This window comes from Labrus bergylta, chromosome 5 (assembly GCF_963930695.1).
Source record: "Labrus bergylta chromosome 5, fLabBer1.1, whole genome shotgun sequence".
Classification (NCBI taxonomy): Eukaryota; Metazoa; Chordata; class Actinopteri; order Labriformes; family Labridae; genus Labrus; species Labrus bergylta.
This window is the reverse complement of record NC_089199.1, coordinates 23,383,663-23,453,426: the sequence shown is the minus strand read 5'-3', so window position 1 is coordinate 23,453,426 and position 69,764 is coordinate 23,383,663. Positions and strand designations below refer to the sequence as shown.

The 69,764-nt window shown below is 40.4% G+C and overlaps 5 protein-coding genes and 9 non-coding genes across 15 annotated transcripts in view; 4 read left to right on the top strand and 10 right to left on the bottom strand.

Moving 5' to 3' along the window:
- The window catches only part of ahcy (adenosylhomocysteinase), a 12,575-nt gene extending 4,274 nt beyond the window's left edge, over positions 1-8,301 (bottom strand). Inside the window, exons 1-6 of the mRNA XM_020653185.3 lie at positions 8,147-8,301; positions 4,932-5,122; positions 3,051-3,126; positions 2,467-2,619; positions 1,361-1,473; positions 745-952 (exon numbers count right to left, since the gene is read on the bottom strand). Coding sequence (XP_020508841.2) covers positions 745-952; positions 1,361-1,473; positions 2,467-2,619; positions 3,051-3,126; positions 4,932-5,122; positions 8,147-8,174 — 769 coding nt within the window. The 5' untranslated portion in view covers positions 8,175-8,301. The remainder of the gene's footprint in view (positions 1-744; positions 953-1,360; positions 1,474-2,466; positions 2,620-3,050; positions 3,127-4,931; positions 5,123-8,146) is intronic.
- On the bottom strand, positions 1,918-2,049 carry LOC114921269 (small nucleolar RNA SNORA17). The gene has a single exon (XR_003809557.2). It is a non-coding gene; the product is annotated as a small nucleolar RNA SNORA17 (small nucleolar RNA).
- LOC114921268 (small nucleolar RNA SNORA17) lies at positions 2,704-2,838 on the bottom strand. The gene has a single exon (XR_003809556.1). It is a non-coding gene; the product is annotated as a small nucleolar RNA SNORA17 (small nucleolar RNA).
- A 3,692-nt stretch (positions 8,302-11,993) lies between the features above and the next one.
- Positions 11,994-26,105, bottom strand: chmp4ba (charged multivesicular body protein 4Ba). Its single transcript, XM_020653183.3, has 5 exons — positions 25,746-26,105; positions 16,677-16,854; positions 16,455-16,569; positions 15,828-15,954; positions 11,994-14,902 (listed from the first exon to the last, which is right to left on the bottom strand). The coding sequence occupies exons 1-5, from the start codon at positions 25,936-25,938 to the stop codon at positions 14,838-14,840; spliced, it is 678 nt and encodes a 225-aa protein (XP_020508839.1). The 5' UTR covers positions 25,939-26,105; the 3' UTR covers positions 11,994-14,837.
- Positions 26,106-27,852: 1,747 nt separating this feature from the next.
- On the bottom strand, positions 27,853-30,394 carry LOC109998375 (ciliary microtubule inner protein 1). The gene is made up of 4 exons (XM_029281054.2): positions 30,289-30,394; positions 28,989-29,070; positions 28,650-28,745; positions 27,853-28,293 (listed from the first exon to the last, which is right to left on the bottom strand). The coding sequence occupies exons 1-4, from the start codon at positions 30,345-30,347 to the stop codon at positions 28,138-28,140; spliced, it is 393 nt and encodes a 130-aa protein (XP_029136887.1). The 5' UTR covers positions 30,348-30,394; the 3' UTR covers positions 27,853-28,137.
- Positions 30,395-32,833: 2,439 nt separating this feature from the next.
- trnav-aac (transfer RNA valine (anticodon AAC)) lies at positions 32,834-32,906 on the top strand. The gene has a single exon. It is a non-coding gene; the product is annotated as a tRNA-Val (tRNA).
- Positions 32,907-33,615: 709 nt separating this feature from the next.
- trnad-guc (transfer RNA aspartic acid (anticodon GUC)) lies at positions 33,616-33,687 on the top strand. Its single transcript has one exon. It is a non-coding gene; the product is annotated as a tRNA-Asp (tRNA).
- Positions 33,688-34,140: 453 nt separating this feature from the next.
- trnav-cac (transfer RNA valine (anticodon CAC)) lies at positions 34,141-34,213 on the top strand. Its single transcript has one exon. It is a non-coding gene; the product is annotated as a tRNA-Val (tRNA).
- A 3,041-nt stretch (positions 34,214-37,254) lies between these two features.
- Positions 37,255-37,327, bottom strand: trnav-cac (transfer RNA valine (anticodon CAC)). Its single transcript has one exon. It is a non-coding gene; the product is annotated as a tRNA-Val (tRNA).
- Positions 37,328-41,322: 3,995 nt separating this feature from the next.
- trnav-aac (transfer RNA valine (anticodon AAC)) lies at positions 41,323-41,395 on the bottom strand. Its single transcript has one exon. It is a non-coding gene; the product is annotated as a tRNA-Val (tRNA).
- Positions 41,396-46,400: 5,005 nt separating this feature from the next.
- Positions 46,401-46,473, bottom strand: trnav-cac (transfer RNA valine (anticodon CAC)). Its single transcript has one exon. It is a non-coding gene; the product is annotated as a tRNA-Val (tRNA).
- A 477-nt stretch (positions 46,474-46,950) lies between these two features.
- Positions 46,951-47,022, bottom strand: trnad-guc (transfer RNA aspartic acid (anticodon GUC)). Its single transcript has one exon. It is a non-coding gene; the product is annotated as a tRNA-Asp (tRNA).
- A 2,550-nt stretch (positions 47,023-49,572) lies between these two features.
- ergic3 (ERGIC and golgi 3) lies at positions 49,573-67,827 on the top strand. 2 transcript variants are annotated; one of them, XM_020652152.3, is made up of 14 exons: positions 49,573-49,745; positions 52,061-52,131; positions 53,617-53,704; positions 53,853-53,972; positions 54,668-54,764; positions 54,858-55,023; positions 55,140-55,197; positions 57,572-57,586; positions 59,980-60,011; positions 60,192-60,288; positions 65,587-65,651; positions 65,975-66,111; positions 67,010-67,065; positions 67,166-67,827. In XM_020652152.3, the coding sequence occupies exons 1-14, from the start codon at positions 49,658-49,660 to the stop codon at positions 67,243-67,245; spliced, it is 1,170 nt and encodes a 389-aa protein (XP_020507808.1). In that variant the 5' UTR covers positions 49,573-49,657; the 3' UTR covers positions 67,246-67,827. The 2 variants fall into 2 exon arrangements, with proteins under 2 accessions (XP_020507808.1, XP_020507809.1); XM_020652153.3 differs by lacking the exon at positions 57,572-57,586.
- Positions 61,040-64,403, bottom strand: romo1 (reactive oxygen species modulator 1). Its single transcript, XM_020652154.3, has 3 exons — positions 64,243-64,403; positions 62,915-63,045; positions 61,040-61,297 (listed from the first exon to the last, which is right to left on the bottom strand). The coding sequence occupies exons 2-3, from the start codon at positions 63,043-63,045 to the stop codon at positions 61,189-61,191; spliced, it is 240 nt and encodes a 79-aa protein (XP_020507810.1). The 5' UTR covers positions 64,243-64,403; the 3' UTR covers positions 61,040-61,188.
- Positions 67,828-69,764: the final 1,937 nt, after the last annotated feature.

Below are 69,764 nucleotides of genomic sequence, written 5' to 3'. Positions count from 1 at the left end.
TTCTAAATGTTATATGTTAAAGAAAACTGTACCGAACCGAAGCTTCAAAACTAAGAACCGCACCGAACTTTTTGTGTACCGTTACACCCCTCCTTTGCAGTGAAAGAGGAGCTCAGCTTAAACTAATTCAACAGTTACAAGACATCAAATCTAGAAAGTTGAAGGTTTTTGTCGAACGCTGAATCTTCTGTCTGCAAAACAAATTGAGCATTTTGGGTAGTGAAGAAACTTGGAACCTATATGTTTAACTCAAGGGATTAGCATTTTCCAGTTGTGTTGATTCTGTTATTTCTTCGTCATTTTCAGCAGTTGGTGACAATGCTTTTTCCTAAAATCTAAGTCTAAGATTTGTTGTGTTTTTATTCATCTGTTTCTGTCCACTTCAGATTTGCGCATTCACGTGGTGATAAGAGAGAAAAATATCCAAGGAGCATCGCCTAGTCTCTATTTGAAAATGCAGCTGCAGGAAAGTTGAACTGTTTCCTTCATTTACTGTTTCCTCTTCCCTTCGAACTTGTGCAGGTAAGCAGAGTTGAAAGAAACAAAAGATTGTCTTGCATGGTCTCTCGTCAAACTCCAAATTAAAAGCTCAGTCGATAAAAATTGTGACACTTTTGTTCTCTTTTCAGATTATAAAACAATGTACCCGAGTCCTACGCTCTGCCACCCGTGGTCTTTCTCAACGATGTTAAAAGCTCTTGATCATGATCTTAATAATCCCTCGTTTGGGTCAGGGATACCTACCCTCCATGGCGGCCTGCAGGGCGTTGATGGGGTCGATCTCTGTGACGATGACGCGAGCTCCGAACCCACGCAGAGCCTGAACGCAGCCTTTGCCCACATCACCGTATCCAGCAACCACGGCGACTTTACCGGCGATCATCACGTCGGTGGCTCGCTTGATGCCGTCAATCAGACTCTCCCTGCATCCGTACAGGTTGTCGAACTTGCTCTGCACCAAGCAGAGAGAAGAAGACAGATTAATACAAATTCTACGTTTCTGCACAGAGTGAGACACAAGATTTCAGAACGATAGCCGAGTGTCAAGATTCTTAAGATTTACCGGTACATGAATTTCCAAAAGTTAGTAGCTCACAGCTGTTCAATGTCAAAGAAGAATTATTGTACTTTGAGCACTCAATGACAACGACGGAGATGATGTCATAAAAGGTCAACAGGAAGTCCGCTTACAGTTAGTTAACTAGAACATACATTTCATATCATTAAAAACTGGAACAGTCTCTGTTCATAAAAAAAAAAAAGGAGTATTCTGTCCACCTTCATCTACAGTTCCCCCCCCCCCTCTCAAAGGTGACTTTCAGAAAGGTAAAGGTGTTTTACTTTTAGGAAGGTGTTTTACCTTTGTGACGGAGTCGTTGACGTTGATGGCAGGCATTTTCAGCTCGCCTTTCTTAAACATCTTGTACAGGTTGTGGACGCCTGTGGTGGTCTCCTCTGACACTCCACGGATACCTGGAAGATACAAGAATTAAAATTTGAGGAGCACATTCTCACATAGAGAATAATGTCTGTCATGACGTAGAGTTTAATATTTGTCCATGTGAAGGACGAGATGGTAGGAATTTTTGTACTTCACCAACCATACAAGTTACCGTAGTTTTAACGTATAAATTTGACCCTTTGGAGACTTTTCCTCAGACCATTATGAATCTATTATAAGTAGAATAGAAGTTTAACTATCCCGTTCTAAGTTAATATTTCCCCAAAACACTTTTTTAACAAGACAATAAAGTTAATCCACCTTTTCAACAGTAACATATGTCCAGAGTAACATATGTCCAGATCCAATCCACTTCAAAGACTCAGCATATTCATATTCAAAATACTCAAAGGAAAACGTTCAGGTGATACTCTGGCTGTATGAATATTTATTAAAACATCAGTGTTTTTTTTAGGAGTACGTGGAAAGTATGACTCAGAGTTCTCCATGTGTGTTAGAGTCTAAGTGCAGACCTCCACCGCTCTCTCTGCCACCTTATGACACAGCTGCAACACTGATGCTGGGGTTGCAAGGCCTCAAGGGGAAAAAAATCCATCAAAATATTCCTAGAAATGTTTTTAAAGTAATGCAATATTTGAATCCATTTCCTTTCATAAATGTCTGCAATACTAGAAGTTGACAACAGACTAGCAGGTGCAGTATAGCTCAGTCTGTCAGACCTCCGCTGCCATCTAGTGGCCAAAAATGTGACCTGAATGTTGAAAATGTGTGGCTCGGCTTGTTTCCTGAAGCTGCCTCATCAAATTGTTGATGATTTAGAAACCAAGCTGAGCTGACTTTAAGGTTAAATTTACCAAACACTTTGTGTAAATTTATTAGCAGCTTCTTTTCAACAACAAACTGCTCCAGGCAAAGCATTGAAAAACCTCCAGCATCATGTCAGTGATTAAACAGTGAGCTCCACCGACTGTCGACCATCAGCACCTGGTGAAATTAAAACCCACCTGCCAGCAGTTTGGGGTACTTCTGGTGGACCAGGTTGGTGAGGTCTCCTCCGTCGTCCAGGATCATGTTGAGGGGCTGTTTGTCTTTGAAGTACAGAGTCTGCTCGATGCACCACACGTACTCCTCATCAGTCTCACCTTTCCATGCATACACTACAGAGCGATAGGAAATAAAAAGTAATAAATTTCTCTTTGAGGGTCTCATGAAAATACTTCAATTAAAATAAGTGAATCCAGTTTGTCAGTGGAAAGTATGACTCCGAGTCCTCCATGTGTGTTAGAGTCTCAGTGCAGACCTCCACCATTCTCTCTCTGCCACCTTTTGACACAGCTGCAACACTGACGGCTGCGCTGCAACGCCTCAGGGGCAAAATAACATCTCATTTATATTTCTAAAAAAAGGCAGAGCATGCACACGCTGCTACATGACAATGTATGCTTGAGGCAGTTTAACATGTGCCATTACCATCAGTACCATCTCAGACTGCAGACCTAATGCCATTGAAGTCCCTGAGGGTTCAGCGCTTAGGCTTTAGGGTGGAGGCTGAGATTGGGCCAGTGTATACAGAGTTATCGTGCGTTACCTGGAACACCAGACTTGGCGATGGCGGCAGCAGCGTGGTCCTGAGTGGAGAAGATGTTGCAGCTTGACCACTGAACCTGAGGAGAGCGAGAGAGAACATCGAGACATGTTGAGCATCTAAATTTGCTTTCATCATTTCACTTTAACAAAAATATTTTTTTATCAACATAGACAAACATAAATGGGTCTTAATGATGCCAAACTGGCGCCTTCAGAGAATCAGGTTGAAAGTCAACTTCTGTTGGTTTTTGTCTCGTCGCCTCGAACTTCAGCAGTGACCCTGTTGTCTCCAAACGTCCCGCGAAAGACTAACCGTAAGCTAAGTTGTGTCATCGTTCATGTCTCTTTTTGCTCTTTGGATGAGTGCTGATAGTTGTGTGATTAACTCTAGGTGGAACTTATGACTCTGAGTCCTCCATGTGTGCTCCTCTCTCCCCTCTTCTCTGCCACCTCATGACACTGCTGCAACACTGACAGCTTGGCTGCGACACCTCAAGGGGCATGAAGTCGATTATGAAGTAAGGCTGAACAATGTTGGAGGAAAAAAGCATTGCAATATCTTTTCTGATATAATAAAAATACATGGAGTTACCCAAATAGATGAGTTGAATGTACTTTAATCATCATTTTCACTTCATTCTAACAGGACCCAGCATCTGGTGCCAGACTTATGGATCCTCTACAAGACACAAGTGAAGGAGCATTCATGCATTCAATCTCCTACTGGAGTACTGAAAGTATCACAGTAAAACATTTCCCAGGCAGAGAAACCAGGTTATTTATTCTCCGGGTTCAGGTCTCTGCAGGAGTAAGCCGGTCTTGGTCAGACAGATAAAAACCTGCATGATAACACAACACACGGCCTTGAGGCAGACAGAGGGAGAGGGAAAATCCTGGGCACAGTTTGTTCTAATAAACAGAAACATAACCTTGTCTGTCTCGGAAAGAACTGCTGTAGGACGGTTAAGTAAAGCAGAAGATGAAGAAAACAGAAGTAAGACTGTGAAACACATGACAAGACAAAGGTCTCTGTCTAGACACAATCAAGAATAACTACTTATCAGTTCAGAGGTAATGAATGCTTAATACCTTTCTTTCCCTACAGACACTGATTCTGAATCGGATTCCAGTGTGTGCACATACTGGGACAGTATTTTCCAATAAAAAGGCCTCATCGAGCTGTAACCGAAGCTCTACTTAACTGTTCATGATAACATACTGAGTGTATAGACTACAGTAGCAGGAACCTGATCACTTATTTTAGGCCCTAAAGGAAGCATTTGTAGTACAGATACCATCACCAGAGCAGCATGTCAAGAGTACTGTAGCATTTTTAGTAACGACGCGTTTACTTTACTTACTGCACAAACGCAGATGCTACATATGAAACCAAAGAAGATACAGACTAATTCAGACAAATAAGTCAGCTGTTGTTTTGTCTCTTAGAAAAGATTAACCAGACTTGAAAATGTATAACCCAAAGATGCTATTGGACTTGAGTCAACTCTCACGGCTGTGTGAGACGGAGTATGATGAGCAGTCCGTTTGAAAAAATGAAGTTCAGTTTTTGTTTTGTGCATTTGTAGAGTGTATTTTACGAAATGTGGTAAGTGCTTCTGGTGGCCCTTTGATATTTTATGAGTGTAAATCATGTCATTAAACCAGCTTCTAGTACATCTCATAAAGTATGTGAGGCTCTGCATCATTTTATCAGATTCAGCAAAAAAACTGCATGTTAAAATCTTTAACCAACACTCCTCCGGTGGTTGCAGTTGGAAAATTAAATGACATTCTGGTGTTTTCTTTTTATTCTAAAAGCCATAAATGATCAGCAATAGCTCTCCTGTAAACTAAATATTAACAAGCTGATGGTAAAGGTCACCTCAGCTCCGAGGGCGGTGAGGGTCTCGATGAGCACGGCGGTCTGCAGGGTCATGTGGAGGCAGCCGGCGATACGGGCGCCCTTCAGGGGCTTAGACTGACCATACATCTCCCTCATCTTCATCAGACCGGGCATCTCGTTCTCAGCGATATCGATGGCCTTGCGTCCCCATTCGGCCAGGCTGATGTCAGCTATGAGAGAAAGAAAGCAGCAGAGATAGCAGGATGTTAAAGAAAATATGAATGACAAACGTCTTCCTGCAGAGCTTCTCGATCCATAACAGTCTCCACTTCTGTGACTTTGTAACAATCTGACGTGTCTTTACATGAACTCCCTGCAGCTAAATTAGTACATAATCCTTAACAATATGATGCAACTCCTGCTGCATACGTATCATCACCGTGAATTAAACCACAAGTATTCCAATGTTATGACGACATCAATTTACAGAAATCTTGATGTGAAAAATGAGGCCTCTGCTTTCGTTGCAAATAGAATTAAGCTATGAATCAATTTAAGAAATGTAGATAAAACAAAAACAGTTCATTATGTTGTTTCTTTAAAAGAGAAAAGTCAATCACAGCTGTCTGCAGAGTAACTGTTTATATCCAGACAGCTTCTGTTAAACATCTGTAGTTGGTTTTTTAGCTGTAGTATATTGTAAAGGACTTTATTCTGAATAGATATAAAAGGGATTAGTTCTGCTTATAGAGCATGCAAGTGTAAAACAGGCTAGACTAGAAATTTCTATTGTTGTTGCTTGTGACTGGTGCAAAAGAAACAATTTGTATATCTCAAAACAAATGAATAAATGAATAATTCTCTGTGAATTTCCAGCAGAGACAGTATATTTGAAGAAAATGTCAAATTTTTCAGTGTTAATATCACTTTTCTTCTCATCTCTTCCTTATAGATATGAAACTACAGACAGCACCATTTTACAAGAGGAGAGGCGCTCTGTGTTCTGGGTTGAATGCTCCCCAATGCAGCAGGTTAACCTCCATCATCCCCAAACATTAACACTGCAGAACCTGCAGCCTGTGCAAACACGCGTCAGTCTGGATAAACTGCTCTGAACCAGCCCTGAGCTGAATGAACCTGCCACAGAGAGGATTAGGACATTCAAACAGAGGTCAGTAATAGTGACTATATCAGTGAGTAAATCTCAACAAATTGAATTTACTTTTTAGATAAGGCCAGAAGTCCAGGGTTTTTTGATTTTAAAATCTGCCAGAGCAATCTGTGTATGCATGTGTGTACGCAATATATTTCCATTTTGGTCACTAATATCTGTAGTTTGTGATCTGAATCCAGAATGCCCAAAATAAAATGGTTTATTTCCTGGCTTAGCATCAAAGATTTACAAAAGGTTCATGAAAATCAAGCAAGACGTTACATAATCAGGCTGATGAACAAACCGAGACAGATTAAGATCAAACAAATCTATATAGTTCATTTTGTTTATTTATCGTATTAAAGGTTGGTTTTTTTTAAACTTATAAATAGTGCTATGGATCATCGAGTATTTCCCTTATCAACGAGGCCTAATATGAATGCATCCGAAGTGTTTTGGTCTCCTCTTGTAGAGTAGTGTTGATAAGTCATGTTTAGTATTTTATTAACCTCTAACCAGATATCTTCATACGAGAGCAGATAACAGTATGGTCATGAACTTAGTCTCAACTCTAACTTAATTCCCGCTTCATAAATTGCTAAGCATTGACAAGCAGCAGAGGGAAAGTTTTACATAGCTCAGATTTCCCTCATTAGTTCTATAGAAAGCACCAATTTGTGCCACCAGAGACCCTAAAATATTGACTGACTGACCCCCGAGTTTGAACTGTCATCTGAAAATAGCCAGTTGGCTCTAAGGTTGTGGCAGAGTTAAGAAAAGATACCTCAAGTCAATGTTAGGAGGACTGCTGCTAACAATCATTACCATTATCAATTAGTCCGCAAAATACATGATTCAGTTAGTCGGGGTACAAATCTGCAAACCTTTCAGAAATTCAATAAAGTTAATGAATGAGATTTTAATTTTCTGTAGATTAATTTATGAGCTATAAAAGGAAAATGTACATTTAAATAGCTTAAGCAGTGTTGACAGACAAGAACTTGATTTAATTGACAGTCTTTAGAAAACGTGTGACATTGCATCAATGGACATGTCAGGAAGGTCTTGACCAAGGCGGTCTCAGACCTGAACTCTAAACAACTGAATGGAGAGTGTGTGGACTTTGACCGAGGGTTATCTGTTATGAGGACAAGTTATGTGCAACTTATTCTGCTTTAAACCAGAAGCTCCGCACCACAGAGCAGCATGTGACAGCATAACAATATTTTGTATTTGCAGTTACACCCATGTTAAGTACCCCAAAAAGTGATATTCTGCAAGCATTTCATGACTTAAAGTGCATTTAAACATTTCCAATGTAAAGTAGCATATGTTTTGTCTTAACATTTTGAAGTTTTAAAGGTGCGCCTGGATTTCTTGATCCCTTTCTGTTATTTATAAACTTAAGACAACATTTAAATCAAATGATTTAGATGTAAAAGCTCTCGCAGGCAGACACCACGTGTAGTCACCGGATTACTACGTTATTCAAGCTGCATACAGTGCAGATCTGTCTGCCTGCTCCTGTCACTCAAGCCTAACTTAGCTGCGAGGTACGTTGCATCATGGGAGTAGTAGTTTACAAACACGGGCCATGTCGCGGAAAACACTGCCTCCTGCGCCGCTAAAAGAACTACAACACCCACAGGCTGTGGATGCCATCTCTGTTCGGGAACAAGTCCATGCTCTGCTCGGCGCTAGTGTGGCTGTGATACATGTCGATTCATTCTCAGATTTGAGCAAACTACGAACAATAAGTGTAGAGAAGTTGACTTTTTTTTTTTTTTAGCCCAACAGCTTACAAACACTGATGAGAATAACAAAAGATGCATTTTACCAAAAACAGCTGCATGAAATTTACCAATATGCTAAGCTAGCAACTTTCCCTGAACAGTAACGTAGTAAAGAAACAGACTTTAAAGCATAAAAGTTATTTTCAAACGTGTGTTTAACACTTATCTAAATGCTGTATGGTTAGCTTTTACCCAACACTGCATGTAACAATAAACTTAGCTACAAGCTATTTAGCTATCAAAGCGCCGACGGTCGCTACGCAACCTCTCTTCAGAGCTCGGTTAATATGAAATGTGTTGACACTGACCGACTTTGAAGTTAAGTTTCTCAGACATGGTTGTTTTCTTGTGTTTTGTTCCGGGGACGTTGAGCTCTGCAGCTGCCTAGCCGACGGACAGAAGGGAAGAGGGAGGGACCGACACATGACGGCTCGGTTTTTATCAGCCTAACTCATTCAAACCGGTTCACACGGCGGGGGGCGGGTCCAACAGGGTTCGACGCCGAATTCTGATTGGCCGTGAGAGTTCACCGCCCCGCAGGAGAGCGATCTGATTGGGCCACGGATGATGGCGAGCAGCTGGCCAATGATAGCTTGAGGTTCAGTGTGGATGGGGCTTGAGTGTTCGGGACAAGTCTGGACTCAGTGTAAATAAGCGTTTCTCTTTCATAACACTGAGTTACATTGAGAGTGTTATTGGTGACATGATCACTTATACATTTTATTTAGAATTTTCACTTTTATTTATTCATTTGTTCATGTCATTTTACTGTGTCCAGTATTAAACATAAATAGATAAACTTTGTCTTGCCCGACAGTGACAAAAATCCCATTTGACAAGGCTCATAAAATGAACACAACTTACAATAAAAACACATCACAAAGTACATGTAATGTTGATGACAGCTGTAAGTGAAGCAACAACGCCATCTATGGGCGTCACATTTATATCGAGCAGTCATGGTTAGTTAGTCACTGTTTGTGAAGGTAACCGGCAGCTCTCTGGATTAAAAGCATATACATTGCTACGTCGTTGTCCGCCTGTTTCATCTCGGGGTTTTACAAATATTACAGTACAGACATTAAAAGGGGGACTGTTAAAAGCAACAGCTGTTCAAGGTGATTATTGCAGAGAGAATGGATTATTTTTTTGTCGTTATTTTTCCACACCAGACCCCAAGCCAATTTGTATTGAAGTGTCTGAAATGTCTGAAATTCCTGAGACATAGGTTAACTCCTTAAGGGTGTGGAGCCCACATCTAAACAAGTGATTGTATCTGGGACATGTTGTCCGTTGAGTTTATGACATACATACACCTAAGACAGAAACCCCCGCAGCTGTATGGAGAGATGTTGTCCTGAAAAAACAGATGTCCATATGTTGTTCTCCTGTGGGGTGTGTCCATAAATACCAGAGTTTCTGTGGGTTCGAGAGAGATCACTTTTGGCTTCGTGTCTCTCCCAGGTCGAACCATGGCGAGCCTGGAGATGCTGTATCTTGTTAATAAATAATATTTTTTGAAAGCAAGTCAGTGTCAACGGCGAATTTCTTCATCATCAAACATATCATCAACAACAAGGGGAATCCACGTCAGTATATATATTAATAAATGTGAAGCTTATTAGATGGTGAAGTATTAATGAAGAAGGGGTGTGATTTAATACATTTTTACTTCCTCCCACTCCTTCTTGGACATGTTGATCAAATGTATCCTGTCATGTCTGACAGTTTCTTCTGCATTACTTTCCACTACAATACAGTAATTATTACTTATTTTCTGTGTGTTTGAGTGATCACCCTTTTGTAATTTGTTGCATGTCAGAAATAAATAGACAAATATTCAAATGTCGGCAGTTGGTGCGTTGAAATGTGAGTCTCTGTCTTTATGTTTTTATTCATAATGATGGCCTATAGCAACAAGCAGGAATATGGATAGAAATCCGACATTAAAAAGAAGCAGTAAACTGTCTAATAAAAATGTGAGTAGGTGTAATATGAAGAGCGGTTACACAATCTCACCTCTGACCCCGGCCTTCACCTTTGCTCCAGCATTTTCTCCTCTCTGGACTTCGTCTGCGGTCTCACTGTGGGTGAAGGTCCTCACACATGTTTGTTCAGCAGATATGAAAGCCAAAGTGTCTTTTGGTTAACTGCTGTCATTTTTAACATTTGGGTCAATAAAATCCAGAATTTCCTCGTTAGCAAATAATAATAATAATAATAATAATGAAAAGAATTCCCCTCACATGCAGGTCGGCTTCTCATTTAAAATTTCTGCACCCTCGTTTTTTTTTTTACAATGAGAAATCAAGGCTTTTAAATGACAATTGTGACTCTATCGACATCTCTGATCTGATGGTCCTGACAGGTGCAGGTGACCTGTCTGTTCACCAGGCACCACATGAGGGACCAATAACACAGACACTATGTTTCATTGCTGTAGCCGGTCACTGTAGCTGAATCCTCTTTTAATCTCAGCTGCACACCACTAGGGCTTTCACACTTTCTGAAATCTCCTGAAAAAATCCTGATATTTACAGGAGGAGCTGCATGTGTGAACGCAAACAGCTGAATGTTTAGCTCGGACTTCACCGGGAGTTTCTCCTGCCAGACCCCTAGTACTTTTTCCGCAGCAAGGCCGAGTGAGCTGATGTGAGAACACAACAGGATATTTTCCGGAGAATTCACCTCGAGTCAATAGGAGGGGGGAGTGACGTTTATATACTCCGATACGTCATTTAGTCAAGTGGGGACTCTGTACAACCCTAGACTTTAAATATTGATGGATGCAGCCTGAGTGACGTCACCTGTCTGTTCCTGCAGGGGGCGCTGGACTCCCATCGATAGCGGTCTCCATGCTGGAAATGCTGTCTCAGTCTAACTTTCAGCTAACCTAACGACAGGCTGAGAGCTGGATCAGGTTTTTAACCTCCTGACAAACCGTTACATCGCACATAACCATGCATAACTCGTATAATTCATAAAGGAATAATTTATCATCAGGATGCGTCTGAAAGTTGAACCATGACTTCATACTATAATATTAAATGACCTTTTCTGTAGTTTTTCTTTGTATGTAGTATGAAGTCATGGTTCAACTTTCAGACGCATCCTGATGATAAATTATTCCTTTATGAAGGCTTTATGAGGCTGCATCATAAAGGAATAATTTATCATCAGGATGCGTCTGAAAGTTTAACCATGACTTCATACTATAATATTAAATGACCTTTTCTGTAGTTTTTCTTTCATTTTGGTCAGGGAGAGGATCACTAATGTTAGTTAACAGCCTGTGGGAGACCATATACTTTTTCTGTGTTGTATGCAAAGTTCTATTAAAATGCTAATGAATGTTATTTTACAAGGACAGCTAACATCAGAACTTTGTGAAAATTGCCATATGGCTGTTGGATATCTCATAGGGGTTGAAACCCAAGGAGGGGAAGTCTTACAGCCTCGAGGAGAAGAAGCTCATCTCAGGCTACTGGTATAGTAATGTTATCCTAGAGCTAAATTAAGAACGGAGAGACACCCCTTAAACTTGAGTCTGGTGTGAATTTAGACTGCACAATTATACACAAATAGACGTGCAAGTCTAAAATCCAGTGAAAGAGTCTGAAAGGAGGTTAACTCAGGTATGTACACAACACTCAACTGTCACTAAATCAATGCAACCCTTTATTTAACAGCTTAGCTTTTGGCTATTTCAGGTCACTGGGGGTGATGTTCTGGGGGGGAGGCAGCAGAGACAGCCTCTTGCTGGCTTTGATTCAGGCGGGATGAGAAGAGCTGTAAACAAGGAGGAGATGGGCAGTGACTGGCCATCACTGCAGACCCGCCAACCGGGGGATATTGTGGTTCAGGGTAGAAAACATCTGGAGGAAGGTGGACACCACCTGACCACATTTTCTCCTGGTCAAGAGCTGCAGTCACAAGTGACTGAAGGTGCAGGCATTTCGATGTACCCAGCGGTGAGTCCAAAGGGGTGGCATGCATGGGCCCCCCTTCAAATCTGATTGGCCACCCCAGGCGCCACAGTCACAGAGCTACATGGCCGACCTCTTAGCAAGGTAAACTCCACTAGAATTCACAAGTCTCATTTCAACATGGTGTCTTTGGTATCAGGGCTGGGATCTCCAAACAGACACAAACACATTCTTTATTCATCTGTTTCCTTTATTTAAAGACTTGGATCATGTTTAAATACTATCTCAACCATCCTTCCGTCCACAGACGTGTCCCCTGACAGACGGGGAGGGTAGTGTGGATCAAACCAAAGGGGGAGGGGTGCAGCGAGCAGAAGATATATTATTATCATCGTAAAATGAAGACTAACATTAGTTATGTAAGTGTCTCCATGTTCAAATCAAATGATTCAAGAGCAGAATGGAGAAAAAAAAAAAGACTAAATATTCACAAGAGGTCACCGTGTCCATAGGCTGAAAAAACATCACACACACTCTCACACACACTCACACATCATCTTTAAACTCAAACCATGAAGGACGTCCTCAGATTACACGTCAGTGTTAAACTACAGACTGACAACAGCAGGAGGTTTCACACGTGTTGAAAGTAAAGGTGGTGTTATACGTCCTCTGGCAGCCATGACGGAGGTCCAACAACGCTGAAGATCTAAGAACGCTACTGCGCGATCATGCTAACAGCTTATTACAGAGCGACTTTAGCTAACACAGTGGTCCCATTGTTTAGAAAACTGAAGGAAAAAGAAGGCCGCTTCTCACACCTCAGTAAAAGTCTTTCTAACGCCTTTTCGGTCTCAGTCGGAGGTTTTTAGTTTTTGTCAATGCAGCAGGTTAATTTTTATCAAACGAGGCGCCGACTGTGATGGAAAACGAGCTAAACCGAAAATCACACTGCAAAAACTCACATCGTATCGGAGCGTTTGCGTGTCTAAAATATCTCCTTACACTTAATATAAGAACGCTTAGCACGTACTTTCTGCTTTGTCGTTTGTTTGGCAGCTGTTCTTACTCACTACGAGCAGTTCAGGCCTTTTTGTACATAAGGTGTGTACCTGGACTGTCAGGTGAAGGGGGCTTATATTAAAGTGTAATCAGATGTTTTCTACTAGCAGTGAGAGAATTATACTCGTTAAGATGTCAGTTTTTTTTAGTAAAAGGCACAGAAATATTACAGCGTCCGGTCGGGACATGGTCACATCTGGCTCAAAAAAAAAGAAAAGAAAAGAGGGGCGATGTGAAGCGGGGCGCCCGGAAGGCCACACTTGAGGCCTCTGAATTGAACTCCATAAACCAACAGACGACACCACTCTGGAACTGTTAAAACAAGCCTATAGCCTCCATATATCAAAGAGGAAACATATTAAGCATCCAAACAGTTTTAGCAGTTGCTCCCAGCTAACCCACCAGGATAGATTCAGGTTACTGGGAGGAACTTTTTGGGTTTTACCGAATTTAGTGTCGACTCCTGTGGACAAACGGGTTGATAGTCTCTTTCCTGTACATGTTCAAGATGTGTTTTCTCACAAATGAAAAATAATCGCTCTTTTAATTAACACGTCTAACGTGCACTTTGCTGTAGGACAAGAAAGCTGCTTTGACGACGTGTTGGTAATCGCCTCGTGTGACGCCTTAACCCTCCGGCAACAGTTTCAGAAAATAAAAATAACAAAATGGGAAAAGGTCAATCTTGTCTTGTTTGCGTTTAAAGATTGTTTTCATAGACATCGATACGAGTCTCAGACAGTTTCATTACCAGCCAAAAAGTCCTCAGAGGAGCTTTAAAGACAATTTGAAGAGACTTTGAAGAATCGAGAATTTATCAAACAAAATTATATTTGTTAATTCAGCAGTTTTTCTTTTTATGTGAATTATCACACGCTTCCAAAATCTGTGAGAATAATCCAAAAGAGGTCAAAGGATTTCACGCTTATGTCTGTCACACAGGAGGCAAAGATGTTTTTTTTTTTTTTAATTAAATGATTACAAACATGAAGTTGTTAACGTCTGGGAGGCTAGAAAAAGCGTGTAAGGTCGTCAGAATGTTTGATCACTGTGTAAATTAGCCAAATCCGGTAGCAACGTTTCGATACTGAAAAATGTATTTGTGCATTCAGACTGTGTGCCGGAGTTGGAGTGTCCAGGACTTGTGTTTTTGTTGCCATGGTATCAAACATGTATGAGTATCGCTTGATTTTTACCAGTACAGGTTGTTAAATGAAGCAGCAGCTGCGTATTAATGATGTTAAAAATCTCGTTCTATTACCAGTATTCTTCCTCCAATAGTTGTTGTCTTTCCTCCGTTGGCTGACAGACATAAAACATATGAACCTCCCGGTACAGAATGTTTTTATAGCTTTCAACGCGTCATCAACCTGTAGTTTAACTGTGACATTTCAATGAGAAAAATCCTCAAGCTTTTCATTCCTCTTCGTTTGCTGCTGCCGAGGTTTGGCAGAGAAGCTGTGGATGGTTGGATGATGTCGCCGTCATCGCAGAAGAGCAGAGAGATGAAGACGCAGGAAGCAGAAAAATGGCTGAGTCATGTTGTCTTTCTGTTTAGTTTTTCCCCCCCAAACATTTGTTGATTCTTCACATTCCTCTTAGAAACAAGCCTTTCCCCTGTTCCTCCGCACACCCTGCCCTCGAAGTATGCACTTGTGCCCTCCTGACTTAAGTGCTCACTCGTGCGCTCTTACAGAGACCTTCAATATAGAGAACCACAGGCTGCTAAGGGCACGACTTTTACTCAGTGCCCTTTAGAAAGAGAGGAGTGTGCAGCCGGAGCAAGAGAGATTCTAACATTAATCAGAGGAGAACAGCCTGGGTGCATTTCATTTGGTGTCAGTGAATTTGTGCACAAGTGCATACTTCAGGATGAGGGTGAGGTTAGATGTTGGGACGTCGGCTTTAAGACAGAGCAGCATGCCAGCAGCCCAGAGTCCCTGTCTCTCTTCCAGATGTCTGAGAGCAGCCTGGTAGCGCAGAGACAGACAGGAGAGGGGCGCTGGTTAGCTTAGTTAGCGGCCCAGGCCTCCAGGTCAGCCATGTCATCCTCGTCTTCTTCCTGCTTCTTCTTGGCTAAAAAAGAAACGAGCAGAAAAGAACAAACACTAAATTCAACTGTCCTATAGTGTATTGTTCAGTGATGTTGATAGTATGCTCTAGGCTTGGGCGGTTTACAGTAAAATGGCAAAGGTATCAGTTTCATTTCCATCAAAAAATAAAATAAAATAGTCGCAGCTTTTCTTGACTTCATGGTAGCGGTTTCAGAGGCATAATATTTTGGGCCAGGGGGGGTCACAGACCAAAACATTTGTCTGAAATTGTCACGTGTGAAGCTACTCAAACAATCAAATCTTTTTGTCAGAGTCAACACGCCTTTTGAGATAAAATAGGAACACAGAAGCGGATGAACTTAGCATCATCCACAGCAAGCAGCTGCAGAACAATATTAAAATGAAGGCACACAAAGCTTCTGTTTTACGACGTACGAGTGGACTTCTCTCTCTCTCTCTCTCTCTCTGTCTCTTAACTATATGGATAGAAAAGGTCGACAAAGGTGCGCCGATAGCCGAACGGGTTATGTTGTGTGACCCATGTATGGGGGCTGAACTCCTCATCGCAGCGGCTCTGGGTTTGAATCCGACTGTTCCCCTTTGTATCATGTCATCCCCCACTCTCTCTCCTCCCAACACTTCCTGTCTCTTTTCAGCTGTCCTTCATAACATAGGCAAAAAATGCCCAAAAAAAAAACTTTAAAAAAAAGTAAAAGGTGGGAAAATAGCTATAAAATAATATACTTGGGCATCCCTAAAAATGTTGACAGCATGACGTCTATAAACATGAATGATTTAGCCGGCTCCTCTGAAGTCTTACAACGTGGTCTTCACTGTAATACCGTTTACCCCGGGACCATGTGGGGGAGGTTTAACGAAACTCTAGTGCGCTGCATACTTTTCCTGCTTTAGTTAAACAGAAGTGTTATTTTAGTGGCATGTAATACCTGGTTTAGCAGGTAGTGATGTAGACGGTACGCTGGGTAGAGGAACGTCCGCTGCTCCTTCGATTTCCAGAAGATTCTGGTCGAGCTCTTCCTGTTCCAGCTCCTCCAGCTCAGCCATAAGCTCATCCTGAAACCAACAGACACAAATGTTTGAATTCAAGCGGTCGAGTTTGAGCAAAGTGTAACCGCTACCTGGTACCACTGGATTGATAAATTGATATTCTATACAGGAAGCATCGAAATAAACAAACCTCACACCTTTACTACCTTCAGAAAAGGTGCCAGGTATTATTTTGATGCAGCCAAGCTACACACACAACCGCATCCAATGCACATTTGCACAAAATGTTTGTAGGGCAAAAAACCTTCACAGTATCATCAAATCCATTAACATTTCTACACGTGTTGGGATTTGTTTATTGATTCTCTGCAGCAGCACCTTTTGTATTTACAAAAGGTAAAATAAATAAAATAAAATAAATAAAGGAAACTATCATATTTTGTGTGTTGTTGTATCAAAAGATGTGGTGTTGATTCAATCTTTAAAATGTACTTGTAATGAAATAACTGGTTTAAAGACAGGTAAGGTTCCTGAGAGGAGGAAAGGGTTCTCGTGTTTGTCCTTACCTCGTCGAACTCTTCCCCGAAACCAACCGGTCTGGAAATGACGTCCGAGATTTCTTGAGCCACTTCTTGTTGTTCTGTGATTTCAGCCATTAGATCGTCTACTTTGTCTATGTCCCTGTGAGAGAGAGAGAGAGACAGAGAGAAGAAATTATTAAATATATTCATTCATGCAAATATGCTTCAAAATGAACTAATAATCTTCCTCCTTAAAGATTCTCTTACATGTTCTCATGAGCGGCCTTCATGGCCTTGGCGGCGTAGCCCATATTCTTGAGCACTTCTGTGTTGGTGTTTGCGTTCTCTAGCGCCTCCCTCTGGAACTCGATGGTAGACAACGTGCCGTCGATCTGAGCCAGCTGCTTCTCGTAGCGCTTTTTTCTCTTCAAGGCCTGCAGAGCCGCTGAAACACAGAAGAAAGGTCAAAGTAAGTTCAGGAGACAAGAGGAGGCTGAGCCGTGGAGTCTTAAGTCTGGTTTAAGCAAAATTACTATTGTTATAGTTTCTAATTCTGCCACATTCTCCGCTTTTTTATACAGGAAACCATTGCGACTGAAACTGAGAGCATCATGTTGGAGTACAAGCTGATAAATATTGAGCAGCAGTTGATTACGCTGGCTTGTAGCATTCTTCCTTCTACAATTCACTTAGCAGACGCTTTTATCCAAAGCGACGTACATCAGAGAGTAAGTACAACACAAGCAAGGATCTAGAAAAAAGGGAACAATGTCAAGAGCAAACGATCAGCTTTGAGTCCGATTGGACAAACAGGTGCTGACAGGCATTGCACAGAGGCAAAGCACAACATTGACGGCAGTTCTTGAGAGCTCTAATTAGTATAGAAACCATCTTATAAGTCGTCGTTATCAAACAAAATCCTTCAGCAACAGATTTATGAAAACGGCGGCAAAATCGTGAATGTTGTAAATCCAGAAATACGATGATACCCAGCGGCCCAATCACAAGTTTTATGGTTGCATGCATCGTTTCAACGCATTGTAAAGGCCCTGACACACCAAGCAGACGGCAAAAGAGCTAGTGGCAACGAAAGCAAAAAAGTTGGCAAAGACTCCAGCCAGCAACCAACCACCACGTACGCTCTGCACATGCATGAGAGGAAATAACTCTCCATGCCAGCAGTCTGTTTTTACACATCGCTGTCGCTCGTATTATAGGTAGTCTACAAATGGAGAATAATGTCTGATAAAAAGTTGAAAAAGGCGCTGGCGTCGTCAGCCCTTGGTCTTTTAGTGGAAAAAGAAAAGAAACGGTGGAGGAGACAAATAAGGAGAAACCTCACTAATGGGTGAAAACATGGATACTACAGCAGCATGCTCAAGGGGCTTTCCTGAACCTGAGTTGAGAGCTGGAGAGAAATGAAACCTCCCAACAGCCAATCAGAGAGATTCCTATCACCGACGCCGATTCAACGTCCCACTAGGACCGACGGCCGACTACTTGGTGTGTCAGGGCCTTAAGACTTTTGAGGAGCTGCACGACAGGCTTTCGCCGTAGGTACAGAGCTATGGGAGGTATAAATGAGGCTTTAGGCGGTTTACAGTCCCGCATGTTCTCTCAGTATAAAAACAAACTAGTAGGTGTTAAGGACCTTTTTAGGGATTAAAACGTGTAGCCTTCATTTACAATTGTTCTACAACACTTCCAGTGAACATGGGAGAGTGCAACACAGACGCATCCCAAGCAGTGAGTGATGATTCCATCACCTTTGTATTTGTTCTGCGTGACAATGCAGCAGAAGCACTTTGCTTTTTTTGGTGAGTGATGGAGGACAGATTAGCGGCAGGAGCATCTGTGCTGCACTGAACTGTTTGCGTGCTGAGTTATAATGTTTGTCCTGATGAAGCACGACTCTGTTAATCTGATAAAATCCTGTCTGAGACAAATCTGTGCCTGCAGACGTCGTGGGCAGTTCAGTTTGTCTCTCTTTAACGAGGCCGACATCTTAGCACGCTCACTGAAGCCTCATCCAAAATGAACACGATCAATGTATTTAAGAGTGTGACACGACTGTGGGATGTTTTGGGATTTGGGGATAATGTGGCGGTCAGATTTTACATGGGTTATAAAAAGGGATAAACGACTGTTATTACCCGTGCTGGTGTTTCAGGGATGTTTCATTATCTTATAACCAGAACTCAGATGACAGAAAAATAATATGGGTGCACCCTGATGTATGTTTATAGAAACATCTGATAGAAGTTCATGTAAACTGGGCACATTTATCAGCACAGAAGAAATTAAAGCTGTCACCCATCCAATCGCTGTACACACATCACAGGAGAACTACAAGATCATGCGGAAATAAAGAGAAAAACATGCAGACAACATGTTGCTTTGTCTTTCTGAGCATGATTTGTTGTTTCTTCGGCGCCTATTTGGATGTAATGTTAATAAAGTGATGAAAAATACGATCCTGAGTCTGTATATTGTGCTTTATTTTGAAATTGACCGGACGCTCTGTGAGTTTCCTTGTCTGACTTCCTGTCCAGGTTGTTCTATTCTGTCCAGCTTGATGTGTGCCTGCAGCGTACTCTGTCGAAAATAGACTCGCAGCATATTTGAAACAGGGCAGAGCGTAGTGACGCTGCTGGAGACGGACCGCGGCGCCCGCTGTGAAAACACAATGATTGACTAGAGTGGCAGCAAACTAATGCGTAGTGCGTCGTGCTGACAGCCCGCGGTGGGCATGGAGTATGTGGAAATTGGGTGTTAGCCCATCAATGTATTTAATACTGAAGTGGGAAAAGTGATGTCTGTACACTCTCTGTTTACCTGCAAAGGTTGCTGTGTGCCGAAACCATAGCAACAATCATCTAAACTACAACGAGGGATTCCCCTGTGATGTGGCATTGGGAAACACGTCAGCAAGGGAGCCGGTGATACAAATCTGCTGAGTCATACTTGAGGAGGAAGGGAGGCGATGAATTCACCAGAGATGTGAAGTGTGTGTGTGTGTTGGATTAAAGCTTCAGTTAAGAATCAAGGGTAGACGATAAGAGATATGACGAAGGTTTGGGTTGTTCTTGTTGTCGCCCTCATGTGCAGCAGCGGGGAACTGGAACTATTTGTGAACTTCAGTAAAGTGCAAAGTTCAGTCATGCTGTTATCTGGTCCGCACACAACAAGACATTGCCGTTAACACAGTTCAAACTCCTGCAGACATCAAGAGAATTAAAATATTACTTTAATTCAGAACTTCGCTGATTTCTTTGGTTAGAAGTCCCTGAATAAGCAAACAGTGGGCACAGTGAGAGGGTTTCAGAGCATAACATCACTTGGAAGTATCTCTGAGGCCCTGTGTCTGCCTAGTGTTTTTTTCTGAGCGCCAGTGACTTTTAAAAAATGTTTTTAATGAGAGAGAGCTCGCAGTAGAAAGCGGCCGCCTGGAGAAAAAGTGCAGCACCCAGCGTCTTTTTTTCCAGGCGCTATGCCTTTATTGTGCGCCCACTCCAAGCACTCAAGTTTAAAATCTTTCAACTTTTCAAAAAGGCACTGTTGACCTCATCAGCACACTTTTCCAATTGTATAATATTCCCCGTAGTTTTGCCGCCCACAGATCGTGTCTCGTACCAACATCCTCCTCGCTCCACGTCTGATCGGGAAACAAACGATCCCAAATATAAAACATGCATTAAAAAGTAACGGAGCAGTGTCGGTCAACACACACACACAAACACTTTGTGCAAACGCTCCCGAGCACACAGCCAGCGCTTTTCTGCCCGGAAATAAACGCTAGGTGGACACAGGGCCTATCTTACCATGTGGCTCTGCCTAACGGCCGGTGTACACTGTTCAATTTCAGGCTGATTAAAACATGATTTCTTCAATCTAAAATCGTGATGAATTTCATCTGAAAAGCGCGCTTTACAGTGGTGCACCACCGCAGTTCACAGCCCGATCGGCTGCTCCCCAAGATGATTTTCTGGCATGTTTTAAATTTTGGTCGTACGACTGCAAACACTCGCACAGTGAGAGCAGAGACACGAGCTGATTCCTGATCGTGTCTGCACAAACAGAAAGTGTCTGAAACCAAACCTCTAACCTTAACCTCCATCCCGATTCCACTCATAGAGTGTGAGCTGTCATTCCACCGCACCTTTTCTACAATCCTACACGCCGGGCTTTAGTGAAGCCCCACAAACCGACCCACGAACAGAACTATAAACATGGGCAAAAATATCTTTTGTTTTTTTAAACAAATGAAGACAAACTCTTGAAATGTTACGGGCAGCATCCGAAGCTTTTGAAAAATTATGGTCTGCAAGAAAAACTTCAGAGACATCTATGTACAGCTAATCATGCATCTAAACAAACAATGGTTAGAATAAATAAATAAATAACTGGGTTTTACTTTTTCACAAACACCTTCATCAGCCTCCTGCATGTTGTCTTTCTGGTCCACAGGAGCCAGACAGCCGCTGACTGATCCATCTCATCTGATTAAATCAGCACTCAGGTCTATTCCTGGACTGGTAACATCATAACCAAACATCATACAAATATAATCTGAGTACTGTACAGCTGTGTTCAGACTGTACCTGTTTCACAAGGTCACTGTATATCTATGATCTTGTTTTTATCAAATGTTCCTGCTCTTTTCTTATACAAACACCATGAACATTTCACGGGTAACATGACTGTCTCTAGGTTCTGCTACCAACAATATGCAGCTGACATAAGATACACAAGTTATTAATATATCTGGAGGAAGCCTAACCATTGTTAAGAACAATTGGGAGAAATTATCCATTAAAGGCAGGGTTCGTAATTTTATCCAGATCCACATTTCAGATTTTAGATGAAATTGTCTTTAGGTGCTGACAGAAATGAATAACTCATGTGCTCCGAAAAAGGAACAAAGAAAATCTGTCATCCGTAGTTGTTTCCCATTCCCCAGGTAAGCAAGGGCCTGCTGTAGTTTTCTGAGTTCCTACAATTTTTTTTTTTTTTTTATTTCCAAATGAGGAGTTGAGAGTGTGTGCAGCAGCAGGTGGCCGCCCAGAGAAAAAGCGCAGCATCATACATCCTTTATCCGAGCGCTCCGGCTTTTTTGTGCAGCCGCTTCGAGCGCTCCCAGTTAAAAAAAAAAATCATCCTCCTTGTTGCGACAAGTTACAGCATAATTTTAATTTTTTTCTTGAATCAAATCAAGTTGTTGCAAAACCCCGATGATGACATTCTCTAGGTTTTCTTCCACATCGCTCCACCTTTTTTTTTTCAATAACTTTTAGGAAGGAACTTATTTTTGAGCAAGCCTTAGTGACAGGATGAAATATGTTGAAAATCAGGTTTCAATGTGAGAAGCTTTTGTCCCGTGTGATGAGGAAAGAGACGTTTAGATGAGCTGACAGTGGCAGTGGTCTGTGAGGAGTCATGGTTACATCACAGATCTCTCAGAAGCCACAGCTGGCAGTCTGACTTTACGCAAGTAGTTTTTGTGGTGTGCCAAACCTTCTTGCAGCAATGATCAGCATCCTTCTACACAATCTTAGTATAACAATAGTTTGGATTCTCTCCTGAAAAACTTCCATCAGAGACGTATAATCGTACAATGACATCACATTTTTGTGTTTTTATTACTTTTATTTCTTAGTTCAACTAATGAGCTTTGACTTAAAAGTAAAAAATCTAACGATAGTGAAACCTATTTGGATTTGACGGCAACAAAGAAATAGAAGTCCTCCTTGTCACCCAATACAAGGACAGTTTTTAGTTTCTAACACACCTAAAATTCCTGCACAATGTCTGAATTGCACAACGACATCGGCAACGTTTCTGTGTGTTTTTGTGAAATTTAAACAGTGTCATCTCCCCCGCTCTCTGTGAGTTTGTAAGAGACATAAACTTAACTTTTGCAGCTTTATCATACTACAACAGGACTTGAGGAACATCATTATTTGCCGACCCATAAATTTGAATGGACCTCCCCTCAGCAGATCTGGGTTAAAAAAATGATTATTAGGTTGTTTTTTCTCTGGCTGTTCGATACTATGGATCATTTAAAAAACATAAACTGTAACATTTTAAAACATGTGGTATCGAAAGGCTTCAAAGGTTGAAGGTTTCCTGTTTCCTCTGTCAGTCACGAGATATACTTGCTAGTTTTGCTCCAGGAGGTTTACTATGAAACATTTAAGCCTCACAGTTTGAATTGAATCAGTTTGTTTAAACTTTATAGTGACACTCCCATGAAGCCAAACGTTGTTATGTCAGTAGATGATATTTGCTGTTTTCACAGCTCTCTAAAAAGTACAGCAGACCTTTTCACAACGACCATTTCATTTTCAAAGTCGTCCAATCAGGCGTCTCTGCTCGACAACATAGTGGGAGAGTAACTGTGTATGTGTGAGTGTGTAAAAAGTCCAGAACGTTAGCACCAGTGCTAGTTTGGTTCTTGATTTTCCTCATCTACAATTCTACAATTCACTTAGCAGACGCTTTTATCCAAAGCGAAGTACATCAGAGACTAAGTACAACATGAGCAAGGATCTAGAAACAAGGAAACAATGTCAGTAAGTGCAAGGCAGAGGCAAAGCACAACATTGACGGCAGTTACTGAGAGCTCTAATCAGTATAGAAACCATCTTATAAGTCTTCGTTATCAACAAAACCATCGTCATTACCATCATCATCATCAATAATATCGAGACCTTCGTCATCATTAAGGTCGAAGCAGGTATTCATAAAGAGCTTTGTCTTTAGCTTTTTCTTAAAGGTGCAGAGGGACTCTGCAGATCGAATGGAGTTTGGAAGTTAATTCCACCACCGGGGGGCGACAGAGGAGAAGAGTGTAGCCAGCGTCTTAGGACCCTGTTGTGAAGGTTGGATCAGACACCTTCTGTTGGCAGAGGGTAGACCTCTTATTGACAGGAAAGGCTTTTTCCCCATCATTCAAACCAGAAACAACATGGTGGCTTTGTCGTAATGTAAAAATATGTTTTTATAAATATACAGAGCACTGAAATCTCATTGTGAACGCATTTGGTGCAAGATATTTTTCATGTAGTTTCTGAATCTTGACCCATTTGGCCTAAATAAAAAAGTTGGTTTGACCTTCGTTTTGTATGCTCTGCTGTGACTGACAGCTGTCTGTGAGGCCGTGGAGGTTCACGCCCACAAGCAGCAGGGAGACTAGGCGACAAGTGAGGTCTTTGCGACTTGTGGTATGTAGTGGAGCTGCACCGGTAGATGACTTTTAATCATGTCTTGTCTTTTAGCTCTAAAACATGAGCAGATTCATCCTCAGTTAAGCTCAACAAACAGACAGGTAGTACTACACGCTTCTGCAGAAACACGGCTGCTCAGGTTTCCAGAAAGCTGCATTTTTCCCCCCACATATTTTGTCATTTTGTGCTCAGCATACAACCCTTAGTCATACCTGATTATCTTGTTGACAGTTATAAGGGGCCTGTCGCTGCATGCGTTGGCAGGGAGTTGGTGTGTTACATGAACTGCTTCCCATAAATCATCACAAAGCAAACAGGTGTGTGTAGTACGAGTAGGATCTGAATTTTATCTGGATCCAGCAGTTACTATTTTTGGCTTGTTTGATGTCTTGGCATTTTCCCTTTCTCCTCCCAACCTATAAAATGACAGTTTGTTAAGGCCTAAATCTGCTGAGAATTAAATTGTTTTCTTCTGTGCAGAAGGTTTTTGTGTTTATAATCATCAGCCATAAGTGTGCCATGTTTATGCTGCAATAAAAGTCAGCTGCGGTGCTCAATGCTCCAGCACGCATTGGAAGAAGAACGACAAGAACCCCATAAAAATGTAGAAGAATTTGAGAGTCTGGTTGTCTGCTGTGCTGAGCTGCAGTGAGCTCATCAACTGTGGACCTTTACAGCAATATACTCGTGGCAAAGGCTTCACAAACACAATATAAACCTGTTTACACTTCTACCCTGCTCTGATCATTATCAGTCACAAACCTGTCCGTAGTCCTGCTCACTCCCTGTCAACAGCGATGGCCTAAAAGATAATCTTCATGACCTGAAATTACCTCGTTTTGATTATTTAAAGATTTAGAAAACATACTAAAAATCATTCATTAAAGTCATTAAATGCTGATATGAGTGAATGTATCTATGGTTGAAAACATGCCCTGGCTGTGATAGTTACAGAGTTAAAGGGCTATTTACTTGATAAGTCAAGACAATCACATAAATACCTACAAGGACACGTTCAGGAAACTATTTCATGACCTGGATCCGTTGTTACACAGCGCACACACTCATATCTCAGCAAGTTAACAGTATTTGTTATGTGGGCAGTTTCTAGGCCAAACCTCTAACACCACTTATTTCAAGCTATATTCACCTGACAAGTCCAGGTAAACATCTTTTATCAAGATATTAAAGCAAAAAATACAGCCTTATGTGAAGTGTCTTGAAATTAGCTGTAAGGCAAGTTAACTTAATGTAGCACCCGTCGGACACCAGGCGGTTCACACAGGCACAAAAAGCATTTCAAACATGTACAATCTGTGTGTGGTTGTGCTGCTTGTCCTCAAAATGTGGGGTTCATATTTAGCTGTTTATGTGACCTGCTGTGTGTACTGTTGCAAAGTTTGTTAGTTTATTCTCAAATTGTTGTCTGTGTCTTTCTACTTTTCCCTTTTTTAACGTATAGTGTCTTTGAGTCCTTGAAAAGTGCTTTATACATAAAATGTATTATTTTGATCGATCTAAAGTAGTTAGTATGACTCATTTTTAAGACTTCAGTCAATAATGCCTGCTACGTTTACAGATATTCTTACTCATTACAAGCCTTCATGGCCTCATTTGTTGCTTTGTAGACCTTGAAATAAGATGTTTTGTCTGCTCTTGTCAGGTGAATTTGGATTATAATGAGTGCAATTTGACATTTTTTACATGAACTTTGACAAATACACTTGCTAAGATTGTAGATTTAGCCGTGTGAGTTACTTTGGGTTGGGTTTCATTGGCACAGATCGTCAGTGACAGTCTCAAGGTTGACAGCTTCCCTTGACGATTACAGCCAAGACTACTTTTATAACTTTCTCTGAGACATATTAAGCTATACTTTGTCCCTATAAATTCTCCCTGGTTAATTTATTTAAAAGCATTCGTGTTAACATTGTTCTGCACTTAAAATAGCTTTTAAAGAGTCAGGCGGTCGTGAGGACAGCCGCTGTGTTCATGTCCAACTCGTCAACTTTCCTCTTCCTGATTGGTTAGCCTGCGGGCTAACTAACTAACTATCCAACTAACTCGCTAGCGCTCTTTAAAACTAGTTCAGGATCCTGTTTCTCACCTCGTTTATTTTTTGTGCCGTTCTTCTTCGCCGTCATGAGCTCCTGGTCGATCTTCTTCTCTAGGAAATCCTGTTTTTTGGCCAACATCTCCTCGGTCTCTCGGAGTTTCTGGATAGCCTCCTGGGGTGTCGCCGATTTCCCACCCTTTCCCCCGCCACCGAATAACTTCCCGAATAAACCTCCACCGGACATTTTGCCACTAATTGTAAACAATTAACACTGGATTAACCGTAACCAAACAGCGCCGGTGCTGTTACTCCGAGCGGGTATTCGTTAAATTGTCGTCTCTCTCGGTAACTCCCGTCGCCGAGCTGCAGTTCGGCTGCTGTTGTTGTTTTTGTCTCTTCTTCCGCTTTTCCAGACAGGCCTCGTGATGTCATTACGTCAGCGCTGTTAGGAGGCCTCGTGATGTCATTACGTCAGCGCTGTTACGTGACTCATACGTGAGGGGAATTTTGCGTGACAAAATATTTCCACACTCAGGTTCTTCGTTGAATTTAAGTCACTTCATAACACCCTGACGTTCAATGAATTATATGTTTTTAATATTTATCGCATTATATTACTGATATTATATATTTGTACAATCATTGCGGTATTTATTTATTTATTTTTTGAGTATATTTCGAAGTTTTTATAATTATTTTACCATTAATATCCTATTTCATCCGTCATGTTTATGACAAAGTTTTATTTTAATTCGTTGAGCAGCTCTCAGGTATTGTTGTATTATTGTTTGTTTGACATAATGTATAAATAGTGCATTGTTTAAATAAATAAAAAAAACATTTATATATATTTCCAAACATAGGGATTTAATTTGAATTCCACTTTTAACAGCTTTATAATTCTAGAATTATACAAATATAATTTTGATTTATTGAACCCATTTCAAGGCCATGGTGATTGTGAGGTTTACTATAATAATAATAATAATAGCTTTATTTATATAGCACCTTTAAAAACAAATGTTTACAAACAAAGCAAATACAGCAGCACGACAACAGATCAGAGATCAACAGAGGGGCCAAAGAGATAGGGCAAAATTGTAAAAATGCAAATAACAGGAATAAGATAGATTCAACAGGCAGGTATGGAGAGGCAGTTCAATACAATGAAGGAAAATTAGTTTAAAATCAACCAGGAGAGAACAAAATTAAAATTGAGGGAGAGTGGGACGACATCACATCACAGGCTGTAAACACAGAATGAAGATAAAAATAAGGGATAAACAGGACGTTGGTTAAATGAATAAAGCAACAGAGAGCTGAAGAGTTAAACGGTAAAAGGAGTAGCAATTTAAAAAGACTAAGAGCATTAAAATTAATAGAGGAAGGGATACATTTAAAGGCTAAAACATTTAAATAAGAGAAAGATAAAAAGGTTAAAAGCAATACAATTAATAAAAGGAAGGGATTATTATTAATATTAGTAGAAGCAGTAAGGCAGGGTTTTTTTCTTTAATTTATAGAGCACATTTCAGCAACAAGTCGATTCTACGGAGTCCCTGAAGTTTCTTTTTTTTTACTTTTTTGGACTTCAGGGGACTTGAATAAAAAAAAGTTTAAGTACCAAATATAAAACTATAATCTCATATATTTAATGTAATAATGCTATCTGCTCTCCTCTCAGTGTTATAGTGCTCTGAAGTCCCTAACCTGAACCCCCCCAGGGTCATTACAACTTAAGACATCACCAATTTGTAATCAAGAATTGTGTTAGGTCTGTCAATAACAGTGAAAGATTACTTTTTTTCGCTAGCTTTAAAGGTCACATATTATCCTCTTCTGACCACGCCCCCTCTCTGGAAGGGCTTGGGTGTCTCTGGCTTTCTCGCTCCATGCCCTATGGTTTACGGTGAGAAGGCAGACTCAGAGAGCAGAACAAACACCTAGCTGTGGGAGTGTCACCCACCTGGGGGAGGGGTTACTGCCCTTTTCTGATGTCATGAATGTCTTTTCTGTAAAGTGGAGCAGGATTGACTTTTCCTCTTAACAGACAAGGGAAAGAGAAACATGGTGAAGAGTATTTGGCAAGTTTTAGTTCATTTGAATTTATACAACTTTATCAATCTAGCCAATTGGTGTGAGGCAGCTTGTACATAAAGGAAAACTAACAGCAAAAGGAGCATGGGAAATTGAGTTTTTAATAAACAAAAATATCATCACAACTTTATTAAACTGATTTGATAAAGGTCAAACATAATAATTAATCCACATTTGAAATCTCCCATATTTATTGAAAATCTGTTATAATAAAGTGATAAATGCTAGGTACCAAATATTCGATTCACTATAATGCAGCTATAAAATCATAGTGAAGTATAGGGGTTAATTCATATGAACACAAAGAATGTATGTTTGGCAAACCACAAAGATTTGTGGCTTCCTGTCAGATGCAAGCGTTGAGCGGCCAGCCAAGCTCCTTCAGAAAACTACGCCTCCCATGATGCACCACGCCAAACTTTTCGAGTTGAAGATCTGGGTGAGCCGAACGCCAGCCAATCAGAGCCTGAGTCGTCCGAGGGACAGTAGGAGACGGGCCAACCTTGAGGCAAGAAACAACGTGGACAGTCAGTCAGGTAGGTAGAAAGGTGAGAGGTAGGTAGGCAGCTTGTCAGGGTATTAAGTGAGAGGTATGTGGGTGGGAAGGAAGGAAGGTAGGTAAGTAGGCAGGCAGGCAGGCAGGAAGGTATGTAGGAAGGTAGGAAAGAAGGATGAGAGGAAGGAAGGTAAGTAGGGAGGTGAGAGTTAGTAGGCAGGCAGGAAGGTAAGAAGGAAGGAAGGAAGGAAGGAAGGATTGTAGGATGGAAGAATTGAAGGAAGGAAGAGAGGAAGGAAGAAAGCAAGGATGGTAGGTAGGGAGGGAGGGAAGTAAGTAGGTAGGTAGCCCAGATAGTGTACCTTGTTGTCTTTTTCTTGAGTTGTCACAGGTGGTTTCAGGTGATGTAGAAGCTCCTCTCTTCCCCCCTCCTTCAGTTTCACACTCTCACTCTCGTACTAAAAGGAGAAAGACAAAAACGTGAAGTAATTTTGTGTTCTTTGCGTTTCAAAACAGGAACACAAAGGGGCTATTTTTGTTGTTGTTATTGGTGCCACATGCTGTGGTACCAATAACAACACTAGAGGGCGCTCATCACCACGATACTAACGTAAATAGAAAATATGTCTCAGACGTGTGTGTGTGTGTGTGTGTGTGTGTGTGTGTGTGTGTGTGTGTGTGTGTGTGTGTGTGTGTGTTACCTCTTTGTAGGTCTCGGTCAGGAATCCCCACTTGTTGGGCCAGACATTTGCTGCATCCTTCTCCATTTTCACATGTGCTTTCCTAATGACACACAAAACACACACACACACAACACACACACACACACACACACACACACACACACACACACACACACACACACACACACACACACACACACACACACAGCTTGAGCCTCAACAACCGGCTTAATAGTTCACGGAGAGGACATGAAACCCCTTCTTTTAACTTTTCTAACAAGTTCTGCTCAATATAATCTTCTTTCCGCGTCCTTATTCTCAAAGAAAGCTGAAGGAATCCAAATGCCTAATCCATAATCAAATCCAGAAAGATTATTGGGAGATAAAAGCGATTAATGTTAACAATTAGTGGCTATGATTTATGATTTTCCTCCAGTCTTGATATTGATATAAAAAGTTGGTCTTAATCAAATGGAAAATGGAAGGGTTACTCTTAAAACCAACTCTTGACTAAGGGTAGTTCAAAAAGTGATTCACAACATTTAACACACACAAAAGAGCATTTTTAAAAATTAAATAAATATATAAAGAGAACTTCTGTAACACTGGTGAAGGAACAATAACACTTATGTGGGCTTTTCATACTCTTTACTTCAAGGTAAAGGCACATTTTTAGACGTGCACAGTCTGATTTGTTTGTACATATTTACTCAGTAGGGCTTTTATTTTGAAATGTAAACATGCAGAACATTTTTGGCCTACAGAAATAAAGTGCAGTTGACTGATGATTTTGGAAAATAAAAGTAGGATGTATACAAGAACTTAAAAATAAGCTTCCAATATGAGGCAGGTTAAGGAATCTCATGCGCTTCAACCGCTCCACAAACGGAGGTCGGTGCTCTCAGACCTGAGACGTTCAAAGTATGAGTCAGTGGACTCCTTCTCTCAGGTAGAATACAGAAAGAAAGTACAGGAGCACTCCAATCACTTAAAGCCATTTTATTACACCAAATCAATTTTTCCTTAAGTGATTCGTGTGCTCCAGGATTTTAATTTGGATTCTGTGAGAGAAAAGGAGTCCACTGAATTATATCAGATATGAGGCATTCAGTCATTCACAAAAACATGCAGGAATACTCTTCAATCAAGACGGATGCATTACTCCTTCTTTATGTTAGAAATGATCCACACTTAATCATCCTTCTTCCAATTCAAGGTGAGAACACTTTTCAAATGATGTATCCCTTTATTTTATAAAAAGATAAAAATAAAAACAAGTAAACAAAGTTGTGAGAGAAGTAAGAGTCAGCAGTTTTACCAGATTTCATCCTGATGGACAAAGTTAAGAGGTTCAGATGTTCTCTGTGAGTCCGCCATCTGTCCCGACCACTGAGGTGTGTGTGTGTGTGTGTGTGTGTGTGTGTGAGAGAGAGATTGTGTATGTGGCTTCTCTTTCTCTCCCTGGCTAATGTTTCACCTGTGTGTAAGTCACACTGACAGACCTGTTTACCGTCGCCATGGAGACGTGGAGTTCCCTGACACATATATCACCTCGCTCTGTCCTGTGTGTGTAACCATGGTGATGCTGGGATGGACCACCACCGGAGGGTAACAGTGGGGTCAGACAACTTTGTGTGTTTTTATGTGACTCTTGTGGTACACTGTTCTGGTCATGACGGCAAAATCTTGATAACTATACAACTGATCCTATAAACTTTGGTACGATGTTTGATGGTCTTCTCGTGACACTTAACCTTGCACCATCATTAGACAGTGGCTGCTGGTGCATTGTTCTCCAGGGTGGGCCTGGTGGATGTATCTAAGTTTGTTAGCTTGATGCTAACACATGACTGGCTAATGGACAGGTGTTGAGAACTAGCATGCTTGCTAAAACACTTAAACAATGCGTCTGGTTCGTCCAATGTATCTGTGATGTCCATGCCAAATAAAGTCTATTATTATCGTAACAGAGACAAATAAACAAACAATAAACACACAACCAAACACAACAATGCTACTGGCTGGTCCATGTAATGTCTTTATTAACAAAGTGAGATAAGGGACTTCACTTCGTAACAGATATAACATAAGTAGGCCTAAGTATAATATTAGGCCCATTGCTCCCAATTCAAAAGTGTCACAATTGTCCATCATATCATCTATTTAAATCCAGATTATAGTAATTGTGAACTCCAGAAGGTTCCAGTGACTTCCTCCTTTTGTGTTGGAAAAGCCAAGTCCTTCCATTGACATAGTGTCCGAGTTTATCCAACCTCTGAGAATTCAACACATAAATAGAAGGAGGGCCCTTATATCCACCTCATTATTATGCCTTTCCTTGCTAGCACTAAACTGGATCACATCCTTGTGTTTTTATTCAGAGATACAGTGACCTTTCCAAGCAGACAAAGAAGTGGGTTTCCTGACACCAAGCTGACCTGTTGCTGTGCTAACACTAGAGCATACAGCCTTTCAAAACATACAAGTTTTTCTGCATTCCCACAAACAATGCAGCCTGATGCGTAGCCTACATGACGTTTACATTTAGGATAGTTTGGTGAAGTCCCTGTTTTATAGATCAAGTCTACGGAGATATGATTGAAAATATCATAGCCTACTGGAAATCTGTAAATTGAAATTCTGGGAGGTAATGGCAAAATCGCATCCCTCATATTATTAGTGAATCTATTAGGCCTACACATACAGGGAAAGTACACCTGTCTTTAAAGTTAACACAAAGTGCAGGCTTTACATCTGAGAACAGAATTTGGATATAAAATGTTTTTTTTTTTTGCTGCTTATAGATGAGAATATACGACGGAGGATTAGGGCCATGTTAATATTTTTATTTTTTTATTTCGAGATTAAACTCGAAAATTTACGAGAATAAAGTCGTAAATTAACGAGTTCGGGACCAGCTTGCGCAAAATGATGAAAGTAGAACTCTTAAAGTATTTTCCTCTGCAGACAACTTCCTCCAAGTCAGTGTGGTTCTTTCTTCGGAAATGCCACAGTTTCTTGCAGTATCTTTTCAGGGTGCTGATATTTTATGTCAATGTGAAGATGATGATGTGCTAAAAGCATCATAGTTTCATATCTGTATAAGTAAAGCCCCAACACAACTATTTGTGTCTGTTATCGGTCTGCCTTGTGAAAGTTTCTCATGTGCAGAGCCAGTTTGTGTCCTGTTCATACATCATTTTACAGATAAACAAGGTCTTACAAATTGAAGTCTTCTCTTGATCTAACTGTTTTTACCAACTACACAAGGAAGTAGCCTATTTCCTTATTAGTGAAACCTTTAGGACAAGATGCTCCATGTTTCTCATTTGAGAACAGGATGCTGCTGCTCTTCTGATATAGACTAAAATAACGACTTTATTCTTTTATTCTTTAAATACTTGAAGAGTTCTTTCCTCATTTATGCGCAGGCTGGTCTCGAACTCGTTAAATTACGAGAATTACAAAAATAAACTCGAAATAAAAAAAACAAACATTTTTTTTAACGTGGCCCTAATCCTCCGTCGTACTTATCATTACGGATGGAAGTTAAGGACTACTATTCACGGTCCCCGTCCTTAACTTTCTTAACTTTTCCCATTCATCCTCTATGGTAGTCCTCATCACTACGGATGTAATGTTTCACCCTTTTGGTAAAGGTAAGGAGACCACGTTTCTTAACATTTCAATGTTAGTCATTACAGCAGCAGCAGAAGGATAGACCACTCTGATAAAACTCTTCATTTTATCGCATGACGATGTCAAACAGTCCGACTTTAGATACAAACAATCGTTATTGAATGCAGTTCATTCATGCCTATTTATATGATGAACTGTAAATCGGCATATCCGTACAACAGGCAGTTTCCGTAGTGTAGTGGTTATCACGTTCGCCTAACACGCGAAAGGTCCCCGGTTCGAGACCGGGCGGAAACATGTTTTGATTTTCTCTTTTCTAAAACTCGATCTTGCAAACGTCAAATTCAATAACATTTAAAAACCAACATGTTCTATATATCCCTGTCTCGTGGGCCTTTAGTTGCTGTGGTCCTTCTCTCTGGAACAAGCTACCTGCTGACCTGAGGTCCATCAGTGTCTACTTTTAAAGCAAAACTCAAAGGTGTTCTCCAAAGCATATGAATAGTTACTTTTTGTGTGTGTTATCAATGAGGAAGGATTGATTCCTGCTCTTTCAATGCACAGCTGCTCAATAATAATACTAAGATGAAAAAAGGCCTACAGCAAAGGTAATGTAGACTATTATACTTTTTATTTACAGTCTTTATAGTTTGTATAGGTAGCCTGTTTGCTTTGGCACATACAGGACAAAATAAAATGATTTAAAAAATGTACCTAAACAATACATGTATGGATGATAATATTTATACAGACTAGTCTACTCCTATTTGAACATCCACATTCATAAGATTGTAGCCTTTTATTATTATCAATGCACAGTGCACACATATTCATTTCCAGGTGTTGTTATCTAGATCATCGATTTAATCTTTCCTGCTGCACTCAGAGAAAATCCACGCAGATGCAGGAAAACGTTCAAACTCCACACACTAAATGTAAAAGTTTACGTTGTATTATACGTTATATATTGGAATAAAGTCACGTGACAGGATCCTTATGGCAGCTATCCTCGTTAGTATAGTGGACAGTATCTCCGCCTGTCACGCGGAAGACCGGGGTTCGATTCCCCGACGGGGAGGTCACTTTTTTCTCCCCCCAAAAAACAACGACCCTTTTCTTTTTTTCTCCGTGCAACCATATTAATACTACGTATGCTACATAATGTATGTGCATAACACTTGTCTGTATTTGCAAACTCAGTGCGATAGAGCCACGTGCAAACCCACCTCTAGGGCAAATTGGCCCTACCTCATTATCAAGTGCAATACTCCATCACTTTATTATCCGTCACTTTACATCCTGTAGCAGACAATTCAAGCACTTTAACTCTGAAAGTCACTTTATCCTGGTTTGTTTTGAACATCCAACAGACACTTTTTATGCTTGTTTTTTACATGTTCGAAATTAAATCAAACACAGCACCTCCTTATACTTCCATGTGTGCATGGACAAAAAAATCCAGATAGTTCTTATAAATCTTCACTTTATTATTGCTTATTATGTTTTCTTTATTACATGAATGTTGTCATCAGTTTCCGTAGTGTAGTGGTTATCACGTTCGCCTCACACGCGAAAGGTCCCCGGTTCGAAACCGGGCGGAAACATGTTTTCTGTTTCTTACTGTGATTATGTGATGTGTAAACAAAGTAAACATAAAGGAAAAACGAATCGTAACCCGAATAATTGCAACTTAATTGAATTGTGAGTTTGTGGACAGTACCCAGCTCTAATAACAACAATGACTTCATAACAACGAACTAAAGGACTAAACAATAAAGATACATTCAATACAGGTTCAATGTTGTCAATCATTTTAGGAAGATGACCTGATAAATCATTTCATCCAGTGCCTTTTAAATAAACTGGTGGTGAAAGCTGTGGTCTTGATGGTGTCAAAACAACAAACTTTTTTTTGACTTTCTGATGCCAATGCTGAGCTGAACCAGGGTCCATACCTTTACCAAAAGGGGGAAAATTATATTAAAAAGAGGATTTTCTGGCACAAACTTCACCAACCGACAAGGTGCATGAAGAGTGGAAAGCTTAGAAGAGGTCAAAATGCTCCAGCAACACTTGTAGTAAGAAGATCAACTTTATTAATGATTTAGACCAACGCGTTTCGGCTCGTGGCCTTCATCAGGGTCATCAAGAAACAGATTTACAAACATCATTTAAATAGGGTGGGTACACAATTGAAGAAAAGGTAAAAAAAAAAAAAAATCAAAAATCAAAAAGGTAGGGACAACCAATCAGATGCCTCCACATATGTGTTTATCAGCCAATAGGGCACATGCAAGGTGGGCTGGTTTGTTGGCCAGGCCAGTCTAACAAGGCTGACATCACATCTGGTGAACAGGTAGGGATCAAGGGGATGGTTCAGGTGGGTGGTTAAAAGCCTGCACAAGTGAGAAAAGGTGAAGAACACTAAGGAGGCTTTTGACACAAAACAAATACAACTAGGGATTTAAAAATAAATTAAAATAATCTTATAATATGTTTAAAAATTTATATACTAAACAATGCAAAATATTGGAAGAGCATAAAACCATAAAAACATTATAAGAACTCATTGATTGAAAAATCCTCATTCATCCCACCTGGAAATAAACTTTTAAAATCCAAAAATGTTTCCTGATAAAATGAATGTTACCACCTCTTGGGTTAAGTTTGATGGCTTCTATGCCCAGGTAAAAAAAGAGAGGAGATTGGGTGTTTTGCTTCATTAAAATGTCTTGCAACAGGGCTGTTGCTGTCGTTCCTTTTGATAGCACTCCTGTGTTCAGTGATCCGTTCTTTTAGACAGCGGGAAGTTTCACCTACATATATCTTATTACAAGGACATTGTATATCATATACAATCTACAATATACAATACACAATCATATACACCACATTTTTTGATTTGCATGTAATAAAATCCTTAATATTAATAGTTTTTCCATTGGTACGGTAATTAAAATATTTGAGGTTTTTGGTATATTGGCAGTTAATGCAGGTACCACACTTAGAATTACCTTGGAGGGGACTTAACAGAAGTTTATCATTACGGTTTTCAGAGGGTTCAAATGCCTGGACTATTTTGCCCCTTATATTTCTGCCTCTTTTAAAGGTCACCATAGGTGGGTCGTTAAAAACACTTTGTAATTGTGGATCATTTTGAAGAACGTGCCAGTGTTTTAAAATGATATCTTTGATGTTTTTGGTTTTAGGGATAAATGTAGTGCAGTAGACAAGGTGTGGCTTGGATTTAAAAGATTTGTTAGTGGGCATATATGCCTCTCTGCTCTTTGAATCCACCTTGTTCTCTGCATTTACAAGCCAATGTTCTTGGTAATTTCTTTCCCTAAATCTCTGCTTTGCAATTTTCATGTTGTTCAGGGACAGCACAGATTCTTTTCAGTCTAACAAGTTGGCTTACTGGTAGACTTTTTTTTAAGAGGAATTGGATGAAAACTTGCCGCATGGAGAAGTGTGTTACGGTCTGTAGGTTTAGGGTACAGAGGCGAGGAGAGGACATTATCTTTTTTAGTTACATTTATGTCAAGGAAATTGATTTCTTCAAGGCTGTAGTTAGTGTGAATTTAAGACCTGCAAAATTGCCGTTTTAAAAACTGTAAAAAAAAAAGAGTGGATTTAGGTCCTTTCCAAAGTAGAAACACATCATCAATATATCGCTTTCAAGAGATAATAAAAGGGAGAAAGGGTTTTTTAGTGGTTCGTATAGTGTTTTTTCCTCCAGGTGACCAACGAAAAGGCAGGCAAAGCTAGGTGCCATATTTGTTCGCATAGCGAAGTGGAGATAGGGTACATCACTGAAAAAGAAGAAGTTCCTCTTCAGAACAAAGAAGGCCAAATTGACTAAAAAGGTGGTAGAAGGAGTTCTTACTGGTCTGGTGTTAAGAAAATATTCAAGTGTGTCTAGGCCTTGCTGATGATCAATATTTGTATATAAGGATTCAATATCAAGGGTGCACATGATTACTTCTGGATCAATTGGTGGAAGTGTTTTGAGAAAAATTAGGAACTCAGAGCTGTCTTTAATAAAGGATCCCAGAGTGGGTACAAAGTCTTTGATGTGGTAGTCCACAAAACTGGAGATTCTCTCTGTTAGACTTGCCACTCCTGAGACAATAGGTCTGCCAGGTGATTGTTGTGGGTTTTTGTGAATTTTAGGTAAAGTACATAAAAAAGCTTTTAGAGGAAACTCATTCAACAAGAATTTTGACTCTTTTTGTGAAATATCGCCATCAAGGAAACCCTCTTCAAGTAAAAAACGTACCTCTTTAAAATATTGTTTGGTTGGGTCACATTTTAGTTGTTTATAAAAGGCTGTATTTGAAAGTTGACTAAGAACTTCATTGTCATAGTTACATTTGTCCATGATGACAATAGCACCTCCTTTGTCTGCAGCTTTTATTACAATAGACCTGTTGCTTTCAAGGTCAGACTGAGTTTTATGTTGGTCTTTTGTCAGGTTATCTCTTGCAAGAGTTTCAAGATGCTGTTCCTTCTTTCGTACCTCATTTTGAAGTTTGTTTTCTTCCTCATTAAGGTACTGTATGGTGATGGCCATCACATCTGTAGTGATAAGGACTACCATACAGAATGAATGGGAAAAGTTAAGGATTTTAAAAAACAGAAAACATGTTTCCGCCCGGTTTCGAACCGGGGACCTTTCGCGTGTGAGGCGAACGTGATAACCACTACACTACGGAAACTGATGATAACGACTGTGACGTCATACCCTTTTTATAAGAAAACACGCCAGAAAGCTATAATAAGCAATAATAAAGTGAAGATTTATAAGAACTATCTGGAAATCTTTGTCCATGCACACATGGAAGTATAAGAAGCACAAAAACAAACCAGGATAAAGTGACTTTCAGAGTTAAAGTGCTTGAATTGTCTGCTACAGGATGTAAAGTGACGGATAATAAAGTGCTGGAGTATTGCACTTGATAATCAGGTACTTGTGAGGATTACAGTTCCGCCCGGGCTCGAACCCAATATGCTACTCCACGGACCAGTGACGTCACTGCAGGGACCGTAAATCTACTCCTTAGCTTCCTTAACTTTTCCCATTCGTTCTCTTAGGTAGTCCTTATCACTACGGATGTAATATAACTTTGACCAGTTATGCGATATGGCGCTGTTTAACCCTTTTGGTAAAGTTAATGAGACCCCCGTTTGTTTTTGTTACTGTTCACAGTGTTGTGACCTATGTTTACTTTCCTTTCTTCTTGTTCAAAGCATAAACGAGTGAATATGATCAAATCTTTAATATGGTTGCACGGAGAAAAAAAGAACGAGGTCGTTGTTTTTGGGGGGAGAACAAAAAGTGACCTCCCCGTCGGGGAATCGAACCCCGGTCTTCCGCGTGACAGGCGGAGATACTGTCCACTATACCCGCGCCGCAGTCAAGGATTGTTTAGCTAAAAGCCCTAAACCGTTTCCCATTCATTCTCTATGGTAGTGCTAAACCACTACGGATGTAATATACTTTTGGCCACTACGACTTAGTGGCGCTGTCCCGAGTTTTTCTTCAGAGCGAACTGCGGTGGAGACAAGACACTATCTACTTTCTTCGAATTCTCATCACGCAGTATTCACTAATCAAAGGTAAGAGACTTTGTTTGGCATAAATTTAAAACTATAGGGTCAATTTATTATTATTTATTTTCTCTGTCAGACAATATTGGTGCAATAACGTGATAAATTACACTAACAAACAAACGTTATCTATTTAATGGTCAAGTAAAGTAAACTTTTATCAGGACCATGGGTGTTACACTATCTTTCAGAGTCAAATTAAGTCTTAACTACAATATCAAATGTCATTTTGTTCCTCAATTATTTGATAGGAACTCCTCTCCTGCCCCATTTGCCCACTCTCCAAACTCATACACTTAAACTCAGGTGCTTAGGCACACACAGTTTTTTTCCCACATCTACTGCCCCTCTCACTCCCGCCCTCTATTCTTGCTCACACATGCTGTGCTTTCCTCCTCCTGCTGCTCCCACCCCACCCTCTTACCCTTTAGTTCTCAGGTAGACTCTCAGATGTACACACACACACACACACACACACACACACACACACACACACACACACACACACACACACACACACACACACACACACACACACTTCCTCCCCCTTAGATCCCAGAGTAGGTGAAGATCAGAAAGGTGTGAAAAACTATTGTCTTTTTAGCCTTCTGAACTTTTTAGTGAAGATCATAGAAGTTTTGCCGCTGTAAAATATTTAGTTGGCCATTTCTATTTGAGTGGGATTATTATGTGATCTGAAATATTCTGGTATTTTTTTCACAAATATCTTCTCACTGTATCTGATTAAAATGAATCTAAAATTCTATTATTTTCTTTTAGGTAAAGATGCACAAGAAAGTGTTGTTCTTCCCGGGGAAAGTCTGTGTTGTGTTCCGCAAGGGACCACTCGGATTTCTCCTCTAGGAGCCGTCAAAGGAAGCCAGAAGAATTAAGGAGGACTCCACTCTGCAGGACAAGTCTGCCCCCATACGGGCTGACCTTGTTCAGCAGAATGCTCTGGCTGTGGTCCGTCGGAGAGGAGGGGATGCCTCAGACTGTACGGAGGTGCTGGGAGACTACATCCTGCAGTTTGGGAAGTATAAAGGGAAGTCTTTCAGGTGGCTTTTGGAGAATGATATAGGGTACACAATGTATCTTATTAAGAACTTGCAAAAGGAGGAAGCATCAGGTGACAGTGTGACTGCAGGGCATAGCAAGGACAGCCTACAGTCCTTTGTCAATTATTCCCTCAGTTTTGCTGAGATCCAGTCTCTCCGAACCTATGAGGCAAGTGGAGGGGTTGTTATGGCAGCCTCATTGGAAGATGACCAGCTGGTTGGCTTTGGCACTCGTGCTAAGAGCACCTGGAAGGAGATTTGGGACAGCAGAGCTGATGGCTATATAGCTGATAATATAATTTTTTTAAATGAAAATCTGCTTTTAAGATTTATCCTTTCAGTCCTACAAGTTTTTAATGATTGGTGTGGGCTTTGTTTTGTGTTACAGATCTGCTTTAGTCTGGGGTGCCTCTGTCTGCTTCAGCTGCCTCTCTAAGTTCATTTTAAATGTTCACCTTTGATCTGTACTTTGTCTTGTTTGAGGCAACTGCAGAAAAAACTCTCACACATGTAGCATGTGGCAAAGTAAGGAGTGTAGCTATCTTTTCTAACTGCCGTTGTACAGCTAGAGCTGAGGGCAAGATATGACTTACCATATTTTCTTGTCTTTGTTTTCAAAGTTGTGACTTAATGGATTAATTGTCACCCTGGCATTTACCTGGAAGTCCTACAACACAATTTGCCATGCTTTGCTGGCAATGCAAAACGATGTGGATTGCTTTTATTTAAGCTCGATGCCTTCAACTGTCATAACCATGGGCCCCACTTTGGGAATCACTGGTTTAAGAGGATGTTAAATTAACCTTGTATTTATAACTTTCACTGAATGTTCTGATGCTGCTTTTTATCTTATACCACCCTACTTCCACCCACCATCCATTATAACTTGCTTGTAAATTAAACTATTTTCATGAAAAAATTGAAATTTATTGTCTTTTTTACTGCTTGGAATTAAAATAATATAGCTTCTTTTCAACTTAAATGTGCCATTTATATACAAAACCTTCTGTCTCATATGCTTTATGGGGTCTGAATAAAAATGCTAAGATGTACTGCTGCCAGTTCACCAACATGGACATTTTAATGCGGTTTCAAACTTTTACATTACTTTTTAGAAGGTGTGCATGATTTAATCTGTACACAAAACAAGGAAATCAATGACATATTCAGATCTTAGTAAATAATAGTAAATTAGATTTTTAAACTAAAATGATTTATACATGTACTTCAGGTACTTCACTCTCAATAAACAAGGTAACAACAAAGGGAATCTATTAAAGTCAATATTAAACAATGTGTTTCATCACAACACAATAGCCTAAATCACATCTCAGATTTGTCTCAGTGGGGATTTGAAGCAAGCATTCGAACACCTTGGAAAAAAACAAAAAGATACTTTAATCCTATTGGCTGATTTTCTGTTACAGCTATTCGCAACTTGCCCCCGCGATACTAACGAGGATAGCTGCCATGATGATCCTATCACGTGACTTTATTCCAACGTATATAACGTATAATACAACGTAAACTTTTACATTTAGTGTGTGGAGTTTGAACGTTTTCCTGCATCTGCGTGGATTTTCTCAGAGTGCAGCAGGAAAGATTAAATCGATGATCTAGATAACAACACCTGGAAATGAATATGTGTGCACTGTGCATTGATAATAATAAAAGGCTACAATCTTATGAATGTGGATGTCCTGTATGTGCCAAAGCAAATAGGCTACCTATACAAACTATAAAGACTGTAAATAAAAAGTATAATAGTCTACATTACCTTTGCTGTAGGGCTTTTTTCATCTTAGTATTATTATTGAGCAGCTGTGCATTGAAAGAGCAGGAATCAATCCTTCCTCATTGATAACACACACACATCCAAAAAGTAACTATTCATATGCTTTGGAGAACACCTTTGAGTTTTGCTTTAAAAGTAGACACTGATGTACCTCAGGTCAGCAGGTAGCTTGTTCCAGAGAGAAGGTTTTTAAATGTTATTGAATTTGACGTTTGCAAGATCGAGTTTTAGAAAAGAGAAAATCAAAACATGTTTCCGCCCGGTCTCGAACCGGGGACCTTTCGCGTGTTAGGCGAACGTGATAACCACTACACTACGGAAACTGCCTGTCATGTGGATATGCCGATTTACAGTTCATCATATAAACAGGCATGAATGAACTGCATTCAATAAAGATTGTTTGTATCTAAAGTCGGACTGTTTGACATCGTCATGCGATAAAATGAAGAGTTTTATCAGAGTGGTCTATCCTTCTGCTGCTGCTGTAATGACTAACGTTGAAATGTTAAGAAACGTGGTCTCCTTACCTTTACCAAAAGGGTGAAACATCACATCCGTAGTGATGAGGACTACCATAGAGGATGAATGGGAAAAGTTAAGAAAGTTAAGGACGGGGACCGTGAATAGTAGTCCTTAACTTCCATCCGTAGTGATAAGTACGACGGAGGATTAGAGCCACGTTAAAAAAAATGTTTCTTTTTTTTATTTCGAGTTTATTTTTGTAATTCTCGTAATTTAACGAGTGCGAGACCAGCCTGCGCATAAATGATGAAATAACTCTTCAAGTATTTAAAGAATAAAGTCGTTATTTTAGTCTATATCAGAAGAGCAGCAGCATCCTGTTCTCAAATGAGAAACATGGAGCATCTTGTCCTAAAGGTTTCACTAATAAGGAAATAGGCTACTTCCTTGTGTAGTTGGTAAAAACAGTTAGATCAAGAGAAGTTTTCACTTAAATTTGCAAGACCTTGTTTATCTGTAAAATGATGTATGAACAGGACACAAACTGGCTCTGCACATGAGACACTTTCACAAGGCAGACCGATAACAGACACAAATAGTTGTGTTGGGGCTTTACTTATACAGATATGAAACTATGATGCTTTTAGCACATCATCATCTTCACATTGTCATAAAATATCAGCACCCTGAAAGGATACTGCAAGAAACTGTGGCATTTCCGAAGAAAGAACCACACTGACTTGGAGGAAGTTGTCTGCAGAGGAAAATACTTTAAGAGTTCTACTTTGTATGTGTGCACAAGTGTTGGTGTTGGTGCACAAGTGTTGGTGTCAGGAAACCCACTTCTTTGTCTGCTTGGAAAGGTCACTGTATCTCTGAATAAAAACACAAGGATGTGATCCAGTTTAGTACTAGCAAGGAAAGGCATAATGATGAGGTGGATTTATGGGCCCTCCTCCGGTGGTGGTCCATCCCAGCATCACCATGGTTACACACACAGGACAGAGCGAGGTGATATATGTGTCAGGGAACTCCACGTCTCCATGGCGACGGTAAACAGGTCTGTCAGTGTGACTTACACACAGGTGAAACATTAGCCAGGGAGAGAAAGAGAAGCCACATACACAATCTCTCTCTCACACACACACACACACACACACACACACACACACACACACACACACACACACACACACACACACACACACACACACACACACACACACACACACACACACACACACACACACACACACACACACACACACACACTCACACACTCACACACACACCTCAGTGGTCGGGACAGATGGCGGACTCACAGAGAACATCTGAACCTCTTAACTTTGTCCATCAGGATGAAATCTGGTAAAACTGCTGACTCTTACTTCTCTCACAACTTTGTTTACTTGTTTTTATTTTTATCTTTTTATAAAATAAAGGGATACATAATTTGAAAAGTGTTCTCACCTTGAATTGGAAGAAGGATGATTAAGTGTGGATCATTTCTAACATAAAGAAGGAGTAATGCATCCGTCTTGATTGAAGAGTATTCCTGCATGTTTTTGTGAATGACTGAATGCCTCATATCTGATATAATTCAGTGGACTCCTTTTCTCTCACAGAATCCAAATTAAAATCCTGGAGCACATGAATCACTTAAGGTAAAATTGATTTGGTGTAATAAAATGGCTTTAAGTGATTGGAGTGCTCCTGTACTTTCTTTCTGTATTCTACCTGAGAGAAGGAGTCCACTGACTCATACTTTGAACGTCTCAGGTCTGAGAGCACCGACCTCCGTTTGTGGAGCGGTTGAAGCGCATGAGATTCCTTAACCTGCCTCATATTGGAAGTTTATTTTTAAGTTCTTGTATACATCCTACTTTTATTTTCCAAAATCATCAGTCAACTGCACTTTATTTCTGTAGGCCAAAAATGTTCTGCATGTTTACATTTCAAAATAAAAGCCCTACTGAGTAAATATGTACAAACAAATCAGACTGTGCACGTCTAAAAATGTGCCTTTACCTTGAAGTAAAGAGTATGAAAAGCCCACATAAGTGTTATTGTTCCTTCACCAGTGTTACAGAAGTTCTCTTTCCAGGGGTATATTTATTTAATTTTTAAAAATGCTCTTTTGTGTGTGTTAAATGTTGTGAATCACTTTTTGAACTACCCTTAGTCAAGAGTTGGTTTTAAGAGTAACCCTTCCATTTTCCATTTGATTAAGACCAACTTTTTATATCAATATCAAGACTGGAGGAAAATCATAAATCATAGCCACTAATTGTTAACATTAAACGCTTTTATCTCCCAATAATCTTTCTGGATTTGATTATGGATTAGGCATTTGGATTCCTTCAGCTTTCTTTGAGAATAAGGACGCGGAGAGAAGATTATATTGAGCAAGAACTTGTTAGAAAAGTTAAAAGAAGGGGTTTCATGTCCTCTCCGTGAACTATTAAGCCGGTTGTTGAAGCTCAAGCTGTGTGTGTGTGTGTTGTGTGTGTTTGTGTGTGTGTGTTGTGTGTGTTTGTGTGTCATTAGGAAAGCACATGTGAAAATGGAGAAGGATGCAGCAAATGTCTGGCCCAACAAGTGAGGATTCCTGACCGAGACCTACAAAGAGGTAACACACACACACGCACGCACACACGCACGCACGCACACGCACACGCACGCACGCACGCGCACACACACACACACACACACACACACACACACACACACACACGTCTGAGACATATTTTCTATTTACATTAGTATCATGGTGATGAGCGCCCTCTAGTGTTGTTATTGGTTCCTTCCTTCCTTCTTACCTTCCTGCCTGCCTATTAACTCTCACCTCCCTACATACCTTCCTTCCTCTCATCCTTCATTCCTACCTTCCTACATACCTTCCTGCCTGCCTGCCTACTTACCTACCTTCCTTCCTTCCCACCCACATACCTCTCACTTAATACCCTGACAAGCTGCCTACCTACCTCTCACCTTTCTACCTACCTGACTGACTGTCCACGTTGTTTCTTGCCTCCAGGTTGGCCCGTCTCCTACTGTCCCTCGGACGACTCAGGCTCTGATTGGCTGGCGTTCGGCTCACCCAGATCTTCAACTCGAAAAGTTTGGCGTGGTGCATCATGGGAGGCGTAGTTTTCTGAAGGAGCTTGGCTGGCCGCTCAACGCTTGCATCTGACAGGAAGCCACAAATCTTTGTGGTTTGCCAAACATACATTCTTTGTGTTTATATGAATTAACCCCTATACTTCACTATGATTTTAGAGCTGCATTATAGTGAATCGAATATTTGGTACCTAGCATTTATCACTTTATTATAACAGATTTTCAATAAATATGGGAGATTTCAAATGTGGATTAATTCTTATGTTTGACCTTTATCAAATCAGTTTAATAAAGTTGTGATGATATTTTTGTCAAGCCAGAGACACCCAAGCCCTTCCAGAGAGGGGGCGTGGTCAGAAGAGGATAATATGTGACCTTTAAAGCTAGCGAAAAAAAGTAATCTTTCACTGTTAATGACAGACCGAACACAATTCTTGATTACAAATTGGTGATGTCTTAAATTGTAACGACCCTGGGGGGTTCAGGTTAGGGACTTCAGAGCACTATAACACTGAGAGGATGTCAGGTTATGGTTAATAAAACTTTTCTTTTTAAGATGGTTTTCGAATTCTAGTTCTACAAGTCTGCAATATGTTTCTATAGAATGATTTCTATTCTTAGGTGTGTAAAAATTGCTTTTTAGTTTAAATGTATTTATTAGAACATCTTTAGGACCCGAATTCTGAGAGAAATCTTTTTTCATGAAAAATTCTTTACGTCTGACATTTCTGAGAAATTTCTGCAGATCTAAGAAGCGTTCAAATTGACTTACAGATGGAGTAGGAACAAAGGACAGGCCAAGTTCAAGTACAGAGAGCTGTGTGGATGTCGGTTCAGTTTTGCTTAAGTTGACAACAGCAGATTTCATTCCTGGACTAGGGATCTGGTCCATGGACGCAGGCCTTGGTCTCTTCCTCTTCCCCCGCCATGTGCGTTTTGCTTTTGACGTCTGTTGTTCTGTGGTTTCAGAGGGGGGAAATGGCTTTGGTCCAAAAAAAGGGGACGGGCAGGATTGCTTGGGGGGTTGTGTTGGGCCTTCTTCTTGTTGGGGGTGGTGGGTGGAAGTCTTCTCCTTGTTTGTGTATCCTTAGGTGAGGTTTTCTGATTCCGTGGTGGATGTTGCTCAGGTGCGGTGGGGACTTTTCTTGTAGAGTTTTGGTTATGTTGGCACTAGAGATATACATATCCCTTCTTGTAGTCCTTTTCATCTCTTATGAATTTGTCTTTTTTAAGATCTTTGATTTCATTCTCATAATCAGTTTCATGTCAATGTCCTCCATTTGTTTAAGCACATCACTGTTATCTCTTGCAAGAGTTTCAAGATGCTGTTCATTGTTTCGTACCTCATTTTGAAGTTTGTTTTCTTCCTCATTAAGGTACTGTATGGTGATGGCCATCACATCTGTAGTGATAAGGACTACCATACAGAATGAATGGGAAAAGTTAAGGAAGTTAAGGACTGCTACGTGCTGACTGGGGTTCAAATGACGAGGAGAGCAACCTTTTCCCAAAAAAGATGGATCTCTTTCTTCTTTCCTTTGTGCAACCAAGTTAAAGGTTTGATCATAATCGCTATAAAAAGAAGAAAGTAGCATAAAAACAGATCACAGCACTGTGAGGAGTAACATAAGGAAGTAGTATCAGGACAAAGTGTATATCCTGTGTCTGCTACTTCAGTGGAAACGTTGAATAATTATGTTTACTTTGTTTGGACATTTTATTAATCACACTAAAAAACAGAAAACGTGTTTCCGCCCGGTTTCGAACCGGGGACCTTTCGCGTGTGAGGCGAACGTGATAACCACTACACTACGGAAACTGATGATAACAATTGTGACGTCATACCCTTTTTATAAGAAAGACATAATAAGCAATAATAAAGTGAAGATTTATAAGAACTATCTGGAATTTTTTGTCCATGCACACATGGAAGTATAAGAAGGTGCTGTGTTTGGTTTCATTTCGAACATGTAAAAAACAAGCATAAAAAGTGTCTGTTGGATGTTCAAAACAAACCAGGATAAAGTGACTTTCAGAGTTAAAGTGCTTGAATTGTCTGCTACAGGATGTAAAGTGACGGATAATAAAGTGATGGAGTATTGCACTTGATAATGAGGTACTTGTGTAAATTGCCAATTTGCCCTAGAGGTGGGTTTGCACGTGGCTCTATCGCACTGAGTTTGCAAATACAGACAAGTGTTATGCACATACGATTGCATACATACAGTTGTTTATGTAGCATACGTAGCACTGCACTGGCGTACTACGTTGTTTTTTTGGGGAGAAAAAAAGTAACCTCCCCGTCGGGGAATCGAACCCCGGTCTTCCGCGTGACAGGCGGAGATACTGTCCACTATACTAACGAGGATAGCTGCGGAAGTCGTCCTGTCACGTGACTTTATTCCTGGCTCTACTCCAACAATTTACGTATAATACAATGTAAACTTTTACATTTAGTGTGTGGAGTTTGAACGTTTTCCTGCATCTGCGTGGATGAGTGCAGCAGGAAAGATTAAATCGATGATCTAGATAACAACACCTGGAAATGAATATGTGTGCACTGTGCATTGATAATAATAAAAGGCTACAATATTATAAATGTGGATGTTCAAATAGTAGTTCATAGAGTAGCCTAGTCTGTATAAACATTATCATCCATACATGTATTGTTTAGGTACATTTTTTAAATTAAATAATGTGACAAAGCAAACAGGCTACCTATACAAACTATAAAGACTGTAAATAAAAAGTATAATAGTCTACATTACCTTTGCTGTAGGCCTTTTTTCATCTTATTACTATTGAGCAGCTGTGCAATAAAAGAGCAAGAATAAAATCCTTCCTCATTTTCTAAAGTTTCTGCTGAAGTCTCCTTATTTTAAGGAGCAGAGCTTTGAAGAAACCGAAAGAACAGACCAGAATAACATCAACCTTATTCACAAATCCTGGTTCTGGACTTAAGTCCAAAACTATCTTAGATGTAGATCCATCCTTTAACAATATTACAGCTTTAGATTTAAAAGCTTTTTTTCAATGATCGTTTGATTTTCTGTTATTTGATATTGATAGGCTATTTGTTGAAAACATGTTATTCTCAGTAAATATGCCTATACTTGTTTTTTATAACATACAGAAATGTCATCAATTAAGTCATAGACACCACAAAGCAACCATCAGTTACCACGAAAGTGATCATACACACATTCATAAAATAACTATTCATATGCTTTGGAGAACCGAGTTTGAGGTTTTGAGTTTTGCTTTAAAAGTAGACACTGATGGGCCTAAGGTATTAAATGTATCTTTATTGTTTAGTCTTTTAGTTCATTGTTATGAAGTCATTGTTGTTATTAGAGCTGGGTACTGTCCACAAACTCACAATTCAATTAAATTGCAATTATTTGGGTCACAATTCGATTCGATTAGGGCGCTACCGATATGAGATTTTTTTGGCTGATGCCGATATCGATATTGGGGGGGGGGGGGGGGGGGAATCAGATTCCGATATATCAGCAGATATCTTTCTTAGATCAATGTTCAATCTGTAGAGAAAGATAGATGGATAATGATGCACTTTTATTGCGCTGATCCGTCAATTGCAGTTATAAAAAACTTGTGGAAAAGATTCATTATGAAGACAAGATGGTCACTCAACTGGAAAGTAACTCAACATGTATACGTGCTTCACCGCCTGACACTCTGGAGAGTGTTAATGTTTGTTGTAATCCATTTAGCGCCCTCTGCTGGTGGCAGATAACTGCTAGTGAAATACATTGAAACCCAAATGAAATGCTTTTTGACTGGTGAATAAATCGAGTAATATCGGTGGATATCTGTGATAAAATAAGTCGATATTGATAGTCATCGGATAAGCTAATATCGGCAGATATTAATGGCCAATTAATCGGTCGGGCTCTAGATTCAATTTCAATCAATATGCTTCGATATCGGTTTAATAATACAAACAGATAACAGGAATACCCAGATAACTCATCACAGCACATAATGATATTTGTTAAATATTTATGTGTGCATTGTTTGTTTAGGTTTAGAAGAAACTGACTCAAAAATGTATTTTATTGCACAGCAAAATCGTAATAAACATAACAGTGCTTTAATGGCATGATAAAAACTACTGGTCTATGCAAAGTGCACAATTGTGGCTAATCTGAAATCACAGCACCCACAGTGCCCCCTAGTGGAGAGGGACATCATTACAAAAGAAAATAAATCTCAGGATTTCCCTGAATCTATATTGAATTGGGAAAATAATAATTGCGATGCATCAATGATCGATTTTTTTAACCAGCACCAATTGTTACATGACTTTGTTATTAGGACTCCATATTTAATCAATTATTTGCATGAAGAAGAACAAAATACAGATTGTAAATGAATGGATCACATAAAAGGCTAGGTCATTGTGCAACCAATTATCTGAACCAGTCTTTCGTGTTCATCAAATTGTTAAAAGCCCAAATAAGAGAAGTTCATTTCAACGTTAAAACACTTTAAATCCAAGCTGATAAGAAGACTACAAATATGGTGTCCTTTGTGAAAGCAAAGTTTCTGTAAGCAGCACAACATATTACATATTACAGTCCCACAAAGTAACAAGACATTTTTTGTCAACTTTTTGGGGCTTCAGGGTCTCCGTACCATATTTAATTAGGAATATATGAATGAAAAAATATAAATGTATTGAATTTACGGCTCTTTGTTGTTCTTTATTGTTTAGTCATTTAGTTCATTATTAGTACACATGGAATAGGTTTAATTCTAGAAAACGGGCGGTCAGTAATTCGGCCGGTTTGTAAAAATATAAATACATATTTACAGTCTCTGAATTAAACCAATAAAATGGCAAATTCACGCGGCCTGCTCTGATTGGTTGAGCCGTCCTGTGCGTGTCCCGGAAGTGAAAGCGGGGGGCTGATGAGTAGCTGTAGTGCTGGAATCTGTCGGCAACATTTGCGCTCAGCGGCGGATTTCAGGTGTACAAAATGGACACGTTAAATAAATTGAAGCAGTTTGACGCCTATCCCAAAACTCTGGAGGATTTCCGAGTGAAGACATGGGGAGGAGCGACCGGTAAGAGGCTTTAATTTCATCACAGAGGAAGCTGCCATTCAGACACACAGGCTGTTAGCTGCTGCGGCTAACAACAAGGCTAACTCAATCATCTGTCTTTTACCCCAAAGATCATATTAAACCCAACATGTTGAGGTACAAAAAGGATCCCTTAGACACTTTGTAAGCCTGAACGGCAGCAGAATAGTCTTATTTAACATTTAGTATAGGTTTAAAAAGAAACACAACGACAGAGATGTTCATTAGATGACTTAATGCAGACATGGAGATGTATTTCTTTAAGATGTGTCTGTGATTATGTCAAACTGTGAGGCGTTTTAAAAGGACAACACGCTTGATTTTGCCGGTTTTTGCCCGTTTTCCTCAAATGAACGTTTCACTGTAAGTTTGCAAACCTTGGTGGCAATGCAAGTTTATTTATGCAGCACTTTTTCAGCAACATGACAATTTAAAGCATCAAGACAAAGAAACTTGAAACTAGGACATCCTTAAAACAAAACATTAATGATCACAGAGAAGATTACATTTCAAAATATTCGACCGATTAATCGACCAGCCGATAATCACGGCCGATATCAGCTTATCTGGTGACTGTCGGCTACGTTTACAGCAGATGTGCGCCGGTGTTACTCGATTTATTCACCTGTAAGTAGCATGTAATTGAAGTTTCATTGTTTTACACCAGCAGTTATCTGTCACCAGCAGAGTGTGCTACATTACATCAAGTGTCATCACTCTCTCTCGCTCGAACATCAGGGTTGGAAGTTAACGTTTTCACCTACCTGCTGGTTTATTTAGAGGTGCTCATCCATGCGGCGCTCGATTAAAGAGACACTGAGTAAAACAATTTTGAGCACATAGCTTCTCGCTGTGTCGGTTCTCAGTCTTGAAGGCCTATCATTGTATACACTGACACGAGGAGGGGCGGAGCCATGTGGGCCTTGTTTAGGACTGGCTGGCCCTTTTCCGAATTGTCACAGTTCAGTATGCAGTACGTACTTTTTAGTATGGAGTTTCAGTATACTGAACTCTCGTGGTCATTCAGTATGCATTTTTTGGGTCCACCTCAGTATACTGAACATTTCAGTATGGATACTAACTTGCAGGTTTTATGCAGTATGGATCGGATGCGTGCTTTCAGGAAATGAATTGTGTTTTACCACCCACAATGCTGTGCAAAATTAAACGTAAATCGTCACGTCTCGTGTGCCTTCAAATCAAAACAAACGAGGTGGATTAATTTAATCAATTTTTAATCTAGAGTTAAAGTCCAGACTAAAATCACTACCTTAAATTAACAACAGAAAATAAAACAAATGTCTGCATTATTATAAAACCTTTCCCCCTCTATTTAAATAATGGTTTAACTATTTAAATGCGTCTTTATTGGTTTATTTTATATTCTGTATATTACTGTCTTTCATTTGTACTTTCCTTTATGTACTGTATGTTATTTAGTTATTTAATCTTTTACTTGATTTACATTGTGATATTGTTTTTTGTTCACCTGACTGTATATGTGCATTACTCTTCTTGAATAAAGCTAAACAAAAAAAAAAAAACGGGTGGATGCGGCCGGTTCGGGAAACGTAAATGACGTCACTTCCATACTGAGTGAATCAGAAGAAGTACGAAGAAATATCTGCCTACTGTGTGTGCATACTGAATAGTAGGTACTAAACAGTATACAGCACGGATAGTAGGTACTGCATACTGCCTACTGACAGATTGAGAAGGTACTTGGCAATTCGGATACAGCCTCTGACTCTGCTGATGAAGTCAGAAAGGACAAGCAGGAGACTGTTGTCACAAACCACTCTGTTACTTTACTTTTATATACCCGCCACTGTGACTGGTAGGTGGAGCAAATTCACCCGTCACTGCAAAAAAAACAAAAAAAAACAGCCGTATTTGGCGGGTGCTAAATTCCAACCCTGATGTACATGCAAAGTTACTTTACAGTTGAGTGACCATCAAATCTTTTCCACAAATGTTTGATAACTGCATTTGAGGGATCAATGCAATAAAAGTGCATATCTATATACAGATGTTAGAACATAGCTGCAACATAGATCTAAGAAAGATATCGGCCCGATATACGGTATTGGATTTTTTTCTACCCAATATATCGATATCATATCAGCCCAAGGGACCCATATTGGTCGGGCCCTAGAAATAATGTTAAATTCAAACAAGACCCAAAAGAAATACAGAAATATAATTTTTTATTAATATGTAGAAATGTACATTTTATTACAGAGGTCAGAATCCCGTCTCCTGATGTCTAACAAACACACTTCCTCTTTGCTCCGCAGTGACCATCATCAGCGGCGTCATCATGTTAATCCTGTTTGTCTCCGAGCTGCAGTACTATCTCACTAAAGAGGTGTGTTCATCTACATGACCCCATTGTTTGATATCCTTCTGAAGGTGAGGTGAAAGCTGCAGCGGAAATTAGATTGAACACACAGGAAGATGAAAAATGTGCGGACTGGGCCTGCATCAAATAAGTCAGAAACATACATCGAGTGATTAATTGAAGTATCTGCAGGTCCTTAAACGTCTTCCTCTATTGGGCGGCCATAGCTCAGTCTGTAGGGACTTGGGTTTGGAGGCGGAGCGTCTCCAGTTCAAGTCCTGGTGCGGACCAAGTCTGGAAAACGGTCTGGTAGCTGGAGAGGTGCCAGCTCATCTTCTGAGCAGTAGTGAGCAAGATATAATAAAGCAGGCGGTCTGAGATTAACATGAAACTTTCAGGAAACAGTTCCTGTCAGACCAGTCTGATTCTGCTTACACAAACAGTGACTCGCTGTATTCTTTGCAGTTTGTCATCCTGAGTCCTGGTTTTAACTCAGGATGTTCTGCTGGAGCATTACTGATCTCGACTCTCATGTTCTTTGTTTCTGCACCAAAAAAACCCACACCAAAATAATTTCTTCAGTATGTGGAAACCATCTTCATGTCGGCGGTGTGAAAGTCTTACACCATCTCTGATAAAGATCAGTGACCTGCAGTTTGTAAAATTTGTTCCAACCTCATTTCAAGAGAGAGGAGGAACGATTGAAACAGTTTAAATACATCCAGGGCCGTTTTCACAAAGCTTACTTTGACATCCTGAGAAAATTCTTACTATCACGATCTTTTCTAAGAATTTCCACTTAAAGTCAGCGTTGGTAATTTCCTCCAGAGCCACTTTTTAAAGATTTTGGTTGAAATTGTCTTTAGGTCCTGACAGAAATTAATAACTCATGTTCTCTGAAAAAGGAAAAAAGAAAATCTGTCATCTGTAGCAGTTGTAAACCTGTAAAAACTTTAACCAATGTCTGCCACGAGGTACCAATCTAATGAACCAATCACACGCCTCCCTGGCTCTCTGCTCGCTCTCTAACTCTTGCGTGCACGAGCCCACACTCAAAGCATGAGCTAAGGTCCGCTTCTGGACTAATGGCGCTCGTGCATGTAAGTGAGGGGGCGTGGCTTTAGAGGGCGCACAGAGGGGAGGGGGTGGGTGCAGACGGTGCACTGAGGGAATGCTACTTTCAAAATCATGCTGGTTTTAGAAAATTACCAACCCTGCCTTTAAAGACTTCATCCTTTTAAAGAAAGATTAAAGTTATTCTTGAAGCATCTTACATGTATTCTGCTGCTCCATATTTAAACACACACATTTGATGTTAGGATGTTTGATGGCTGTACATCACCACGGCAACATCTTTAAAAAAAAAAAAAAAAACAAGATACACAGATGTTGGTGTAATCCTCTTCCTTGCTCTGATTTACTCTGAGATTGTTCCTAGTGGGCGACAGTAGCTCAGGCTGTATGGACTGTTGTGATTCCTACACCTTCACGTGTGCTGTTGTTTCCCTGCAGGTTCACCCTGAGCTGTACGTGGACACGTCGAGGGGAGACAAACTTCAAATAAACATCGATGTCATCTTCCCCCACATGCCCTGCGCCTGTAAGAACCTCTGCTTTTACAAGAACATGTTTGTCAATTACCATTAAAGAAGGGACCACATGTTTGTGTCCAGCAGTTTTAATATGTCTTTAGTTTCCAGTACTGACATTTATACCCCCCCCCCCCCCATCTCTTTATTTGTCCTCAGATCTGAGTATCGATGCGATGGACGTGGCGGGTGAGCAGCAGCTGGACGTTGAACACAATCTGTTCAAGCAGCGGCTGGACAAAGACTTCAAACCCGTCACAGACGAGGCAGAGAAACACGGTACACAAAAAAACTTCACGTTGACATTTCACCTCCTGACACCGACCCACAACTTATGGTTCCACTGAAGCGCTTAGCGAGCTGCAGGTATCTGATAGAAACACGTCAGTAAAGAAGGAAAAATTATCCAGTGAGACCGATTTCAGTAACTAATCCACGAGGGGAAAACACAACTAAGCTTTTTAGTGTACCACCATAAAGCACAGCAAATGTTTTATGTCCGTTCTATTTGCTTGAGAAAAATGTTCAAACATCATGTTGCTTTGTTTCTCTGAGGGAGATTTGTCGTTCATTCGGTGCCTGTTGATAAAGTGATTAAAAAAATACGATCGTGAGTCCGTATCTTGTGTTTTATTTTGAAAATCGTATTTGAAACGGAGCAGAGTGTATACCCACTGGCTGCCCTCTCCAGAGACAGACCGCTGCGCTCGCTGTGGAAACAGGAGCATTGAGTGGCAGCAAACGACTCTTAGCTGTAGCGTGCATGGATTATGTGGAAATTGGCAGTTAGCAGAATCGTTATAGCTGCTAAACTAAGACCAAGTTTGGTTTCACATTCTTGATTAATCTTGTAACTGAGGTCGGTTTGTATTCTTTAGGGAGTTTAAGACTTCAGGGTCAAACATCTTGTTAGCTGAGGAAGATTTTTTTGAGTCCTAATTCTTTCATTAATTTAATTTGTGTTAAATGTGTAGAGCTGGGTAAGGCTGACGATGGTGAAGTGTTTGACCCCAGCACTCTGGATCCAAACAGATGTGAGAGCTGCTACGGAGCCGAGACCGAAGACCTCAAGTAAGAGACCTAACAACACTCTTTTTTTCTTTTTAAAAAAAAGTGTATGTCCCCTTGTGTTGATCTCCGTCTACTTGCCCTGTGCGTGTGCAGATGCTGTAACACTTGCGATGACGTGCGAGAGGCGTACCGGCGGCGAGGCTGGGCGTTTAAGAACGCCGACACCATCGAGCAGTGTAAGAGGGAGGGCTTCTCGCAGAAGATGCAGGAGCAGAAGAACGAAGGCTGCCAGGTTTACGGTGTCCTGGAGGTCAACAAGGTACTACCTGAACTACTATCAAACATCTTGATTTTGGTGATCTGCAGAGAAAATTAAAAAAGTCTTATCCTGTGTAAAAAAAACTTTTTTCATTTGATTCTGTCTTTGGATCTCAGGTCGCTGGAAATTTCCACTTTGCTCCAGGAAAGAGTTTCCAGCAGTCTCATGTTCACGGTAAGACCTTCTGTTTGCCCCCCATCATGAAGCTCATAAACACGACCGCTGCAAGGTTCCTGAACACCTCGTTGAAGTCTCTTAAACACTGGACATGTTTTCAGCGATTAAACACAAGCACCTTTACATTTTCCTAACTTATACCGGATGAGTCTTTTAACCAATCCCTCAAAGATCCTGCAGTCCTCTGGGATCTTAAAAACTGTGAGGTAGTGTGAGGGGGAGTCATAACATTTGTCTTCTCTCTGCCTTTATCGATGCTCTTTGTAGAGGTGTTCAGAAATGTTTGTTTCTGAGTCTCTGTTCCTTCATTGTCACTAACCACACATCTCACTTCATTCACATAATGCATCGAAACATTCTCCGATTGCATGCTGAGAATTTTAAGGCAACAACAATTAATCTTTCAGATTTCGTCTGAATGAAGTTCGTAAAGCAAAATTTGATATTTTTGAATATCTGAAAGTCAAAGTTCTGGGAGAATTCAGTTAAACCGGAAAAAAGCAACAACAAAAAAAAGTTCTGGATGCGTATTTCTCGGTTTCTCTCGTTTATTTTGAAATGACAGTCTTGAACGTTACAGATCTTTCCAACTAGTATTGTTTAGAACGGCCTGTGATCGTAGGTACATCCTGTAGTGTATTAAACAGGAAAAAAAGATCAAAATAAAGAGAAAATGAATAAATATATCTATGAAATAAAAGACAACACACAAACAAATTCAGAGACGAAGGTTGACAAATTGGGTTTTTTAAGGTTAATTTCTGGGCTTTTTATGCCTTTGTTAAGTGATAGGACAGAGGTTGGATTTGAACCCCGGCCCCTTAAAGGACTATAGCCTCCATACATGGGGCGCACATGCACTAACCACTAGTCCAATAGCACTCTTACAAATTGGGTTTTTGAGTGAAAAAAACCCAAAACTTTTTTCTCTATTTTTGTTGCTTTTTGTCTGCATTTGTCTCTGCTTGTTTGTCCGTCATGTCTTGTTTCTGTAAAGTCTTCGCTGTTGCTGCCATTTCTATAATCTTCAGTCCAGTTCCGCCTGCCTGCTCAAAGTATCCCTCATTTGCACATTAGACCAGAGATGGGCCTTTACACTTATACATGCCATTAAACCTACTTACCGTTAATAAGCTGCTTCTAACTTAAATAAAACACTGGCTACTTAACTTGGTCAGTAGGTTTGTTTCCTCATCAGGTTAAAGGTCACATATCCTCCTCCTCTTCAACCAGTTTAGAGCCTCAGAGTCTCAAGTCTCAGAGCTCCTCAAAACATGTGTGTGAAGTGTCTTGTTCTAAATCCACTCTGATCCTGCATTTGATCATGACTGTAAACCCCTCTATTTCAGCCCTGCTCAGAACAGGCTGTTTCTGTGTCTGTGTCTTTAAATATGTAAATGACTTTGACCACGCCCCCTCTCTGGAAGGGCTTGGGTGTACTCGTCTTTCTCGCTCCATGTCCTATTGTTTACGGTGAGGAGGCAGACTCAGAGGGCAGAACAAACACCTAGCTGTGGGAGTGTCAGCCTCCTGGGGGAGGGGTTGCTGCCCTTTTGTGATGTCATGAAGGGAAAATCTCCAAACGGCCTGTTTGAGCGCACATTCTCTGAAAAGTGGAGCAGGCAAAAGATGGAGAGGATGGACTTTTCTCATCATTGGGGAGTTTGTAGACAGACTAAGGACATGTCTTAGTTTTAGTAAACAAATGTTAGGTGTTCTGAATAACATATGACCTTTTTAAATAAAAAATTGTCTGCTTTGATGCAAACCTGTAAGCTCGTCAGAATAGTCAGAGTTGCCGCACGTTGAGCTGTACTTTCTTCTTCTGCTCTTCGATCCTCTCGTCTCCATCTCTGTGAGGTGAGCTTCATCAAGATGACTTCACTGAGTTTGATGTTTTATTCCAAAGCTCAGCGACAGAAACAAGAGACAAGAATCACTAACGCTGAGGATTAGACTGTGAAGGTCGTCGTTCAAAAAATCGGCCTCACCCTCATTGTTATCCAGAACTCCATTTTCATCTGGACTAACCATCGAGCGCTAAACATCGTGCCTCATGTTCGGGGCTGCATGACGAACCCTGACAGACGCTATGAAGCCTCTTTTTAAAGCTCCAAAAGATAATCCTCCTCGACGAGATATTCGGCTTCAAAATCAATCACAGCGGAGCTTTTAAATACTGAAAAACAAACCAAATGATGAGCACAAAAACATAAAGCCGTGCCTTTGTGCTTCACTGTTTAAATCCTTCATAGAATATTTGAAATGTTTGTCAGTGTCGTGCAGCCCCTCCCCCTTCACACACATGAACATAACCTGGTTTGTTGTCTACCTGCATCATGATAGTGACTCTTCTCTCTTCTTTCTGCAGTGCACGCTGTGGAAAGTAAGTCCATCTTTATTTGCAGTATATTTCTGTTTATATTAAAAACCTTTAAACAACAGTTTAAACCTGTTTATGGATAATGTGGGTACATTTTTACTGTTTACAATCCCGGCTGCTACTCAGAAGACGCAATTCATGTCGATTTTAATACAAGTTAAGGCGCTCAAATTTAGACCGATACCATCAGATACTGTTGGTGTGTTTCTATTTACCTCTGATGATTAGCGTCTAAACACTTCATAGCAATTTTCTATGGCGAGCCAGAGAAGCAGTCGTGCAGTGCATGCTGGGATCGTTGGTCATTTCGAGAGGGGCTCCGGCACGCTCGCTGGACAAGACTAGACCAGAGCTCTATTCTATGCAAATGAGTCCAGGGGACGGCCCGGACTAGCTGCGCATTTATCCAATCAGGTGCGTAACCTACAGCGACTAAATTGGCTATCAAGAGTGGGTGGAAGAAAATTGGGACACGCCCCCTTTTCAGTGGGTGTACTCCCATCAAGCGACGAGTTGAGTGCTCTGTCACAATCCCGAGCCTTCTCGCTTGAAGCAGTGGAGCCGTACGGTGAGGTTCTTTGTCCACTGAAGGTTTTTTTCTGACCACAAGCGTCTTTTTATAAATTGCAATGAGTAGAGAGCGTCAGCAACAGAAAGCGGCCAGCTGGACAAAAAGTGCAGCGTCTTTTGTTTCGAGCGCTCAAGTTGAAAATCTGACAACTTTTCAGAAAGGCGCTGTTGATGTCACCGGCGCTCTTTTCCAAATGTTTGATATTCTCTGTATTTTAGCCTCCTACAGATCGTGTCTTGTACCCTCATCCTCCTCGCTCCGTGTCTGATCGGGAAATAAATGATCTAAAATATAAAACATGCAGTAAAAAGTAACGGAGCAGTGTCGGTCACACAGCAAGCATTGTCAACAGACTGTTGTCATGGAGACAGGACGGACGTGCAGCGCTTTTCTTTCTCAGCCAACTAACAAACGCTTCATGCGAGCTCTATAGAGAGACCAGCCGGCGCTTTTCTGCCCAAAAAAAGGGTCTCATTGTGTCGGCATGTTTTTTCTCTCCCAAACTCAGAAACTGTCTTTAAAATGTGTATCTGCAAAACTTTCCTACCGGTGGAGGATACAGGCGTTGAAGCTGCGGGCTGGTGAAGTGTTTCAAAACCTCTTCTACTCTGTTGACTGTATTTATCCGCAGTTTCGACCTTCTCTCTGTCAAATCCTTTTAAAATGAAGTTTCACATTGGAAAGAAAAAAATCCAGCACATCACTCATACTCAGGTTTTTTTCTAATGAATCGGTGAAGCCGAGTCCGAGTAACAGTTTGATGTCCTTACACACCTGCGTCATGAGAAACTGGATGTAAGAATGCCTCCTTTAACGTTTGACTTCAGAGGTGAACGCTCACGTTTGCAGCTCATTGGACGTTTTTTTTTATATACAGAGTGAAGCTGCAGCCAAAATGCAGAATTAAAAGAAAAAACATTTAGACTTGCTTAGGAAAATCTGTCAAGTAAAGTTCCTGACCCACCAGCCACTAGTTCTTTGGCGTCTGCTCGGTGTGTACGGGCCTTTAGAGGACGTGAGGAATAAATCATGAGAGGAGGAAGAGTTTTAAATCAGGATGCACTTGGAGAATAAAGTCAAGACGTAGGGAATGAAATTTGAATGCAATTTTGTGAATAAAGTCGAGATTTCACAAAATTTGTATTTCATGTTAATTCTCAACATTTAACCTTTTTTTCCTTTATAATAAAACTTTTTTCTCGACATTTCTTCAACTCTATTCTCAGCGTTTTTCTCAACATTCCTGCTGTATTTTAAACATTTTCTTGATAGTTTGAGGGTTTTTTTTCTGGATATTTTGACCTCTTTCTCTGCCATTTGACTTTTTTCTTTTAAATTTTTACTTTATTTTGAACACTGTGAAAATTTTTTTCCGTCATTTCAGGATTTTTTTCTATTTTTCTCAATTTATTCTAAACATTTTCACTTTTGGTCCAGGCATTAAAACTATTTTCTTGACATTTCGAGACTCCTCGGAGTGCATGAATTAAAAAAACTTCCTATCATAATTTATTTCTCATGTCTGGCCCTAGTCCTCTGCCTCGTTCTCAGGTCATTTTGAGCTTTAATTGATAAAGTTAAATTGAAATCAAACCAAATACTTCCTTTGTTTGAAACATGAGATAAAAGTGACTCGCTTATGAACTCTAGTCGTCTTCAGCTTCATGTGCTTCCTTTCAAACTTTAAGCTGAAGTAAACCCGCACATACTGACCAATAACTCGCTTTGCTTTAACTTCTCTTCCTTTAATGTGTATTTACAGTTTAACCCTGAAGCTCCTGTGAGGAACAAATGAATCACGTTGTGTCTTTTTGTGTGTTTACAGTTCACGACCTGCAGAGCTTCGGTTTAGACAACGTGAGTAACTCTGAACCGGTTCTCCTCTCCCGTCCCTATTCATATATTTAAGACGTTAAATAAGCTGTTTAACTAACATGATGTTTGCAGATGACTGTCTTGATAGATTGAAGATCTGCCTCTTGGCGACTCCTGTGAGTTCTTGAAAATCCCGTTTTAATCCGCTGTGTCGTCCTGCAGATAAACATGACTCACCTGATAAAACACCTGTCGTTTGGGAGAGACTACCCGGGCATCGTTAACCCTCTGGACGGGACCGACGTCACAGCGCAACAAGGTCAGTAATAATGTAAATGTAAAGTAATAAAAAAAAATTTTTTTTAAATGATGCAGGTAGAAATCAAACGATAAGCTTTTCAGTAACACGGCTAATTTTTCACCTATTCTTCCGTTTCATCACGCTTTGAATTCTCTCTATGAAGTTTATGATGTGAAGTGTTTCCCTCAGAATGATGCTGTGTCCGGGTGGTGGAGTTAGCATGAGGGGCTGAAACCTTTTATTTTGTAATAGCATAGGCTTTTTTGAATTAGTGTTGGACTCAAGACCAAGACATAAATGAAAAGTCATCATCTTGTGTTTAGGAGGCGTCACTCACTTAGACCGTAACACCAGAAAGGTTGCGGCCGTAACGGGGGATAAAAATCAAACTACAAATTAATTTAAGTTATTCCTTCTAGAAAGAGACTTTTTCCTTCTAATCTCAGTAATGACAAGGAAAAATAATCAGTTGTGGTCTTTTACTGCAATTTCCAAGTTTGGGGTCAATAAAGTAAATCTATTTATTGAGCTATCTTGAGGAATAATACTTGGGCAGAAATAAATATACCCGGGCTGACCACCTGAATATCATTTGAGTGGGAAACAGTGATGTGTTAAAATCATGACCACGACATTTCACCTGCAAGAGTGAGGAACACAAATGTCTAAGTTTTCTCTTTGCAGATTAAGTTCAGTCATCAATTCAAACAAACTTGAAGAGCGGGGTAAAGGCGTGCCGAGAGCAACAGATCCACTCTGAAAACAGTGGGACAGAACAGAACTTTTATTGACAAAATGAGACGAGCCGGTTGAAGTTGTGACAGCTTCTAGCAGACAGAGAGCCGTGGACAGAATAACAGGAAGAGTCCCATAGCTGTACAGATGTGTGGAGGCGGGGGAGGTTGTTCCTCGTCTTCCTCAGCAGCGGATTCCCATACCGATTGACATGAACGTGCCAAACGTCCCCCCGCTCTGCATCATGGTCTTCCCCACGCCTCCCATCAGCTCCCTGCCTCGCATGCCGATCCTGGAGACAGAAGAGAAAGTCTTTATTAAATGTAGTGTCACCTGAAGTGAGCAGCCTACAGGCTCACATGTCGTACTTAAAAACAAGCTGACTGAAAGTCTCCAGTTTGAGCTGTACGTTGTTTGAGATGCAGTCTTTTTACCTTCTTCTTTTTACCAAGCAAACCACTGAATCAGTTACGTTTGAGGAAAACAAAGACTTTAAGAATCATGTCAGAGTTCAGTCTTCAAACTTAATATTATGAGAAGCTGCTTATTAAATATTTTGTAAAGTGAGGCAGAGGTCTGGTACCAGACTTACATGGACCTCTGTGTGGTTAAAACAAAAGCATGCCCCCTGCTGGCGGGTTAAAGCATCTCTTTAAATCACTCCCGTCTTCACTGAAACAGGCGACTATGTGAGCATGTTAAAATCTATTCAAAGCAGCGATACAAACATAATATAATCAAAAATAACAAATCTCTTATTGAATCAGAGGAGTCGATGATATGACATTTTAAGGTCTGGAAAGCGAGACAGAATTCTGGTACCAGACGAATATCAACCTGCAGGGTTTAGACAAAAACACAACAAGCCGAGTTTTACAACTTTGAAAAATGCCTCCCTTTTTTTTTAAATTCTCTACAGTAGGTAACTTAAGTCAAGTATCTGCTGATTTCACGACATCATTATAAGAAAGAATGACACCTTTGTTGTTCCCAATGGAGAAGGTTTAACTTCAACAACTTCTTTACTTTTTCAGATCGTTTACAGACATTATACCGATCACACATTATACATTATACTGTGCTCAGCTCAAACAAAAACATAGACCAACTCCTGGAGCTCCTCTTACAACTTATACATCATAAACATCATTACAAACAGTATTACTCTTGAAGTAATATAATAGTGCTCAACCACACCTAGATCTTCAGACGAGTCTCTGGGAGACAAAAACAAAGGTGTGCCTGATTTTTTTATTTTGCTTAAAAATGGAGGATGATTGAACCACCACCTCAAAGTGATCCGACGGTGTAAAGAATAAGCTGCCGGAATGTGAAAAATTCTGACATAATGTTTGGAATTGCAGACTTTATGACCCTCCAGGTAAAACAAATAGTATTTCCAGGCTGTCTCTCTGGGCCCTAAAGCTAGAGAGTAGCTATGTGCAGTAATATAGAAAATTAAGGATGCAACCGATCACGATGCATCGAGATATCAAATCGTTATAAAAATCATCGTCAACTCAATTCGTACTGCCGCTTCAAGCCGCAATATTTACTCCCCTGTGACGTTTTGCGTTCAATCTGAATGAGGCTGAGGCGTAATGGGGGGACGAAGTGATCCCCCCTTTGTTCCGTCTTCAGAGTTAGTAACATAGGGCGAGAGTTTCAGCGCTGTCTGTGTGTATGTTGAGTACCTGCTGTGCCTTGCTTCTGCAGCGCCGGAACGCAATGTGAATTCACAGACTGTGACACCGATATTACAACATCATGGACTCGATATGAATGTACAAAGAAGTGACAAACTTTGAACTTAATAACTGGATTTTTGCAGGACATAAACGACTGTAATCAAATTGTTAGACTACTAGTGAAGATGCACGGCCGTAGTTCACACCAAGTGCAGACTAACCTTAGACAGGAGAAAGTGCCGAACATGGCGCCAGCAGCCATGCCTACTGCAAACCCCATCATGAAGCCCATTTTGACCCGGTCAAAACAGCTGGGCTGGGTCTGACCATAAGGACCAACAGCCACCGGCATCTGGAGAGGAAAGACAACAAGAGGAACGTTTATAAGAAGGCAGTTACATGTTTACACAGTGACACCGCTGATATTAGAGCTTACATATAGTATGTTTGTGTTACTCCAATACCCATAGATTTACTCCTACACACACGCACGGTTGTCATGAGACCAGAATTTCTCCTTTGCACTTTTATTAAATTTGCCTTCGGTGATTCTTCTGCTCTGTTAAAGAAGTTTTCCACTTAATTAATTTCTTTGTACCCGGATTTCAGCTTCAAATTAAATACATTCCTAGAAAAAAACCAAATGATATCAATACCACAGCAACAAAATTTAAGTCCTAGGGACCAAATATCTGGTCTTTTTTTTTTTTTGTTTTGAATCACCAAGAATTGCTGCAAACTTTGAAAATTGCACAAATGGTTGGCAACGCTTTTGTTCACTCCTCTCCTCTGCACCTTTCTTATAAAACAGATTGAGGTTTTTTTTTTTTTAGAGCTTCAATATAAAATATTTAAAACAGAGAGTGCATCATTTTAAAACACCTGCTATGGAAAAGTATTTAATATAATGAAAACAAAAAAACTGTTTTTTTTTTTATCACAATGTGTGAAGAAGTTATAATTTAACTTTTAATTAAGTAAAACACAAAACAGTGTGAGTATGTTGTGAAGATGTAAAACACACTTTGTGAAACATTAACCAGACATTTGTTGAACAGTTAAATATTTAAATTTAATTTAAACTTCAGATTTAATGTAAACTGAAACTAAACCAACATTTGACCTTTAATCCACCTTTCTTTATTTTATCAGGTAATAAGACAGTCAGCTGACACTCCAGTAGAAGTTCTTAATTAAAACATTTTATCTACAAACAGAGTTTTGAGTTAATTCAGTCTGTTATTTAAAATGTTTAAATATTGATTATTGATTACATTGTGCGACATAAACTTAAGAGTCATAATTTTATATATTAATTCACTATTTAAACTTAACTCATAACCTAATGCAGCAATTTGAACTGATTTAAAAGCAAACTATTTAAAAGTATTTTATCTTTTCAGGCGTTTTTAGTTTGTTGTGTTAGCGTAGCATGCTAAGCTAACAGGCTAACGTCACCTGTGGCCTTCACAGACAGGTAAACACGATCACGATAAAAACGGGTTTTTAATAAACAAAATCATCAAGCCTCTAATGATTCCGATCTTACCTTGATGTATGTGTTTGAATAAATCTGTTTAGATATTTCCTAAGGTGACGATTGTCGTGTTTTTTTTTTTTGGGGCTCAGCAGCGTTTAAATGTCTTTTGGTCAGACCTCCATAACCGGAAACAGGAAAAGACAGAGGAGTGCAACAAAGAGGGGAAATAACAACCGGGAGGCGGAAACAAACAGCGCCACCTGTGGTCATTTTCTGTTTAAGGATAATATTTGATCTGTGGAATGTTTAGTATTAGGATATATAGTGTGCTTCAGGGATGGGCTACTTTGGTCACGGCAAGGGGCCACATTCAATTAATTCTCCCTGCCAAAGGGCCAAAACTGTGGTATACAAAAACGATCAATTATGAATCAATTATAAAAAACATAAAAAAACAATTATGTCTCAAATTTAACTCAACATATACCAGTGATCAAATATTATTATGGATGTATTTCTGGTTTTCATGATTTCATGGCAGATTTTGTCACATTTTCTTCATCTTTCCAATTAATTGATATGTAAAAGTTGACCTGAGGGCCACGTTGAGGGTTGATGGGGGCTGCATGTGGCCCCCGGGCTGCCAGTTGCCCACCCCTGGTTCACTTTAATTAAATAGACCTTTTGTTTCTCCCACGGTGGAGACATTTGTAATGCTACAGCAGCAAAGAGCAAGGACAAACAAACAGATTGAATGAGATAAAAGCTGTTATGGATCAGATTGCTGTATATTCAAGTGGTAGATATTTTGTTAAATGTTGCTTAGTGCTCATGATGGAGTAGTATTAGGTCTTTGTAGATGATATAAATTCTGGATTTCACTCTGTTATTGAGAGACATGTTTCTCACACACATTCGGGATCTGTGGACATGCGTTAGTGGAGAGATGTCAGAGTGGGGCTGCTACACAGGGAGCACACCAGAGCAGTTGGGGGTTCAGCACCTTGCTCGAGGGCACCTCAGCAGTACTCAGGAAGTGACCTGGCACCTCTCCAGATACCAGACCATCTTCCATATGATGGTCTGCACCGGCGGTGACCCTCCGGTTCCCAAACCCAAGTCCCTGCAGACTGAGCTACTGCCGCTACGATGCATTTAAGTTATACCTGTTACTCCACATTGGCTGTCCTGTTTCAGGCGTGTTTTATTTTTGAGGCTATGATGCCTTTATTGTAGAGACAGAGAGAGTGGGGAATGACATGTGAGAAACAGCCTCTGTTCACTCTAACTAACCACTAGGCCACCGGCGCCCCAGATACTGCGTTTTGTAGATGGTTGTTAATTTAAAGTGTGTTCTGTGTGTGTGTGCGTTCATACTTCAGCTCAACAAAGGTTTCTCTTTTCTCCCCACAGCATCAATGATGTACCAGTATTTTGTGAAGATTGTTCCGACCATCTACATGAAAACCGACGGAGAGGTGAGTCAAACGATAAAAAAATCTACTTTTACTTTTACCTCCTGAACTTCCTCCAACTAGAGATGTGTTAAAGAGGCAATTTGAGTCTGAAGAAATGTTCCATTTAAGTTTTAAAATTTGGCTTCATGAGAAGACAGACTTTCTAATTAGTGCACATTTTTCTGTTTGTAGCACAATCATCAGTCACTCCTTTTTAGAACAAATATGCATGCACCTACAGCAAGCGTTCCTTTCTGCTGACTGAGCTCATTTTGCTCTAACCATGTTCTTCGGTCAACCTTTAACCTGCGGTCCCTCTCCTCTTGTCTTGTTTGTTTCTGCAGGTGGTAAAAACAAACCAGTTCTCAGTCACCCGACATGAGAAAGTGGCCAACGGGTTAATAGGCGACCAGGGGCTGCCGGGCGTGTTTGTTTTATACGAGCTGTCACCCATGATGGTGAAATTCACAGAGAAACACAGGTAGGAGACAACGGAGTGGTTCACGATGTCAAAGCAGCTCCAGGACAGTTTACACTTTACTGTCCTCTCATTGGGCCGCTGATTTTACAAATTCAAAAGATTATTTTAAGAGGAAAAAAGGTTTAAATGGCTTTAAAAGGCAACATCAAAAAGAGGGAAGAACGTTTGAAATGCAAATCCCTAATATGCCAGGTGTTTGTTGATAACAGATTAAAATCTTCAAAGGTCTAATCAGTGAGATGTGTAGTGAGTGAAATGATAAAGTGACCTTACTATATGATCAGACATTAAGGAAACATGCTATGTTGAAGTGCTGGCTTCTCTGACAACAATGCAGCAGCCAGTATGTCCTCCTTCTAACTTTAGATTCTGCTCCTGAATGATCTGGATTTGTTTGGACCAGAGAAGGTAGGCGCTTTTAAGACACCCCCCACACGGCCGTTTTGGACACCCCTTGGTTTGTCAGATATGAGAGCAGTTATCAGGTCAAACCAACAGGTGTTGCAGCGATGGAAGCGGGAAAGAGAACTGGTTCAGATAGAAGTGATTGTACCCGACCTAAAAAGCCTCTACATGTTTCTAAAAAGCTCCACGAGCAGAAACGTGCTCAAACTAGGATCAATATTGGAGATGCTTTTAAAAAATGGAGAGAGGTTAGAACGCAGAAAGGTTTACAGACCGATGCAGAGCTGGCTAAACACTGAAGCTTCAGTGTCCACCACATGGCAACCTGTGTAAGCATCGACTCTAGAGAGGACAATGTTTAGAATTTGGACTGCAGTACCCATTTTAAACACTAGGGGTAATAGTTACATATTGCTCCTTTAAGTATTTTGCTGAATAATATCCTCCCACACTTTAATATTGTTTTCTTTCTCTTCTATCTCTCTGTGTTTAGATCATTCACACACTTCTTGACAGGAGTTTGTGCCATTATCGGAGGTGTTTTTACAGGTCAGTCTCACTCTCTGTGTTACCTGGTAGAAGTACACTACATATTCCAAAATGTATGTTTAAGAAATGACTTTGAATTTGATGTTATTTTTTCCTGCAGTGGCCGGTCTAATCGACTCGCTCATCTACCACTCGGCTCGGGTCATCCAGAAGAAGATAGAGCTGGGAAAGGCGTCCTAACAGCGCCCCCTGCTGGCTCCCAAGGTGCAACACAGACCAAGACACGGACACAGAGACACAAAGACAGAGAGAAGAGGGACAAGGCGGGAATCAGAGGCAGCAGTTTGTATATCTGTCGCTCAATCTGACAGACAAACGACAAAACTGAATGAAAACAAAGAAACAGAGAGGTTTTACATCAGTAAACTTTTTTAAATGCCTCTTTTGTGTTTTTGCACCCTCAAGGGACTTATGATTTTTTTGCTTTCCACTGAGGAAATCGATGCCAACAGGTCGGAGTGAAATTAAGACGTTAAAGACAAACTTTTGGAGATTAAATTTGAGCAGAGAAGAAGATTTTTACATCGACTCAGACCCGGCCTCGATGCTTTTCATGGAAGGACGATTTTTTTTTCCTCGCTCATGTTTCTCATCCCGCATCATCGCTGCTCAGTTTGCTTCTGTGAATGTTTGGTGAGAGGACGGGTGGTCGACCCGTCAGGTGAGGATGCCCGGGCACAATGGAGACCGTTTTAAAGGAGTACGTCACTTAAATTAGACCTTTTGAGATATGTAAAAAAAAAAAAAAAAAAAAAAAAGAAATCAATACCGATAAACTTTGCTGAATTGATAAATAAATATTTTTTACATAATATGAATTGATCATGGTGCCAGTTTGGAAAGTATTCTACTGAATAAATGACACAATGATGTGTTTTTAAGAAGCCAGAAAGCGAGAGTTGAGCTGCATACTAAACTAGCAGACGATGGTTCGATTTCTTTCGTCCAGTCAGCCTTTCCCTCCCTGCATCGTTAAGTTTTCTTCACCTGCCAGTAATTCAAAGCAAATTAAAAGCTCCTCCTCCAAAATTATGAAGCCACTTTCCAATGCCCGTTTTTTTTAAATGGATGCCTCCACTGAAAAAGATTCAAACAGGAAGTGACCTCTAAAGCTATTTTCACATAATGCACTCCTGAAATCACAACATCAGCCAAAGAGTGGAGAAGAACATACTGGAGAACAGAAAACATAATGCAGCTGTTCAATTAGAGCACGGAAATCGTAGTGGCCGCGTGCAGACACTTTATTCACCGTGCAGCAGTCACAGTATATAAACGTCACTCCCCCCCTCCTATTGGCTCGAGGTGAATTCTGCAGAGAATATCCTGCTGCGTTCTCACATAGGCTCACTTAGACTTGCTGCAGGAAAAATACGGGGAGTCTGGCAGGAGAAAGTCTAAGTAATGTCCGAGGGAAAAATCCAGCTGTTTGCGTTCACACATGCAGCTCCTCCTCCGAGTTTTTCAGGAGTTTTCTGAAAGTGTGAAAGCTCTATCAGCTTCTGAGGTCTTCCTTTGACGCGTATTCACACCCCTGTCCCTTGTAGTGTGAAGTTTTCCCTGTCAGATGGGGAGAGAGGAGCTCTCAGGAGGCAGGGCATGACTATTAAAAGGACGTCACAGAAATCCAAGATGGCCGACGAAACGCAGAATCCGAAAAATAGTACGATATATGTATATATATTCACAGTATCAAGGATGAGAGATAAAGAGCATCTGGTGAGAGTACGAAGTAACTTCACTACGTTCAAAATTATCAAACCGGCCGTCTTAACGTTTGCAGGATATAAACGTCATCAGCTCGCTCGCTCGCTCGCTCGCTCACGGTGAATTTAACTGGATATGCTGCGCTCACAAGTTAACAGGGAGCTCCAGTTAGTGTTCACACACGCAGCTCACCCTGAACATTTCTGGACATTTTCAGGAGTTTTGTGCGCGAGTGTGAAAACAAAGTGATGCTTGTTTTCACTTTTTCCTCGATGTGACGATGCAGAGACTCAGTCATGTGACTCCTCATATGACTCTTCCTCTCTGTGTTGTGCATTCATGAGTGTAAATGTGACACAGAAGCATCTGCTGCTGCCTCGGAGAGAACATGAAACAACCAGAATCTGTGTAAAAAAAAAACAAAAAAAAAAACTGCTTTTTGTTAATGTAGGTGAAAGGGCTTCTTCTGTTCTTCTTCTTCTGTCTCTTTGTGTGTGTGCGGGGATCACAGCACTAACCCTGTAGGACTGCGCTGAAGCCATGTGCTTCTGTTTAGTATTTTTATGATTCCGTCTGTGGATGTGGGGAATCTTTAAAAAAGGATCATAACACAACCGGCTCCTTTCACGTTGCTCCTCCTCGACGTTCAAAGCGTCATCAGCATCCGAAAGTAAATGAGAGGGAGCTCAGCAGGAAGCCTCAAAAAACCACAAAAAAAAAAGACGGCCGTGTGAATGTCGTCCTGCCTCTGGATTTATTCCTGACTCATGTGTCGAGTCACCAGATGAGAGCCAGATGTTTTCTCTACAGTTTGATGTCGACCACTTTGTGTGTATTTTAAACCTCCCCAGGTGTGAGGCGGACAGAAACAGACTCAGGCGGGCGATGTCGGTGGTTAAGAAGATTATTCTTTTGGTGGTTTTGCACGTTTTTGGTTGGCTGTTAATTACAAATCAGACACAGTGAATACTCTGAACCACTTCTATAATTTA

What these genes read in the sequence shown, in the direction of transcription:
- chmp4ba (XM_020653183.3), bottom strand. Translation starts at nt 25,938, where the DNA reads ATGTCCGGTGGAGGTTTATTCGGGAAGTTATTCGGTGGCGGGGGAAAG. An exon ending in CGGCACAAAAAATAAACGAG is followed by an intron (nt 16,855 to 25,745) that starts GTGAGAAACAGG and finishes TCTGTGTTTCAG; the next exon opens with CGGCTCTGCAGGCCTTGAAG. An exon ending in AAGGCCGCTCATGAGAACAT is followed by an intron (nt 16,570 to 16,676) that starts GTAAGAGAATCT and finishes TCTCTCTCACAG; the next exon opens with GGACATAGACAAAGTAGACG.
- LOC109998375 (XM_029281054.2), bottom strand. Translation starts at nt 30,347, where the DNA reads ATGGCGGACTCACAGAGAACATCTGAACCTCTTAACTTTGTCCATCAG. An exon ending in GTCCATCAGGATGAAATCTG is followed by an intron (nt 29,071 to 30,288) that starts GTAAAACTGCTG and finishes GTGTGTCATTAG; the next exon opens with GAAAGCACATGTGAAAATGG. An exon ending in CTCAAGAAAAAGACAACAAG is followed by an intron (nt 28,294 to 28,649) that starts GTACACTATCTG and finishes TCTTGCCTCAAG; the next exon opens with GTTGGCCCGTCTCCTACTGT.
- ergic3 (XM_020652152.3), top strand. Translation starts at nt 49,658, where the DNA reads ATGGACACGTTAAATAAATTGAAGCAGTTTGACGCCTATCCCAAAACT. An exon ending in AGAGCTTCGGTTTAGACAAC is followed by an intron (nt 60,012 to 60,191) that starts GTGAGTAACTCT and finishes GTCGTCCTGCAG; the next exon opens with ATAAACATGACTCACCTGAT. An exon ending in ACATGAAAACCGACGGAGAG is followed by an intron (nt 65,652 to 65,974) that starts GTGAGTCAAACG and finishes TTGTTTCTGCAG; the next exon opens with GTGGTAAAAACAAACCAGTT.
- romo1 (XM_020652154.3), bottom strand. Translation starts at nt 63,045, where the DNA reads ATGCCGGTGGCTGTTGGTCCTTATGGTCAGACCCAGCCCAGCTGTTTT. An exon ending in GGCACTTTCTCCTGTCTAAG is followed by an intron (nt 61,298 to 62,914) that starts GTTAGTCTGCAC and finishes TTCTGTCTCCAG; the next exon opens with GATCGGCATGCGAGGCAGGG.